We start from the raw sequence: 72,089 nt of genomic DNA, 5'->3' as shown, positions 1-72,089 counted from the left end.
ACTACCATATTATTAACAACCCTACTTCTGGGTACATATTCAAAGGAAATGAAATCATTATCTCAAAAAGAGATCTGTACTCTCATGTTCACAATAGCATTATTCACAATAGCCAAGATATGGAAGCAACCTAAGTGTCTGTCAATAGATGAATAGACCAAGAAAATGTGATGTGTATAAAAAATGGATTATACAGCCTTTAACAAGAGGGAAATCCTGTCATTTACAACAATGTGGATGACCCTGGAGGACATTATGCTAAGTGAGATAAGTCAGAGAAAGACAAATACTCCATGGTATCATATGTGGAATTAAAAAAAAAAAAAGCCAAATTCATAGAAACAGATAGGGATTAAGCGGTGGGAAAATAAGGAGACACTAGTAAAAGGGTGCATACTTTCAGTTATAAGGTAAGTTCTGAGGATCTAATGTATAACATGGTAGTAACTATAGTTAACACTGTATTGTATAATTGAGATTTGCTAAGAAAATATAAATTAAATGTTCTCACACACAAAAAGGTAAATATGTGAGGTGATCGATCTGTTATTTAACTCAATGCAGGGAAATTTTTTTCACATCCTTTTATATCCTTTCTTTTTTTAAAAAGATTTTATTTATTTATTTGACAGAGAGAGACACAACAAGAGAGGGAGCACAAGCGGGGGAGTGGGAGAGGAAGAAGCAGGCCTCCCGCGGAGCAGGGAGCCTGATGTGGGGCTCGATCCCAGGACCCTGGGATCATGACCTGAGCCCAAGGTAGACGCTTAACAACTGAGCCACCCAGGCGCCCCATATCCTTTTATATCCTTGCGTATATATATCAAATCATAACATTTTATACTTGAACTATCTTATAATTTTATTTGTTAAATGTATCTCAGTAAAGCTGGATAATAAAAAAGGTAGCCTCCAAAATCAGTAGAGAAGTTTTTTACTAGATTCATTTTACACACACACACACAAAAGGCATTTGACTATTTTTCCAAAATCAAATGGCTAAGGAGTTCTACTCAATAGCATTTGGGAAAATCGAGCAAAGAGGATGTGAGAGAAGGGAGATCAGGAGAAATGAATAGGCTATGGCCAAAGCCAAAGGCATGGTGAGTGGAAGGATCAGAACAACCCCAAGTGTTTGGGATATCATTATGACTCCGGTCAAGTTTATAACCAGGTACATGTTTTATGTGAGAACAAGCAGACTGAAACATAGTAAGTATTCTCCAAAGAAGTATCATAAATAATAGAACTATGTAAACACACATTTATTCACATAGAACATCATTTGTTTTATCACCAGTGGTCTCTATTCTAGGTCTTATTTTTTTGAACAGTTTTGCCTATGTTTTCTCTTGATCAATCTACACATTGGCTGTTTTTCAGCATTTTCCTTCAGCAGTCAGAGGAGTGAGGACCTCCCACGTCTATGATGGACAGACCTTTAGCTCATCTGTCAAAACAACCTGCTTGTTCACTGAATGTCTAGTCACTGAAGAAAAATGCCCTTCTGTTATTTCCCATCTATTTTCCTCTCAAAATTAGGAAGAGAGCTTTCCTTTTCCACCCAAAAATAAACTTATGAGCAACAAGGTGGATGGTCAAAGCTAAAGAAGAGAAAGTACAAAACAGAATGAGTTAACCTGACATGTATTTCAGAGTCACATACAGATAGTTTTAGAAAGCTGAAATGTACCTTGTCCCCTTTATTTTATTTTGCAACATTTTGTCATTTGCCAAGGGACATTATATTTCTTATCTGTCTCCATTTTTAGTATAAACACATATAATAAGACAGGGTACAGATAGGTGGTTCACACACATTTTATGATTGAGGCCACAAAAACTTAATTATACGTGCAAAACAAATTGCCTACAATGATAAGAATGCAAGTCCTGTTGTCCAATATTGTTAGCCATCAAAATACGTTTTATACGGCTTGAAGTTTAAAATAATTATTTGATCTGTTATATGGAAAACAATATTTTATTCCCCAAGTTCATTAACTCATTCATTCATTAATTTATTTGGCACAGATATTTTTAGGGCACATAGAATGTGGACAATATTTTGTAAGGTATTAATTACTTTTTAGTAGCCAAGTAACTATTACACCAAAACACTATCATAAAGGGAAAAATGTGTGTGTGTATAAATATATTTTGAAAACTGAGAGTAAATAAAATAATTCTCTATTCATTATCATGTATTTTTCTTCCTGGTCTGCCTGAGTATAAAACCTAGGTTTATCTTTATTTAGCTTCTTGAGGAAGTCACTTAACTTCCTAAGCCTTGGTTTCCACATTTGTAAATAGATAAAATTGAATTAAATACAATTGAGGTTATGCTTATTCTGTGATACAAATTGTTCCTTTTTTGAAATTTGTATTCTCATTCAGAGTTAAGATTCCTTAAAGACTGGTACTCTCTTCTTGTGGTAGGTTATTCAAACTGATTTCAAGTAGACTGCTAGGCTACAGTAGGGATTCAAGAAAGCAAGAAGAATTGAATCAAAGAGAAAATGCAAAACACCACACATCATGTGCGATGCTTTCTGTAAGAAATCTACATGCTGACTTTTCCTGTCTCCCATTAGAATGTTTTCCTAGGAAAAGCCTAATATATCTTTTATGGAGTAGGGTGGTTTTATGTTAATAGAGTCTCCCAGTTACATTTTCATTTAAGCCTTACCACTAATGTCTCAAAGTGCTGCCTTATTAAATAGCTTTAGGTGTGAGAATATGGTCAAGGGGAGGTCTAGGAGAGAAAGAATATTGGGGAAGTTTTCTTGACTTCCTGAAACCATATAAAGTCCAACATCAATTCTGTAGGCAGCCTGGAAATACAAATTCAAGAGATTTGACCAAGAAAAAGACCTTCCTACATCTACTCCAACATTTTGCAAACTTTGAGTCTAGCTCTGCAGGTGTTGATCTTACTGGAAAACAAAGAGATTCTGCTTTATTCTGTTGTGTCAGTGTTTCAGAGTTTTCAGTATGTTCTAAATCAGACCCTGTAATATTGATGTCCTAGAAGAAGTTTATTTTATGTGACTATCCCGGAATCAATTAGCTCTCAACCACGATTTTCAAGAACGTGTGTGTCACATTGTATAGTTTGTGGGCAGTTTATAGACCAGAAGACATAGTCTTCACTCAGAAAGCTGACAGTTTAATTGTTTTTAGGCCTGGTTATGACCTGGGGAAAGGTCAGATTTCCTAGGACTTTAGGTGCTTCAATGAGGAAATCTTGTTATAACCAAATTTCACACGTTATTTTAAAATGAGATGTTGTTTGTAAGGAGGACACAGCGGTAAAGAAAATCTGTAAAAAAGGTGCTTACTTTACAGAAGAAACGGCCTTAAAATGGTGTCAGGAGAAGAGCTGGCTTTATACCTTCTACAAGGAGCTAAGAGACCCATCAAGGACCCTGACAGTGTGGACCAGTTTGACGATGAGTAGCATCTTCAGAGCAAAAATTTGGACTATTATCTATTTATTTTATCTATATGTCAAATGTAGGTATTCAGAAGTACATAACATTAAACTTTCCTCATTTCTTCTAAATTCCTGGACCCAATAGATAATTGTCCTTTTTGTTGCTTGGTTCTGCTGAAAATTTCAAAGCTGTGGGGGTTTTATTTGTTTCTAACATTGAAAAGGAGAGGTCATTTCTACCTGGGCATTTCTGTGCATCTTTTTACAATTCAGTTATGAAATCGCATGACGGCCAGATGGTCAGGCTCCTTGGACTTTCAGTGGTTGAAAACTTTTTTGTTTTATTGGTCTAGATTTATTCCTTGCTCACCATGTCAACAAACTTCTCTGTTCCTCCTCTCGACTTTCACCATGTACCCGACTGGGACCCTCTGTCAAGGAATTCACTGATCATGATGGGACTCTCCATATTTTTTTTTGTAAAATAGTCTTTGGCCGGATGTTAGATCTTCTACAATTATTTCATGTTACATTGAAGTTGATCATTCTTTTTTTTTTTCTCTTAACCTATAGATGTATAAGCTTAAGATATTTCAGAAAGAGTTAAAAGCAATAAAAATAAAACACTTTTTGAAATGACTGAACTTTGCATCCAGAGTAAACTAACTTTTGGGATCTCCTCTTTCTCTATCTGTTTATCAGTATGACTGCTAGTTGCAGTGGAGAGAAAAAAATTCAGGAGAGTTCAGAGAACATGTTGTAATCCCACATCACCAGCATACTAGGCTCCATTCACAAATGGAAGTTGTGAGGGTTCACTGACCAATTGTTTTTTTCTTGTCACATTTGTTCCAGTACTTGTGAGTGTTACTGACTAATAAATGGAATGAGAAAAACCTGAATGGAATTTAAAAGTAAGATAAAGAGAAAGAAATTTACAAAAATTATTACAATTTACAAAAATCAACAAGGTGGAAGGACTGGAAGCATATTTTCTCAATTCTGTGTATGTTGAATTGTTTGAGGGGGAGCACATTTGAGAAGAAGAAAAAAAAAAAAGGTCATTATGAAGTCCCTCACATACAATTCTTCTAAGTTTTCTGTGTGAACGATGGAACCACCAGCATGTGTCCACCATCATTATATTTTAAATAGAATGACTAGAAACATAAGTGGCGTTCATTACATTTCATCTAATGCAATTTGTTCCTTAAATGTTAAAAAAGAAATTTCTTTACCACAACATGCAAATTGTCAGTTTTGAAGATACTGCTTTTTCTGAGTTTTTTTTTTTTTTCATTCTGACCATCTTCAAACTAAAAAATGGAAAATATAAGCAGGTAATAGTTTAATTTGTTATTAAGAGTAATTACTGTCTGGTCTTTGAAGGTTATTTCTATGTAAGTTTTAAATAGAAAACCATTTAACATATATTTATCTTCGTAAGCTATTTTAAATGATCAGCAAATACCTTCTCATCACATAAAAGGAGCCATTTAAAACATTCTTATTCTGATAAAAAGAAAATTATAACCTATGAGACCATAGAAACTAAAGTAGTATTTAAGCTGTGATAGACACTATAAGGAGAAAAGACATATTTAGTCAGCACATGTTTCTTTGATTGTCCTCTTTTGATTATTGATAGATACAGTTTCTATTTTTGTACACTGTTGTGTACCTGAGTCCTAGTCATCTAATAAAAGGGAAAGGTAGACTGTAAGCTTTATTAAACATCTGAACTTAAAGACTTCTTGATGTCTTTTGATTTGAATCATTTATGGGCAAAAATCTAATACTCATAATGTAGAAGACTGCCTGTTGTTTTTGTTAAGAAAATATTATAATGTTATCTATATATTTTGCTTTGATTATTCTTCTATTCTTATTAAATGAAAATATTTGCTGACTCTCTACTATATGCAGAGCACCATTCTAGCTGCAAGGATATAATGAACAAAACAGACACAGTTACTGCCATCATGAATTTGACATCTAGAATGGCTAGACAGACAATAAGTAAGAGCAACCATAAATATATGTTTTGTTTGTTGGTTGGGTTTTAATGAATGTAATAGGGAAAATAAACCAAAATAAATAGGAAGAGTGCCAAGTTCAGGGTGGGGTGGTCATTGGGAATTTTATAAAGGTTATCAATGAGAAGGTGACATTTGAGTGAAGAACTGTAGAAAGTGAAGAAGGGAACCAGCTAGATATTTACATATTTCAAGAGAAGGAACAGAAAGTAAGAGGGCTTTGAAGTGAGGAGTCTTGGAATCCCAAGGGCCAGGACATAAGAAAGAGGCCAGTGTCCCTGCAGCAAGGTGAGAGTCATCATAGCAGGTGAAGTTAGAAATATAACAGGATAGGGGTTCCTGGGTGGCACAGTCACGTAAGCAACCCACTGTTGGTTTTGGCTCAGATAATGATCTCAGGGTCATGAGATCAAGGCCCTGTGTCGGGCTCTGCACTCAGAATGGAACCTGCTTAAGACTCTCTCTCCCTCTTCTTTTGCCTCTCCCCCTCTAAAAATAAATAAATAAATCTTTAAAAAAGAGAAAAAAATAAGTATAACATATAGGGCATTAAAAGGGCTTTGGCTTTTCCTATAACTGAGAGGAAAGTTATAGAAGAGTTTTAAAACAATGAGTGACATCTGAGTCATTTATAATAGTAGTACCCTGACTGCCATGTTGAGATGAGGCTATGGTGGGTGATGTTTGCATTAGGGAGACCAATTAGAAAACTTGTGCAAATGTATTGTGCAGACAAATATATAACCATGCAGGCAAATGATACTGATGGCTTAGACCAGGGTGGTAGTAATAGACATAGGGAGAAATGGTTGGGTTTGAATATTTAAAGCTTAAGCCAATAGGATTTGCTGGTGGATGAAGGTTAGTATGACAGAAAGAAAGGACTACAGAAGAATTTTTGCATTTAGACCTACACAACTGGAAACATTGAGTTGCATTTTACTGATGGACAGTGTACATTTGGGATAGGTGAACAGGGATCAGGACTCTTTTTACATGTTAGATTTGATGTCCCATCAGCATCAAGTAGACATGCTAGGTAGTGTTGGATATATAAAACCAGAATTGAGATAAAATATAATTTGTGAAATTGTTGGCATGTAGAGGCTACTTAAAGCCATAACATTAGATAAAATCATCTGAAAAAACTGAGTAGATTAGGGAAAAAAAAGTCTTAGGCTTGAGTCTTGTATGCCTCTAATATTTATTTTTGGGTGTGGGGAGATAAGAAATAACTAAAAAAAGAGACTGAAAAGCTATAAACAGTGAGGTAGGATGACTTCAAGGGAAAGTAGTGTCTTAGAAGCCACTTGTTGAGGGTATTTTAAGGTGGAAGTAGTGATCAAACATGTGTCAACATATTCCTGACAGTTCAAATGACATGAGGACAGATAAGTGATCATTTGGTTATGTAATAAGGAAAGTCCAAGTGACCTATATAAGAGTTTGTTTACATAAAGATGATCTAAAATATAGTTATCCTTTATATACTTTATTCATAAGCATTCTAATGTATTCCAAGCCCTCAGAACAGTGACAGCATGCAGTAAATGTTCAGCAAACATTTTTTGGAAAAAAAATGAATAAATAAATGGGATTTGGGAGAGTTGTTAGGAAAAAAAAAAAAAGAGGATGGGGAACAGAGTAAAATAAACTTCACTTGTGTTCTATGGCCTACCAAAGTATTGACTTTAACTAAATGGATGTATTTTAAAGTACATTTATTCTCTCCCTTTTCATTTTAATTACAAAAAGCGATATTAAAAAAAGAATATATTCTATAAAACAGTTTAGAATCCCAGAAATTAATATTGTTACACAAAATTCTTGAGAACTTTTTTTTTTTGGCATATGACAACGTCAGTGCCCTTTCATTAAGTGACAAAAATGGATCCCTTCAATAACAATTTTAAAATTAATACTTTAAATTGTGGTTGCACAGGCAATTTTTTTATTCAAAGTCTTCATTCTGCAAGGTTAAGAGAAAGGAAGTCTAAAACAAAGAGAATGCCTTTTATCTTACTAAAATTCTGTAAAAAAAAAAAAAAAAGGTAAAAGCAAAGCCAGGAACTATCACTTCAAAAAACTATGAGCCCTTGGTAAAAAGCAGACATATACTTTAGGGAATATTAAATTAGGAAGTATATAATTAAAAAAACCCTAGATTTTGGTCATTTTGATTCCCATTTATCTAATAAGTACTGAGCACCTAGTATGTATGTTGTAAGTATAATTCAGGGCACTAAAGACGGACTTTCTGTAGCAAACCCTGCTAGAGACCTACATCATCTGCCTTTCTTCTCTGCTACCCAAATCATTACTTTCTTAAGGGAAAAAATACATCCAGTCCAAAATACACACCATCCCCAATTCTCTTGTAACAAGGGGGTAGATATGTGATGCAATTGTGGCAATGAGATGCAAGTGGAAGTCTTGTAGGTTTTTTAAGAAAATGTGTTGCCAACTCCAGGACCTTCTTCCTTTTCTTCCCTTCCTTTTTCTTACCAACTCTGTGGATGTGATATCTGGGGGTGAAGAAGCCATCTTGTGCTTACTCGGCAAATAGGATAATGAATAATAACACGTCCCCTCCCTATTGGTGTCATTGAGCTGCAGTACTCACTCTGGACTACCTATTGCTGGAATTCTGGTTTCAAGAGAAAAACAATCCCTTCACCTTCATCAGTTATCATTCTGAATGTGTGGGTTAAGCATACCCTGTTGTCAACATTGTCACCGTGCAGTAGAGGAAAAATGCAGATGAATGCATAATTATACTTCAAGGTTATAAGATCAACAAAAGAAATCAGCACAGACATGGGGCAGCCTAGAGGGAGTGTACACTTCTGCCTGGTGGGCACAAGAAAAGTTTCATTTAACTGTAATTTAAGCCAAGTCTTACAGCATCATTAAACTAAAGAAGGCAAGGAAGGACATTCTAGGTAGAGAAAACAGCAACACACAAAAGGATGAAGATGTAAACAGCATGGCCTATTACACAAATTGTTCTGGTGTGACTGGGATTGGAGTGGAAGTAGATTATTATTAAGAATTCAGGCAGAATGTCAGGCAGAGGCAAGATGAAAGGTCTCTCGGCCTATGTTATGAAGGTTGGGTTTAACTTTGGAGTCAGTGGGAAATCACTAGAGGATTTTAAACAGGGACTGACATTATCAATTTGTGTTTTCGATAGAGCTGGCAGCAATGTGGAGTATGAAACATAAGTGCCATCTCCCTTTCCTCCACATCAACCAAAAAGATATTGAATAAAATCCAAACATGCGGAAACTAAGGGATAAATACTGTCGTCAAGTATATGAAACATTTATGAGAAGGATGCTCAGCAGTTGTTCTGGGTGTCTGTGACAGACCAAACACAAAGGAATGCACTCGAATAAAAGCAGTAGAGTTGAGTTGAACCTTTAGCAAAAACATCTCAATTGAGAACTGCTCTGGAAAGGGATACCACCAGAATAGACTGCAATGGGCAACTGGAAATTTTATTTCTTTAAATAGCTGGGAGAAAAGAAAAGAGCTATCAGTTCTGGAGGATTTTTATATATTCACTTCCTTGACAACAGGGGTGTGATAAACTATACTTTGAATGCACTTCAGTTCAGGTTCATTGTGTTATGATCCCTAAAGTCTAGAGATGAATTATCCCATCTATCCTACCCCACAAAAACCACTCAGCTACATAGAATATAGACAAATAAAATACTAATCATTTGCATTCATGACTACTGACTAATATCTCCAATTAACTTGTTATTTATACTAATAGAAATCAACATTGGAATAAGTCTCAGAATAGTTCCCACAATAATTTGGGATACATGATGTCTTTTTATTTTATTTGGCAAAAGAGTTCCATGATCTAATAGATTTGGCAGATGGAGTTACCAAAGTTTAAATAAATTTGTTTCAGAATACTTCAAAGCCTATAACAGGGTAATGTTCATTGTGAATCTTTAGTAAGTTTATCCAAGAGTTTATCCAAGATTGTCTTAGTCAGCTCTAGCTGCTATAACAAAAATACCATTGGGCGCCTGGGTGGCTCAGTTGGTTAAGCAACTGCCTTCGGCTCAGGTCATGATCCTGGAGTCCCGGGATCGAGTCCCGCATCGGGCTCCCTGCTCGGCAGGGAGTCTGCTTCTCCCTCTGACCCTCCTCCCTCTCATGCTCTCTGTCTCTCATTCTCTCTCTCTCAAATAAATAAATAAAATCTTAAAAAAAAAAAAAAATACCATAGACTGTACTGTGTGGGTTAAACAACATATATTTATTTCTCACAGCTCTGGAGGCTTGGAAGTGCAAGATCAAGGTGTGGGCCGATTCCTCACTTGAAGACTGCTATCTCCTCATTGTGTGCTCATGTGACCTTTTCTCGTAGATCTCTCTCTTTCCATGCCTATAAGAGCATTAATTCCATTATGCGTATCCCACCCTCAAGACATAATCTAAACTTAATTACTTCTCAAAGGCCTCACCTCCAAATACTATCACATTCAGGGTTAGGGCTTCAACATATGAATTTGGGGGGGTGGTGGACATAAACATTCAGGCCATAACAAAACACATGATAAAGTACAATTTTATCTAAATTTATTTGAGTATGGAATTCCATTTTTATAAATACAGAATTCCATTTCTATGAATTCAGTTACAAATATAGTTATTTAGAAAAAATATGCTATGTATTAAATGATTGTATTTCTGAATTTGAAAAATATTTGATAATAAGAACTTAAAGTTTTTTTTAATGAAAAGAAGGCAGAAAACTAATGTATGTTGAGTACAATATGTTCTACACATTTTATATTTAATTTCCAAGATGTGGTATAGGATATTAACCCATGAGGAAATAAGCTTAAAAAGGTTATTTTTTCATTTTATCACTCCTTTTCTTTTTTTTTAAACTTTTTTTTTAAAGATTTTATTTATTTATTTGAGAGAGAGAGAGAGTGCACGAGCAGGGGGAGCAGCAGGCAGAGGGAGAAGCAGAGTCCCAGCTGAGCAAGGAGCCAGATGCGGGACTGCATCCCAGGACCCTGGGATCATGACCTAAGCTGAAGGCAGACGCTTAACTGACTGAGCCCCTCAGGCACGCCGATTGTCTCACTCCTAATAAGTGATGATAGAAACACCTTTGCTAGTAGAGTTTTATGATTTATTTTCTAAGCAGCGACAGACCTATGAGCCAAATGAGGTACTAAAGCTATAAAAGTACATAAGTTTTAAAGTATTAATAATAAATTGGTTCTAATATTTGGTAGATTTATAAAGAAGTTCTATTTATAACTATTAGGAAATAACATTTTCAAATACTAAACCAGATAGGACAAGGTACGAGGTATAAAACAGGACAATCATGGGCCACACAGAATGTCTAGTCACCTTAATGCAAGACCTTTGACAAATGAGCTCAATCCTCCTCTCCAGCTTTACCTTCCTTTGCTCTGGATTCTTACACATCAGTTCAGTTGGATTCCTCATGCTGCCCATTGAGACCTCTGGCCTCTTCATTTTTATTAATGTCATTCTCTCCGGCCGAATTTTTTTTTAATCCAACAAAATCTTTCCAGTTCCTTAATGAACAATGCAAATGCTACCTTCTTGACATCTTTTTTCCCGCAAAGTCCCTACAAGCAATGATCCCTTCTTCTGAAATTCTCATGCTTAGTTTAAGCAGCTAGCATGACTCATCACATTGGCTTTGTTGCAACTATTTATGCAATTATCTTAAATTCTAAGTTAAATCAAGGAATGCTGGAGAATAAGTACTTTTTATGTGCTTGTATATCAAGACATTCTTGTTATCCATATGGTATCTTGTGTCCTAAGTGCTAAATATTTGATTTTTGAGTGTATTAGTATACAAATGAATGAATGAATTCAAGCATTCAAATGAATATTATAACTGAATTATGCCTTATTACTGATTTCTACGAGTTCCAATCTTTAAGTGTTAGCATGGGGTTAAGGGAAAGAATGGAACAAATTCAGAAACAAAGCTTTTTTTTTAAATTTTTTTCAAGATTTTATTTATTTATTTGACAGACAGACAGAGAGGGAACACAAGCAGGGGGAGTGGGAGAGGGAGAAGCAGGTTTCCCGCGGAGCAGGGAGCCTGATGCGGGGCTCAATCCCAGGACCTTAGGATCATGACCTGAGCTGAAGACAGACGCTTAATGACTGAGCCACCCAGGCACCCCTAGAAACAAAGTTTTAAAAAAGGAGATAAACTGAATAATAGACATATGAGATAGATCATTGTCATTTTTGTATAATACCAAACATGCATGAATAAAAAAAATACAATCCACTCTGCATGTTGACCTAATGTGAAGCATTTACCATAAACGATTCCTTTGTTCACAGTTTTTGTTTGTTTGACTTTAAATTGTTGCTGTTAAATAGACTAAATCTAGATTTTAAAACCCAGTAAGATGTACAGTTAGGAGGTATCACCTGTTGGATTTGCACTTCCACATTCTTCCAATACTTGTTTTAAGTACTCTCATTGCGTGCATAGAGCTTTCACACTAGTGGTGGAAACAGACATTGATCAGATTATCATCGAAGGAAATGTGAAGAGCTATTGTGTTTATCATAAGAATTTGTGTGGAAAAATGAGAGCATATCATAACACATTTGACTTGGAGAGGAAGGACAAGTAAAGTGTTCCTCTGGCAGTTTTGAGTATTTAAGATATGAAAAAACAGCTAGAGTTAAGTAGCAGAGCTTAGAAGAAAGAATATCCTGTTTGGGGCACCAGCATGTGTTCTATGAAGATTAGGAGCATTTGGAGTTTGAGAAAATGACACAAGTGAAATGAGACAAATAGGTGGATGGTGGCCTAGGAAAGGTCTTCAGGACCATATTACATCTTTGGGATTCTAGAAACAGAGGAATCACACATAGGATAGTGTTTCCCAAATATCACACTATCACACCCTTTGAAGAGTGAAGATATGAGTATCTTCCCATCTAATATTTTAGCTTGCACCTAAGAAATATATATATATATGTATTCCTATATACATTACATATATGTATATATGTATATGTATATATAATATATATATTATATTATATATTATATTATATGTATATAATATATATATATGTATTCCTATATACATATACATATATATATATAGGAATGAAGAAATAAAATTATAAAGTTGCAGAACATGTACAAATGGAGAATTTATTTTTTTCTTTTCTCTCATTTGCCATTTGCAAAGTTTCTTAAATCCTGAAATGTTGTATATTAGGAAATACATAATCAGAATTCTTGGTCTTGACTTCTGTTGAACTGATCATGTTTTCCTGATAAACTCTCTAAGCTCTCAATGAACTGTTCCCATTCGCTCATTCCCATTCACTGTATTCATGCATGTTGACCTCAACAGGGTGATATCAAACATATACCCAATTTAGTTTCTTGAAAGAAGCTGTCAGATTGAGTATTGGAGGATCACTTAACCGTACAGGTGAGGTCCTGTGCTATGTGCCAGGATATAGGAAGAAAAGTAACAATTTCTCTGCTTTCATGGAGCTTCTTATAAAGATGGAGGAGACAGATATTAAACAAGTTAATAACAAAGAAGACTCTTTCTAAGAGTGAAAGACGTTAAGAAGAGATTAAAATATGGTAAAAATTGGGAATAATTGCTTTGGCGATGGCTTCCTTATTTATAATGGTCAGAGTCAAATAACAAGTGCAGTTTGGAAATACCTTCTTCAAATGCCTCTGTAGAAAGATCATAGTCATAGACATGCATTTCAACAGTTCAATGGGGGTTTTTAATTTTTTTTTATTTGGTTTGGGTTTTCATGCTATCCAAGCAGAATATGTAAGAAGTATTAAATCTTCTAACATATAACCCCAAAATATTAAAACTCCCTACTAGAAATTTAATATGTTTTCCAGATGAGGAGCACATATTTTTAAAATGTTAAATTTAAGTTCAGTTATCAAGTTGGCTCATCAGCCCCTGACAGTGCAGCTTTCAGGGTCACTTGGTCCTCATTATCTTGCAATCTTTCTGAAGAGTTATACTACTGCTGAACGAACCTCACAGTCAGAATGGATTAACCAGATCAGAGCAAGTAAGATTCATTCTGAATGCTAACTGAAACTGAAACTCCTTGCAGGAAAGGAGAGAGAAAAGAGGAGAGGAGAGGGAGAAAGGGAGAGAACGGAGAAAGAGAAAAAGTAGGAGGAGAAGCGAGCGGAAAGGAAGAAAATAAAATGAGACAAAAAGAGTGAGTGTGTGCAAATGAGAGAGAGCAGATCGTGCGGAGCCTAGAAGGTAGACAGACACCTGCTGTGCCGGCCTACTGCCCACGGTGGGCTGGCAGGTGCTTCCTCTCCACATGGTTGCCCAAAGGTTTCAGGACCGTACTCTCTACTTCGATCACCATACTCCTGCAAAGCGGAAACAAAAAAATTCTTTTGTGTTTATTTAGAACTTAGGTTGGGGACTTTTACCACCAAAGCCATACTTGAGGTCAAATTAAAGTCACAATGTTTTTCATAGAATGTGCATTCAATACACAGTTTTGAGTCACTGACTAAACTGAAGGCAGGGACTAGAATTAGTTACTATATTTACCTCTACACATCTACGTTGTTTCTAGAGACAGACTGTCAACTGAAGCACAAAGGTGGTGATGGTTGAGATTTTACCTGGAATCTCATTTTGATTTCTCTTCTCTCCCTCCCCCTCCAAAAAACTAATAATTAATTAAAAGATCTGCTTTAAAATGTATAATGTGGTTTGACAAAGAGTAAATTATCTCCCCTCTCTTTAGGAACATTATTTATTTCCTCTTTACCAAATCATTCTTCAGCTCTCTGACCTTAAGTAAATTAATTAATCCTGCTGGATCTCAATTTATTCAGTTCTGAAATAAGGGTAATAAAAGTAGCTACCTCATAGGATTGTTAAGAATATTACACAAGATTGTTTGTATGAAAAGCTTATACCCTAGAAGTATTCGATGGATATTAGTCCCTAAACAAGTCTGGATTAAGCATGCAATGGGAGTGCAGGAAGACCCCGCTGGGGTGACCTCAAACAATTTGCTGAGTTGGGTGGATGGATCTCAAGTAGAAAATTAAAATGTGCATTATTTGTATGCCAAGTTTGGGAAATACGCCATATCATATATGGGAGCCTAAGAGGGTTTCAGTGAAGTAAACGATATTTAAAGCATAAATAGAGGGAGCAACATCCTTAATGGAGACTGAGATGCAACTCAAAGAAAGTAATAGAAAAGTCAAGAGAAGAGGGCACAGCAGGCAAGGTGGATTAACAACACCCAATGTTATTGTGTAAGAATGAAAAGATGGCCCTGCGATTAATCAGCAAGTAGACCTTGGTAACACTGAGAGATACTATTGCAGTGGAGTGTGGAGGTGATAGTCTGCACCATTTAGGTTTTATAAGTGAATAGGAGAGAGTTTCCTGGGTAATTAGTTGGTTAAACATCTGCCTTTGGCTCAGATCATGATCTCAGGTCCTGGGATCCAGCCCCACATAAGGCTCCAGTCCTGCATAGGGCTCCACGCGCAGCAGGGAGTCTGCTTGTCCCTCTCCCTCTGCCCCTCCCCACCGCTCATGCACTCTCCCTCTCTCTCTCTCTCCCAGATAAATAAATAAAATCTTTTTAAAAATATTTTTTAAAGATTTTATTTATTTATTTGACAGAGAGAGGCACAGCAAGAGAGGGAACACAAGCAGGGGGAGTGGGAGAGGGAGAAGCAGGCTTCCCGCAGAGCAGGGACCCCGATGGGGAGCTTGATCCCAGGACCCTGGGATCATGACCTGAGCCAAAGGCAAACGTTCAATGACTGAGCCACCCAGGTGCCCCAAATAAAATCTTAAAAAAAAATAAGTGAATAGGAGAGAATGAATTGAAGATTGTGAATATAGAAAAGACTTCAGAAGTTTGGCTTTAAAGGAAATGAGAAAGATAGGAAATGTTTAGAGAGAAATTTGAAACAAAATGTGACAATTGCAATGGAATGTGTTCTCTAAATGTGTGGTAAACAGCATAGTAGTGCTCCACAGAGCAAGCTAGCAGACATAATTAAGATTATAAATCTTGAAATTGGAGATTACCCTAGATTTTCTAGATGGGTCCAATCTAATTACATGAGTCCTTAAAGCAGACAACTTTCCTGGCTGTGGTTCATGAGAAAAAGATCAGAGAGATACAGTTTCTCGCCTTGAAAATGGGGAAAGGGGATCACAAGCCAAGGTTTACATCACCTCTAGAAACCAGAAAAGGCTGGGTACCTGGGTGGCTCACTTGGTTAAGCATCTACCTTTGGCTCAGGTCATGATCCCAGCATCCTGGAATGGAGTCCCTGTCGGGCTCCCAGCCGCCCCTGCCCCCCTGCTCCTGCTCTCTCTCACAAATAAATAAATAAATAAATAAATAAATAAATAAATAAATTCTTTGAAGAAAAAAGAAAACCCGAAAGGGCAAGGTAATAGATTCATACCTAGAGCCTTCAGAAAGGAACACAGCCCTGATGGCATCTTGATGTCAGACTAATGAAACCCATGTTGAACTTCTGACTAACAGTGGTAAGATAATAAATTTATGCTGTTTTGAGGAACAAAGTTTGTGGCAATTCGCTGTGGCTGCCATAAAAAATCAGTACAAACCCTGTCTTGGCTCACAGCCTCCTCTGTGTTTAGGTGGTTCAGTATGACTACAGTCTAGCCAGTGGGATGTGTATGAAAATGATGTCAGTATCTCAGGCCTGTCTCCTAAATACTCTCATGAGATCCTTCACCATCATTTTCTTCCCTGCTGTCCAGTTGCACAGGATGGAGTGGGGTTCTTCTTGGCCCTACAGAGTGTAATAACACAGAATGGAAAGTCCTTATGTGGAACTTCATTGCACTGAACTCGGTCATGATAAGCAATCAAATTTTATTGTGTAAAGCGCCCATTCAGTGAGATTTTGGAGATCATTTTTATAATAAATATAAACACTTTTGGGGCGCCTGGGTGGCTCAGTCGTTAAGTGTCTGCCTTTGGCTCAGGTCATGATCCCAGGGTCCTGGGATCGAGCCCCGCATCGGGCTCCCTGCTCGGCGGGGAGCCTGCTTCTCCCTCTCCCACTCCCCCTGCCTGTGTTCCCTCTCTCGCTGTGTCTCTCTCTGTCAAATAAATAAATAAAATCTTTAAAAATATATATATAAACACTTTTTCTGAACAATAGATTTATTATGAGTTTTCTTTTTAAATGATTGTTGAGATTGAATGTATTTCAGTGCTCTTGAGAAGAAGGTCATGGTGACCTTCAAGAAAGGGATGGAGAAGTGGGGAGAGAGAGAAAGAAGGCAATAAAGCAGTAGAGCTAGGATTTAAAATACAAGTGATGAGTCAAGACTTGGTGGCAGAGGGAAGGAAGCAAAGAGATGTAAAACGTGAATGATGGTAAGTTTTACAGTTATGGTGATATAATATCTAGAAATCACCCATCCCATCTGATCGCTTCTATTTTCTCTGTAAATAAGGTGGTAAAGTCATTGGTTGGCCAGATAGGGAGTTCTTTGGTCAGAGATCTGATGAGAGTGAGGAAGAATGAAAATAGTCACTGAGGAGTATGAGACAGAGGGTTGACTAGAGTTCCAGATAGCACCGAATACCTAAATGGGATTGGAGACCATGATTAAAAAGACACCAACATGCTTACTTGTGAGTTTATCTCAGTGATAGCCAACACATGCCTAAGTACTGAGTAATTGATTAATTAGGTTGAGATAGTGTTGGAGTTTTTCTACACATGTTTACTAGATTATAAAGTGAAACATATAATATTTGGCATAAGAATTGTTAAACTGATGATCCAATGCCATTTACCCATTCTTGGGCCCTTTTCAGCCTTCTCTGCAGTCTGCCAGCCCGCAGAAGCTGACTCCAAGAACTGCCTTCTCCAGGCTCAAAGCAGCCTTGACTTAAATTTGTCAGATAGAAGCACTATCAGGAGATTAAAGGAAAGAAAGGATAAAGTATTCCCCTCCCCCCACTTCCTCCGTGCAGTGCCTTGATTTTGTCGGTGGCTGTATTCCCGTTACATCAGACAGTCCTTCATCCATGGCCCCAAGATCTCTCTGGACTCGGACAACAATGTTTTATTCCCATTTCCCCTTTAAATCTAAGAGCAATAATGGCTTCTCATTATTGTTATTTCCTGGATGCTTTACTTCCACCATTGTTTCCTTAACCCTACTCAACACCTTTGGTCCCTTTATTATACTATCTTCAGTTAAAACCTTGTCTGTATCATCAACCTCTGCAAGGACCTTGACTAAAACTGTTTTGGAGGCCATTGTAAGGCATTTGGTTTTACCCAGGGGAAAATTGAGATGGAAAGTTATTGGAATATTTTGAGCTCGGCAACTAATTAGATGTGTGACTTTGAACAAGTCACACAGCCTCTCCCCACTTCAATGTATTCATCTGTAAAATAAGATAATTGCTCTATTGAACCACTTCAAAGGTCCCTTATATTTTGAGAAGTATTTAATGTATTAGTCATCTTTACACTGGTTAATCTGATTCTTTATTAACTGGGTGAATTAAGGATGTGGGTCCAGGGGACTACCTTTGCTCATATCACAAAAAAATCATTCATCTTAAGCAGTTGTTAATACTTCATTCCCTAGAGATTATTTTCTATACCCTTTTAAATGGATTTTCATATATATATACACATATATATGTATACATATATATGAAATGATATATATATGTATCATTATAGGTAAACTCTATTTGTTTCAATGATTTTAGTTTTTGTATTTTAGAAATTCTGGATATTTGCTAGAATTTTTGAAAGAAAGAAATTTTTGAAGTTGTGAAGATGGAAATACCAAGATTATTCCCTAAATACAGATATGATTTAGGTGAGCAATAAATAACCACAAACTAACCACAGAGGGAAAAAAACAGATCATATTTACTCACCCACTTTTAATACATATTTAAAGTGATTAATGCAAGGTAAAAAGACCAAAAGATGTTCTGAGTAAACTTTTGCAAACCCAATCTGTGTGTTGAACATGTGTAGTATATTTATTATTCACCAGATAGTCATTTTCAACAGAAATAGTTGTTTAATTTTAAATGTCCTTTTTCCATAATTTTGATTGATCGGAGTTAGCTAAATGGATTCTTTCATTTGTTGCTCAGTATTTTTGCTCTTGATTTGGATTGTGAAATTATAAGTTCACAAAGTTAAGTTACTTTATTTATTTTATTTTATTTTATTTATTTTTTTTTTAAAGGATATTCATTTTTTTTTTTTTTAAAGATTTTATTTATTTATTCATGAGAGACAGAGAGAGAGAGAGAGGCAGAGGGAGAAGCAGGCTCCCAAGGAGCAGGGAGCCCGATGCGGGACTCGATCCCGGGTCTCTGGGATCATGACCTGAGCCGAAGGCAGACGCTCAACCATCTGAGCCACCCAGGCGCCCTTTATTTTATTTTTTTAAAGATTTTATTTATTTATTTGACAGAGAGAGTGAGAGAACACAAGCAGGGGGGACATTAGAGGGAGAGGGAGAAGCAGGACCCCGCCAAGCAGGGAGCCCGACGCGGGGCTTGATCGCAGGACGCTGGGATCATGACCTGAGCCGAAGGCAGACGCTCAACCATCTGAGCCACCCAGGTGCCCCGAAAGTTAAGTTACTTTAAAAGAAAATATATTATTCCTCTGAACATTCACTTAACATTCTCATAACTTACTTGATTTGTTATTTGTAACAAATTATTTTTGATTTGTTAGTCTTTAATATTTCTATGATTAACCTAGAAAGTACAGGTTTTTAAAAATCATACTGGCTCCACTGCTGTTCCCTACCTTCTAACATTTTAATGAATGTTTATTTCAATATCTATAGCAGCATTTACAGAGGAAAAAAAAATCACAACAAATCACATTCTACTTAGAAAATGTTAACAAAAGAATGGAATAGTAGCAGCTACTTTTTTTTCCCCTTAAAATGATAGGCAGGTTTTACGAACTGATTTTAGAAGTTTATAATGTGAATCATGTCATTTTTAGCATCACAATGCCTCGTATTGCCTCATTGTTGAACCCTGAACTATTTCTTTGGCCTAGAATTTAAGGGTCCACAACCATAAGGTCTATGGGAATTGACTCTATTGACACTCTACATATCATATATAAATGAAGATCTTTCCAAACTGACAGAGGCATTGTAGAACAATAACAGACTGGGCAGGCCTATGCTAAGATGTTTCTTCTATCACTACCTAAAGTAATCTAACTCATTGCTTGTTTATTTGTCTTATGTCCCACAAGATCACATTCACTTTGAAGGGAGGGATAGCTTTATATTTACTGCTGCATACTTGAAAAAAACCTGTCACCTAATGTTATTGAAATCAATAATTGAGTGTACCTCTTCCTTCAAAAGATAAAAAAACATAAGTGTTAAAAAATTCAATAACCTTTCACAGTCTTATAACTAGTAAGTAGCAGAACAGAGTGTAGAATCCAGGTCTCTTGACTTTCAGACCAATGCATCTCTTGCTTCCCTCCCACTTTCTTGGAACTTCTCTGAGAACTTCCTATATCCTACCAATTGACTTGAATCAACTTTAACTAATGGATATCTTTTTTCTTTCTTTCTTTCTTTCTTTCTTTCTTTCTTTCTTTCTTTCTTTCTTTCTTTCTTTCTTTCTTTCTTTCTTTCTTTCTTTTTCTTTCTTTCTTTCTTCTTTCTTTCTTTCTTTCTTTCTTTCTTTCTTTCTTTCTTTCTTTCTTTTTTCTTTCAACTTCAGTAGCTATCTTGGAAGTCTCAAGAATATTTTTTTGTTGTATTGTCAGGAAAATGCATTCATGTTATGCCTTTTTATGTTCTTGTTCAATCCTTGTCTGAAGGATGAAATATTGGACTTGTAATGCTGCACATATGTTATGTAAATTATAGTAGCATATTGTATTGCTTTGACCTTTACAACACTCTATAATTTGATTGGCCGACTAGTCGAGTTCATAGTGTTTACAGTCTTGCCCTTACTTGGATGGACATGATGAGATATTCCAATCCAGCCAATCAAAATATAGAATATCAAAAAGGTCAAAGTAGTATAATGTTTTCTTAAACTACAGTCTTCTCTTTACTGGTCAAATAATGCATTCTCATAAAAATAGAGAAATCCTGTGAAGTAAAATATATCTGAGAATAAGACATGTTATGAGTATTTTCATATGATTAAGTGGATGTCAACTTTCTTGTTTTCGAACTTGATCTTTTTAAGAGAACTGATAAGTTTTTTATTAAAGCTGTACTGTCACAGACTGTGTTTTACTTTTCTTTGAATCTCTAGGATCTATAGTAATATTATATTATAGTAAGGTGTTTAATATATATATTTATTGAATAGATGAATAAAATTAGCAAACTATACCAAAACTGGCTCATTTTCTCCTCTTATCTGTCTTATACTACACTTCCCTTGGTCTCCTTTGCAGCTTATCTCATTCTTTCTGGGGTCCCTCGAGACTCAGTATCAGATCTTCTTTTCACTATATTCTTTCTTCCTGGGAAATATCATTCAGAACAAGATATTTCAATTATTATCCATAAGTCAATGTCTTTCAGATGTGTATGTCTAGAACTTTCTTCTGATTTTTAGACCTTTATATTGAATTGTCTATTTGAATTTCTCATGTCAAAAGCCAAACCATGACCCTCCTCATCAAACTTGTTTTTCTCCCAGTGTCCTTATCATAGTGAATAACACCACTATCCAGTATGTTTCAGAAGAAATCTAGGAGTCCTTGTTATCACTACATCATTCCCACCCAACATGTTCCTAAGACCAGAGCTTTTACCTTCTAAATATTTCTTTAATGTGTTTATCTTTCTCTTTCATCACTGCCACTTTCCTAGTCCACAGTACCATCATCTCTTACCTAGGCCACTGGATCATTGTCGCCAAGAAGATGGAGTTGTATTTTCACAATACAAACTTGACAGTGCCATTGCCTTTCCGATTGTCTTCCTCTGGAAAAAGTCCTTTGTTCTTAGGATACAGACCAAATCTTTTAAGTCGCCTAAAAGACTTTGAGCAGTCTAAAATCTGTGTCATCTCAAACTGCCCTGTATTTCCCTCTTTATACTTCAGCCATGCCTTCTGCTTATTATAATATTTCCCATTACTCTGGGGCTTTTTGCTTCTGTATTAGTCTGACTAAAGTTTTTTAAAATCTTTTTTTTTTTTTTTTTTTTTTTTTTTTTAGTTATAAGGGATTCTTTGTCTACTATGTGAGTGGACAAGCTCCTGGAAGATATAGACTCACCAACTATTAAAAAAAAAAAAGCAAATGTAATATGTTGTCCCATTTTTCCCAGACCTACTGAGAAATATCAGGAATATTTGTAATCCAAACAGAGTAGAATCACTCCAGGGAAACATGGACACACTGAGTTTGTAGCTAAATATATGTTCTATGAAAATCACTGCCTGATGAATCTGGTCATTAAGCAAAGGAAAAAATCAGAAGACTAGTGCCATCTGTATCTGTATCCTTGACTCCAGACAAGTGCTGATGTGCTTTTTTACTCTGAGATGACTATCCTTCCTTATGATAACTCAGGTGGATTAGGGAAGAAGGAATGAATTTACCTAAATTTCTCGTCTTTTTCAATGTCTATGAAATATTCAATATTTGTAATTCCTAGAATTCTAAATGATTTAATTATTTCATTTGAACTTTTATTCATGTATTAATTTATAGTTCAATTATTCATGTGTATACTGAACAAATCCTTATTGAGAACATTGTGATAGGAAGAGCATTATACAAGATGAACAAGAAGAAAGTTTCTAGCTTTATGAAACTGAGAGTCTAGTAAGGAAGAGAGATTTAGTCAAATAAGCTGATAAATAAATGCTATGGCATGCCAAATACAATTGAGGAAATTATCACAATGCTATGAAGAAGTTTAACAGAGGATCCTAGTTGACCAAGGAAGGCTCCTGAGAAGAAGTAAGATCTGGAACTAAGATCTGACTGATGAGTAGGAATTAGTATATCTGATCATGCATGTCACTCTTCTGCCTAAAATCCTCTAGTAGCTTCCCACCTCACATACAGAAATCCAAATTTCTGACCATGGCCTTCAAGGCCCTATTTTGGGGAATCCTCCCTCTCACATTTTCATGCTTTATTTCCCTGTGCCATTCTATTATCAGCTTAAATATCACTGTCTCAAACTTAAAATGTAAATAAAAGAGCTTCTCCCAACTTATTTTAATTTTTTTTTACAAATATTCTTTTCTGAAGTTATATTTTTTGTTGTTTATCATCAGCATCTCTCAAAAGAATATAAAGTCCATGAGAGAATATAATTGTTTCTTTTGGCTTCACTGTGTCTAAACCACCCATAACAGGGCCCAGCATATAGAAAGAGCTTACTAAATATGCCTTCAAAGGATGAACAATGAATCCATATGGCATTATAGCACCTTTTAGGTTTGGTGTGGCCTTTGCTTTGTAATTATACAAAATTTAATTTTCAAAACTTCAAATTCATCTTAATTTAAATTTGAAGCTGAAACATTCCAAAATGATTAACTAAGTAAGAAGAGTGCATACATTTAATATAAACAAGACGAAATAGGCCATGTATTACGTTTCCTTATTCTTGTGTTCCTCCCAATCATAAAAGAACAGATTTTTTAAATTTTATTATTATTATTTTATTTGTCAGAGAGAGAGGGAGAGTGTGAGCACAAGCAGGGGGAGCGGCAGGCAGAGGGAGAAGCAAGTTCCCTGCTGAGCCAGGAGCCTGATGTGGGACTGCATCCCAGGACCCTGGGATCATGACCTGAGCGGAAGGCAGATGCTTAACCGATTGAGCCACCCAGGTGTCCCAAGAATAGATTCTTTTTTAATGTAAATTGAATTTCTATTCATATTTCACAATTGATTCTCAAAGTACCAAAGCTAGGGTCAAACTTGATTTTCTGAAAATATGCCTTTTTTATCCCTTGATCAAGCCAGAGTCATTTTGCCTCCTTACAAAGACCTTTCCTGGCTGTGGGTTCTAAAGTCTGTGGTGGAGGAGACCAGAAACTATTCATTCAGGGATTATCATGTTGTTTGATGAAATGATTAACAGAATGGTCAAAAGAGAAACAACTTAGGGGGTAAATGACAGGTAAATTTCATTTTTTAATTCCTTTTTTCTTCCTATAGACTCAATGCAAATCTGTGGTTTTGACTGCTTGAGGAAAACATAATAAATTAATAAGTTTATTGTTTTTGGCAGCATTAAGAATCTGTCTAAAATATAGACACTGAGTTTCAATGAAAAACCACTGGTTTTGGTGGGAAATATAAATGAGTTAAACAACTTAAATAATATTTACCAACAAAATTTTATAGATATAACTGACAACCAAGGACTATCAAAGTTTCTTTCTTTCCACAAACAATGAATCATGGAACACTATATCTAAAACTAATGATGTAATGTATGGGGATTAACATAACAATAAAAAATTTAAATAAAAAATAAATTAAAAAAAAAAGAAAAAAAAAAAAAAGTTTCTTTCTTTCTTTTTTTTTTTTCTTAAGAAGCAGTTTTAGTTCCAAAAAGTCTTAAACATTTTCTGCCTATTACCTTAATGACAAAGGAATTAGGTATTCAGAGATTTGGGGGTTAGAACCCAAAACCACCTACCATAATCAAAGTCTTCTGAAATCTCATGGTTTATCATAAAATTAAAGGAGATTCTGCTTTGTCAACCAGAAAATTCCCTTCTGGATTCTCAATAACTAATTTCAAATCTGTGAATAAGACTATGGTTCGGGAAAATATGATACTTAATTGCCAGTCTAAATCATTGGCAATTGAGTATGATTTAAATGTTGATGGAAAACTTGAACTATCATAGATTGTTAGAGGTGGAAAGAAACTTAGAGACTATAGACCCAACCCTTTTCTTTTAAGGAGGTCATCCTCCTGATGGGTCAGCACAGGGCCTAATAGTTTATTGGAACCAGAGATCACCCTTGAATTCTAACTTCCTGTTACGCCATCTGGTCAACTTTCCACTAGCCCTACACTGCTTTGCCACTACTCTTACTGCATTGTTGTTCAATAGAATCTCGTATTTTTATGCACTTCATTTAATAACATCATAATATATAATAATCAAAACATTTTATCAGGTCAAGTTCGTGATTGATTTTAAGAGATGGGAGTTCATACTAAATAATCTTCTGGATACCTTTCAGCTATCTCTAATAAGATGCTAACAACATAGAGACTACACTAAGATGGTGCATGATGAAAGTTGCAAAAGTGAGTGGACTGTGGAAAATAAATAAAAATAGCAAAGTCTCTTCACCTCTGGAAATTTTCAACACTGGATGTATATCCTTCTTGGAAAACCATAGTAACTTTCTGCATTATTATTGTCTATTCTAAATACCCAGGTAGTCAACATTGTCAAAGCTGTGCTCTTAGAAGTGCTATTATTGAAGAAGAAAAAGAAATTTCTTATTCAGTTTCAAACGCATGCTTGCCTGATGATGTATTAGACAAACTTATCATAATTGAATTTAAACAAAAGTTTGGCTATTTTAAAGTGTTCGATTTTTCTCTCAAAAACAACAACAAAAAACAAAAACAATAAAGACATATAGTCCAATATGAGGAAATCAACTATATAAAATGAGAAGAGTGGTTTCATTGGAAGATGGATTGAAACCTAGGAAATTTCTCCATCACAATTTTTTTTCCTAAATTTTACAGTAGATGAGATATTATGTATTCAATAATTTAGCAAGACAAGGTTCCTTCTCCCCCTGCCTGCCACTCACTCATATACACAAATACCAGATCTTTGCTTTACAACCCATGGAAACCTGCCCAAAGGCCCAAGGCATATAAGGTTAAAATCTGGCCTACAGCTCTGAGTAGTATGTTGGATCTGTTTAGGTATTTATTAGTCAAAACACTCCTAGTAAAATGGAAAGAGGATTTTGATAGAGGAGAAGCATTTCTATTAAGAGAAGCTAACCAATAGTTTCCTCAGATTTTGAAACCACTCCCCCAACACGTGATTATTCTCTAATTCCCTGGCTGAACAAGTAACCATTTTAATTAGACTCTGAGGCAAGCAACATTGTGTCCATGGTAACAGGTATAAAAAGAACTTTAAAAAAAAAGGAAAAAAAAAAAGAAAAAAAATGTGATAACTGAAAATGTGTTTAAATCATGATAAAAGGATTTAAACAGATGTTATTTTTTTCAAAGTGTTATTTTAAAAAAGAATTTTAAAGGGCTCTTGATATGAGAAAAAATCATTTTTGGATGTGTCTTTAGGGAAGTTTCTCACTCCTAAATGCTGTAGTTCATTATTGCCATGGGTAAGTTGGGAAACGAAAGGGATGCCGAGGGGCAGAAATCAGAAAGGAAAACCAAGGTACCTTTAGTTAGATGCTTAAATTCAAGTGAGTTAAAGTGTCTTTGGTGCAACTTAATAGATTGTGTGTTTAACAGTCCTTTTTATTAAAGTTTTTGTTCGGGCAAGAGAATGTGCAGGACTTGAGTTTTAGAGACAGATTGGAGGATGGATAAATCTGGACATATTGCTTAGCAAAGGGAATGAAAGGCAAGGGTATGGAGCAGTGCTTCCTGAAATGGGAGATGCACTTTCTACAGCTTCAGACAGAAACAACCATGCCAAATGATTTTTTTAGACTATGAATTTGACCTTCTCTATACTGTATGTATTCATACTTTAAAATGCACATGCACACACACCCACACAGACTTTATCTACCTATCATCTATCTATCTATCTGTCTATCTATCTATCTATCTATCTATCATCTATCTATCTATCATCTATCTATCATCTTTATATTAAAAGGGAAGTGGGTAAGGGATTATCCTTCCCCTAGAGATCTAGATTTTCAGAAACAGTAGGAAGTCATTATGAACAAGGACAAAGTAAGAAGAAGGCTTGTTCTTCTTCTGTTCCTTTCTTGCTTTTCTGCCAACAATTGCCTTCTCTAGGAACAGTGATTCTGCTACTTTGTTTAAAATGAGTAATAACTTGCTAAAGTTAAATGTCCCTTAGAGGGCCCAGGCAAGTTCCATGGACTAAGCGAAGGGTAAAGTTATAAGAGGAAACCCAGAGAGAGTGGGAGGAAAAGAGACTTTGGAACTGGCAGAAGGATGGCTTATTTTGGCTGGACTCCTCCTGTAGCTTAAATACCTCCTGATTGAAGGCAAATTGGACGTTAAGGAAGGCTAGAGTGCCCATATAAATGAAAACAAACACCCAGTGACCCTAAGTTGGTCTTGGAGGAAGTCAAACCTCTGGTTGTTTTGCCTCAGATGTTGAAAGAGCCTAAATATTGCTTTGTGTGCAACATAATTTTCAGTTCTTTCGGTTTTATAAATAAACTGGTTATCTGAGAAAATACCAGCCAGTGGAGGTAAACTCTGAGGAGCAGAAGAGAATGTGGGAAAATGAATTTAAAAGAATAGAATTTAAAAGACTTTATTTTAAATGTGTACTCTGATCTGATGTTTAAATTAATAGGCTCCCTAAGATTGACTAAGTCTATATTTACCGCATAGGATAAAGGTTAAAACAGCATAGCAGTAATTACAATACCTTCTATATTGAACAGGGAATTACACTTCATATATCATTTGCGACTTGATATAGTAGCTACATAAAGAAATTCCTAATTCTCCTATACTCACAGCATACGAACACACACACATATAAGCATATTCTCATGTGAACACACACACATATATATTCACTCCTACATGCAAACAGGAAAAAAAGTGGCTGCACTATAACCATACATGTGATCTGTATACTAGAGGGATCACAATGTTGGTATAAGTAATACCTACATATAATTACATTTTACACCCTGAAGTTTCATTTTACCCTATTTCAATTAACCTAAAAGCAAAATCATAGGTATTGTTGAGACATTACTAATAAAAGAAAGATGTTTTTTCTCTAAGTATATTTTTGGGGAAATTATTTCCAGAATATTAAAAGGTGCCTCATGAGGATAAGGGTCCCCTCATTATGTATGTTTAAGAAATGATGGGTTAAATAAAGTCTTTCTTCATGAAAACATTTTCTCAAGATTTTTTTTAAAGATTTTATCTATTTATTTGACACAGAGAGAGCAAGAGAGCACAAGCAGGGGGAGAAGCAGAGGGAGAGAGAAGTAGGCTCCCCGCTGAGCAGGGAGCCCGATGTGGGGCTCGATCCCAGGACCCCAGGATCATGACCTGAGCCAAAGGCAGACGCTTAACTGACTGAGCCACCTAGGCGCCCCTCAAGATTTTTAAACTGTTTATTATGAATCTTTGAATGAGAATGAGTTCTTCAGTATTTGCCAAACAAATTTATTCATAGAGCCTTATTTTTCACAGCATTTTTGAAGAATAATATAACACAAGATGGGGAACCCTGACAAAGAGGAAGGTGCTTTGGTTCAAAAGATTACTGCTCAAAGAGTACATGCTTTCAAAATGAATGCTAGTTACATTTTTGGTACACCTCCTTGGCCAACCATTCTACAACAGCTTGCTTTATTCTTGGGACAATGTCATGAGATGCATATGAATATCTACATTCAGTGGGTAAACAGAGATCTAGAGAGGTGTAATATTTTCCCCCAGTTCATGCAGCTAACAGAGGAGTTGCAGCTAACATTTGAAACAGCTTTGTTTTTCTTGTAGCCTGTGCTCTACTAGGGATGATAAGCAGCCTACTGACTTATTTTTTGAATCCAAGATTTAATAAGGGTCCAGGCATGCTACATGAAAGTAAGAACACACTTTTTAGAAAGCGGAGTCGGTACCTCCTGTCACGTCATAATTTCAGAGATGCCAGGAAGATCCCCCTCCTCAAAATACCTTCTCAAGACATTTAGATAATACAAAAATTCTGAATAGCAACACTTTGCTTAAAAGATTTATTTTTCTCCCTTAAAAATTATAAATATTCTTGCATATACTTTAAAGATGTCTCAATACTTTCAAGGCATTCCCAGATCTGACTGAGCAGAACTTAGAGAAAACTTAAAAACAAAGACAAAACCAAACAAAACCAGACACCTTACAAACCCCTAGACCTTTTAAAACAAAGCATGTAAGGCCAGAGTTCAGGAATCTTTATTATTATTATTTTTTTAAGTTCCCTAGGTAATTTTAGTAATCACTGTTTAAATCTTTATCAAACTTTCCCCTTCTCAGTGTAAACGGATTACTTAGAGAGACATGACTATGGGATAGAAAAACAATACATTTAGAGCTACAGGATTTGAGCTGAGATCTCAGCCTCATCACTTCATCTCTGTGAGAACTTGGATGAAGTAAAGCATCACTCTGACTTTGACATCTTCATTTGATGCTGGGGATACTAACATTCCTCAAAATACTGTTACCGTTATTAAAATATACAGTGGATACAGAGAACTATTTGTATGTGCTACACTTGCTTCATCTTCTTTCTCGAGAGTACAATTCCATTCATGGTGGCACATGGAAGTGTTAAGACACTAACTGGTTCCATCTTGGGGGAGAGAGGCTGATACAAAGGGGAAAGAGGCAAAGCTACGAGCAGGAGCCTCCTGGATCTTCCCCTTTGTCTTTTCCATATTTGGAATTCTCTGGTTGTTTTGCATCAGAACAGGACTAGAGAAAGGCTTCAGCTCCAGGAGTTTTCTCTTCATGACAGATTCTGGATCAGATTCATCTTGTTTGGGCATTTCCCATTGGCAGCCAGTACCATTTATTTATTTATTTTTAAAAGATTTTTATTTATTTATTTGACAGAGAGAGAGAGAGAGAGAGAGAGCACAAGCAGGGGAGTAGCAGGCAGAGGCAGAAGGAGAAGCAGGCTCTCCGCAGAGCAGGGGAAGCCCAATGTGGGACTCGATCCCAGGACCCTGGGATCATGACCTGAGCTGAAGGCAGTCGCTTTACCAACTGAGCCACCCAGGCGCCCAGCCAGTACCATTTAAAATAAGGCTGAGTCTGGAAAGCACACCAGACTAGGCTTAATGGTGCATCTACATTCTTGGTTATATCTGCTATTTGGGTATATTAACTGCAGAACATGAGTTTGATAAAGAAAGGGGCTCATATGAACTATTTCAAGTATTTAGAGAATGGTCATAAGAATGTCTTAAAGCAAATTCTTTTTAATACTAAAAATGTCTCAAAAGTGAATAATTCAGAGGTGCCTGGGTAGTTCAGTTGGTTAAGCATCCGACTCTTAATTTCGTCTCAGGTCATGATCTCAAGGTTATGGGACCAAGCCTGCTCTGTGCTCAGTGGAGAGTCTGCTTGAGATTCTCTCTCTCTCTCAAATAAATAAATAAATCTTTTTTAAAAAAGCGAATAATTCAAAATAATATTTGAGTATACAAATAGGGTTTTTTTAATTGATAATTTATTCATTGAATGGGTATAATGAAATATAAAAACTAGATTCTTTGCTTTGCTTTTGTTTTGATTGGTTGATTTTCTGGGCCCACTGACCTGACTCAATCTAGAAACCTGGAATCATTTATATCACATTAAGTGGCTAGCTTATGATGACTCACATTCATTGATGTATTTTAGAAGATATTTTTCTACTTGCATATTAAAGATTTTCCAATTTCCAAGTACAAAATCTCTATGTTTCTTTAGTAGTATAAGAATTCATCAAAGTGCAATTGTCTTCACATAAAATGAAAAACTTAAATCACCATAATATTTTAAAAACCAAAATTAATTTCTCTATTTTCTACAATGGCAGAAACAATTTTTTTTTTAAAGATTTTATTTTATTTATTTATTCATGAGAGACAGAGAGAGAGAGAGGCAGAGGGAGAAGCAGGCTCCCCGCTGAGCAGGGAGCCCGATGCGGGACTCGATCCCAGGACCCTGGGATCATGACCTGAGCCGAAGGCAGACGTTTAACCATCTGAGCCACCCAGGCGCCCGGCAGAAACAATTTTAAGTTGTATCTAAACAGACTTGTTGAGATCACAACTTTGTCATTGTAAGATAAGCCAAAGAGAATGATTTTTATAACTTTTATTTTATTTCACTTTTTATGGGTTTCTACTATGTTATACAAAATATGTGTGTTAAAGGAAATTTTGACAATTACCTTTGAACAAACCTAGATAACCATATTAGAAGGTATTATAACAACTGAAGAAAATTATCAGCCAAATTCCTTTTTGCTCATTATCCAGGGTTTCCCTCTTAACAGAAAACCATGCAACCAGAAGCATGTTGATCTATATGAAATTGCCAATACCCAATCATGTTTCATCTGTACAAAATGGCAATTTCTTATGGTTTCATTAATTATTAAGTCAGTTATATAACAGCAGATAGTCAAGTTAATATTACCAAGTCGAGCAAAAAGCACATCCTCTTCAAAAAACAAAAGAGAAGAAAAAAAGAATCCCAAAGAATGAGCAAATTTATAGATAAGTAAATATATTCTTTGTAGTTCAAATAGTTTCCTCAATTTAAAAGAACCTCAGACTGTCTTTTGTTTTATAGGATGTTAATGAGAATGAGCTTTATTCTAATAAGTTCCTTCAATTTCCAATTTCCTGCAATGGCTTCTTCTGATTGCCCCATTAAAATAGTGTGGGCACCGTTTTTGATGGTATGAAGTCTTCTGAACCCTGGTTACAATGCATAGCACTAATGCTTATGATACAAATATTACAGGACCTTGAAGCTTGCCTATTCATTGAGAAATAAATTTTTAAGAAGGACTTGAATAAATATCACACAAGCTGCTACAAAAATAAATATATTTTAATTATCAGTAACATCAGCATGATCTTTTGATCATACCCACCATTATGAAGATTTGGGATGTTGAGATGATTCCAGGAGAATATTTCCAAGATCCGAAATTTTAAAATAAAGGTTAATATTTAGATTTGCAAAGACTAGCACAGCTTCCTAGTAGAAGCGAGTTATAGTGTAAAAAATCAGAGTAAGTTCAACATACTGATAAAATGTATTACAATTATGAATATTATAATTATTCACTGAAGCAGTCCATTCTATCTATTAGTAATTCAAAAATGGGGTAGGGGAAAGAGGGAGTCAAGATTTTAGATGTTAGAGACGAGCCCAGATATTTTCATTGTTTAAAGCTTTTCCTAACTAATCAAACTGTTTCACCTCCTGAATCATCCTAAAGCAGAATATCTGTATCATATAATATTTCCATGTAAAGGTAGATTTTATTTCACAGATTAAGCCCTAGCACATGTCAAAATAAATATCTGAATAGGAATAAAAAAACTATAGGCCCTTTTCATTGCCTTGCTTCTCACTTTTTCTTTCTTCTATTCTTCTTCATCTTATAAAGTTGATGTTCCCTGGGACACCCATTATAATTTTTGTCATTTAATGGTGGCAGATAGTGGAGGTGAGGGGAGATCTTACTGAAGTAAGCCTTATATTTTTCAATTTATCAATCAATAACAAATGTTATTTTAGTATGTTTCACTGGCAGCAAGCCTAAATTTACAATAGTGATCTGGCCACATAGCCTTAAAAAATAGTGTCCTCATTCCCAAACTACAGAAAATAAAACAACAACAAAAATAACAACAATGACAGCAAAAAACAAAAACAAAAAACAAAACAAAAAACAATCCTTGTTCTCAACTGATGAGATCAAGCGTCTGTGTTTAGACCTTAGTATGTAGCTGTGCCCAGAAATTCTCCATGTCCATGGCCTACCCCGGATAGAAGGGATGCTTTGGAGGGAATCTGCTAAATATTTAAGAGATGCTGCTTCTAATTTTGCCCTGTGCTCATTTTTGTGCTTCACACTCTAACCAAGGATGCTGCATTAGAGGAAACTAAAGGTAACCCCAGGCAATAAGAATTTAAGTGATGTTTTCAATTACAAAACATGCATCCTCTCATCTTAGGAAGATTTCTGATCACCTAGTTACCTGAAAATGAATTGTGCCAGAGATACTTAAGAAGTGCTTACCAGGGGGCACCTGGGTGGCTCAGTTGGTTAAGCGACTGCCTTCGGCTCAGGTCATGATCCTGGAGTCCCGGGATCGAGTCCCACATCGGGCTCCCTGCTCAGCAGGGAGTTCTCCCTCTGACCCTCTTCCCTCTCGTGCTCTCTATCTCTCATTCTCTCTCTCAAATAAATAAATAAAATCTTTAAAAAAAAAAAAAAAAAAAGAAGTGCTTACCAGGAATAGTGCTTTGATGACCTTATAAAACCTAAATAGCATTTTTTATCACAAGATTTGGTGAGCTATATTCTTATTCTATTTTGTTTTGAGAAAGAAATTTTCCCTGTCACCTTTTATTTCTAGATATTTTGATTTTAAATAAAGTGTAATAATAGTTCAAACTTTTGCAAAATTAAAAAAAACACATTAAGGTCTTTAAAAATGCAATGCCTGCTTAGTTATAATACATTATGATTATGGTTTAAAGCTGCAAAGTTTCTATTTAATGTAACTCGGTGTTGCTTTTCTAAATGTAGGAAATTTTTACCCTTATTATTTTTTGGTTTATCTGCACACCAATCACAGAGAAGTTGGATTTCAAGTCATAGTTGTTCTTTCACAGTGATTCCAGTTAAAGTCTTGTTATATTTCTTGCTCATGTCAGAAATCTTGTATCTAAACTTAAATGGAAGTCACATATGCAGCCGTATGAGATCCCGAGTACCCTTTAAATGTTCCATGGGCCTTAGCCAAATGAATAATTGTCCATCAGCTTATGGTTCATTAGGGACCACAAATCAGTTGAGTGGGAGGTGTTTCATAGGAAACTATTCAAACCTACATTTTGCTAGATTCCTGATGAATAGAACAGCCCAGGATAAGAAACTTTCATCTAGGAGCCCCAAGGTAGTTAGGCTGGTGATAGCTGAGGCCTATAAAGCTAATTGGGCAGATAAGAAAGGGGGTAGCAATCTGGTCTGGACATAGAAAGGAGACATTCCTTGGTGTTTACTGGCAAGTACAAAACTTTGCTGGAAGGGTGATCTATAAATGAAATTCACTAAAGAATTAAACTTCAAGAAGCCTTCCCCACAGTGAAATATGTGGCAATAAGCTTTGCAATTTTGATTTTTGTTTCATTTTAATGGGAAGATTATTTTTAGTATATGTCAATTTTAAATTCTTTTATTTTTATTAGCATTAACTTACATTGTAATTGATGTTTACTTTTATATCTTTTTATAAATTCAGTTTGACTGAATTTACTTTTAAGTATTGTGTTCAATTAGGCTGTTTTAAAGGAAAGAAAACTATAGCATATCTCTAAATAGATGATTCCTCCTGTCTACTTCTCCACCATTTTTACCCTATGCACATATGCTGAGAATTATTTTGTGGCGAGTTTTCTCTTTAGTCCCATGGAAATAGAAATACGTGTTGCAGGTTTCAGAAATTCATGAAGGAAATAAGTTGCCTGTGTTAAGGTTATACGATATTAAGGAAAGCTTTGAAGGTACTGAATCTTACTCAAACCAAAGCAAACAAACAAAACAAAAATAACTTCATGCAGCATTCCAAGGAAGATTAGGGAGATGCAGAAATAGTCTGCAAAGTTTTTTTAGCTCCTAGTGATTTCGATACTTGAAAAGTAAAAAGCAACCGAAGTACTAATTCAAATGGTAAGCATTTGACTTTTAGACTTTTAGAATCTTATATACATACAATTTTGTTGATTAAAGCATACTTTGATTGAATAGATTAATCAAGTAACAGTAAAACAAACCATCTAGTCTTGCTTTCTGCATATTAGAGAATTCCATCAACCCAGAGAAATATAATGTCCTACATTTCCTTTGGAAGAACTCTAAAAGGCACATGTTACCTAGGAAGAAAAAGAGAGCTCTGGGAAATCTGTTAAAACATGGGTTACATAATGAAAGAAGCTGATCATCATTTTAGAACTTAAAAGGAAGGTGTCCCTGATGGCACGAGAAATGGGACAGAGAATTTCATGTACGGAGAAGGGGAAGAATGGGACCTTCAACATTTGTTCCCAGTGGCTAGTCTGAGCAGGCAACATCTAGGAACTGGCTGCAAAGACAATGTAATTATTTCACCACGTGTTCTTTTAGGAAAGTCATAGACAGAAGGAACATAGAAGTCATAGTATCACATCAGCTAGAAAGAAATATAGTATTCCCTATTTCCTTTTTAGCAATTAATAAATCTTACCAAGCTGCAAGAATATATATATATATATGTATATACACATATATATATGCATATACATGTATACACACACACATACACACATATATATATCTCCAATTCTAAGTGAAACAGACATTATATATGTACATAACTAGGAATTTTATTATTACATAATTTTGGAATTGTTAAATATTTGTGTTTAGTAAATTGATTCAAATTTACATGGTGTCTGAATCTAATTTTGTGTACACAGGATTGACATTAGAATTTTAGGTCCCTTATTTATAAGTCATAAAAGATTGGCTGAGTTTTAATCCACCTACACTCCATCTCTTATTTTACATATTAATTTACTCCTATGTAAAAGTATTACAGTACATTAATAGAGAATTTTTGTGCTAGATGGAAACTCAATGCATAATTGAGACTGCTCTTTCTCCTAACAAGTGCTACCATTCAGTTTTGAAAAAAAAATTATTTCATGGAATTACATAGCAGAATTTTGAGTTATTATGGAGAGGAATTGTTCACCTTGCCATCTTTGGCATCAAAATGCGTAGATCTCAGAATTTCTCCAAGAATTCACACATCTAGGAAGAAAAAAAGCAAACTACACAGAACAGTTCTTCCACTGTGAAAAATAGCAAAATTCCACACCTACAACAAATTGCAAATTTTCACATATTTGCTCCAGGCAAACATTTGCAATTTTCACAGCAAATAAGGCTTTTGGCTCCAATACACATTTTTTTGTCTTCTCCCCCCCCCTTGGAAAAAATCACCCTCTCTATTTTCAGAAAACCAGAAAAAACACACAAGGCAAAATTTCTGATAATATCATCCTTATTCTAGGTATTTAATTTTGATACCTACCCACTTAAATGAAAAATATTAGTTCAACATGACTATACTTGATTCAAGAATTCACGAGTTTGTGCAGGAACCCTGAAAATGAAACTTAACTGTTATCGTGACCTGTTAATGTTAATGGGATTCCCAATTCCATTCTGATCAGAGGGATTGTTCCTAAAATGTTATTATCTAGTATTTTCAGGAAATAAAATATTTTCCCAGTGATCAAATAGAAATAGAAGTTGGGTTTCCCCAAAAGATTTTTCTTTTTTTTTTTTTTTTCATTTTAGTACTATAAGGCAATGGTCCTCAGGCAAAGGACAATGGTGTTTTCCAATCATCTATGAAGTACGGAGAATATTTTTTTAATAATGCTTATACAAGCATTTGTTTACATTAAAAACAAACAACAACAAAACCTAGAGACCGTGAAAGGCTATCCCTCTACTAATCTCCTCTAATTTACTTGCCTTCTAATATATTTTACTGAATGGGAATGACAGTCACAGCATTATTACAATAAGTACATTGAAAACTGTGCATAACACACTCATGAGAGAATCTTTCTTGGGATATCATTCACAGCCTTTTGTCCTGTGGGTAAAACAAAACAAAAGCAAATCAAAAACAAAAAGAAAGGTTGAGCATTGCCATTATGTGATAGGGAGAAGGCAGGTCATTTAACCAATGCTGGTTTGAGTTTTCAAACTTCCAAATCCTATTTTATGTTATTCAGTTGATTTACTATGAATCACTTTATTTTATCCAGTAATGCATGTATGTGTTGTGGGGTGTGCGTGTGTATGTGCTGCATGATAGAGAACTTTCCATCGCACATCCATCTGATTTACTCCTGGTTTCTATATAGGATCTGTAAGTTATTCTGAGGGAAGTCATCTGAAAGTACGGAACAGATCAGGTCCTGCTTTTCTTTAAAACATAGCTTTTCTGGGGCGCCTGGGTGGCTCAGTCGTTAAGCGTCTGCCTTCGGCTCAGGTCATGATCCCAGGGTCCTGGGATCGAGCCCCGCATCGGGCTCCCTGCTCCGCGGGAAGCCTGCTTCTCCCTCCCCCACTACCCCTGCTTGTGTTCCCTCTCTCGCTGTGTCTTTCTCTGTCAAATAAATAAATAAAATCTTTAAAAAAAAATAAAAATAAATTCCCATCTCTTTTGCTTGTGTCTTAAAAGACCAAGCACAATTTGAGCTCTGACTATGTAACGAAGTCCCTCTTTCCTATCTTTCTTCCATCTATCTTTTGTGGTACCAGAACCTGAACATTATGACATGTTTAATCCCACTTGGGTATCTTTACTTACCCTTGTCTGGCATATTCTCTCCTCATGCAGTTTCCCTGCTGAATTCCTCATCAGTCAAGGCAGCTAATATGCCTTTTTTTTTTTTTTCCAGTAAAACTTTCACAGTCTCCCTATTTGGAACTCTTTCCTATCTCTGTATCTCTACCTCAATGATACTCCTTTCCCCATTAATTCATCACCATTCATTTGTCAAATTTTTATTGAGTCCCTATTATTGCTAACATCTGATAAATACAAAGGTTATTAGACATAGTTCTTGACTTCTAAGAGTTCACCATGAGGCACATTGCCCCAGTCCAGTTATATAGGTAACTTGAGGGGCAGATTATCTCTTTATCACTTAGTAGCGCTTTAAAATGGCAAGTTCTTACAATATTTTTTTTTCAATAAATTACAATGCTTCACTGTAGGAGGAATACACAAAGCCAATTTCTTTCAAATTTGGTTTATGGCATAAAGAACCCAGAATATAAGAATTATTCCTATCAATGTAGTTTTTAAAAGCACAATTGTCGGGGTGACTGGGTGGCTCAGTAGGTTAGGCGTCTGCCATTCGGCTCAGGTCATGATCCCGGGGTCCTGGGATCGAGCCCCGCCTCGGGCTCCCTGCTCAGCCGGGAGTCTGCTTCTCCTTCTCCCTCTGCTGCTCCCCCTGCTTGTGCTCTCTGTCTCTCTGTCTGTGTCAAATAAATGAATAAAATCTTTAAAAATAAATAAATAAAAAGTAAATAAATAAATAAGAGCACAATTATCTGCTTCACAACTGAAAGTACAGTAAATTTACAGAGGAAAATGTCCTGCTGCTGTGTTTGGGGAACTTCTCCCTCACATTGTCAGTGCTTCAGCAATAGTTCTTACAGCAGCTTCCTATCCAGAGTTACTTTGTTGCTTAGAGCTAAGATGAAAGGATTTGACCAAATATAAATTCTCTACTCCTATTAATTTGCTGCATATCTTAAATGTACTGTATAAAGTTTAAATGTTCTTTTTTAATCTCGATTTTTCTGCACCTCTTAAATCTTAGGCTAATTGCAATAAACACAGTTGGGTCAAAATTTTCAGATGCTACCATTCCAGTTAATCCAGTGGAGAAAACAAAACTCAAAGTTGATCTTTTTGGTTTTTTTTTTCCTTTTTGTCTAGCTATGGAATAATTGTGTAGCTACTTTCAATGAAAAAGAAATACTTTAATCGTATGTTTATAATTCCGTTATGTGATTACCACATATCTAATATTATATCTGTTTTGCATTACTTAACATACATTGAAATCCTACTGTTTGCCAGAACCCAAATGCCAATTTCTTTCCATCCTTACACTAATCTAGGCCTTCATCTCTCATCTGAACCTGTGGGATCATCTCCTAAGTGAACTCTTTCGGCTTAAAGACAATATCAATAATAATGGCATTTATTGAGTACTTACTATGGGATGATTTAGTGTATTAGCTTATTTACTCTTCACAGGAGCCCAATCAGAGATAGATAGTATTAACTATTATTTGTAGTTTTCAAATAATAAAACCAATGCTCCTAGGAATTAAGTAAATTGCCTCATACCTTTCCTGGCTAGAAAGAGTGGGAGTTAGGCGTTGAACCCAGGTGATCAACACAGCCACCACACTTTCAGTCATGATAATCCAATGCTTCATTTTAAGCTCTATTCATTTTTATGCATTTCTCACCAGCTACCTCTAGGATCTAGCTGCCACTGGCCCCAGTCATCTAGGCTCTTAGTTGCAGAGGACAAAAGATAAGCTCAAAGGACCTCCATGACTTAGTACCCCTCTTCTTTTGCAGACTTATTTTTGGCTAGTGTCTGTTTCTCATTTGTTTTCACACAATAAAGAATTGTTTGTAGATTCACTTACACTCTATACTTAGCCACACTTCTATGCTTGTGTTCTTGTGCACCTGCTGCCTGGAAAACCCTTCCTACTAATCTCCACCGTAACTCTAGTTATCAGTCAGCAATTCAATACAGTTGTCAATTTTTGGAAACTTCTCTAATCATAAGGTAAGTGAAATGCCATCCTGCCCCTGCTCTACACATCTAACGCACTGCAAAAAATTATTTTAGCACTTATTTTATTTAGATTAACTTCTCATGTGCCCCTCTTCTACTAGACTATATACATTAGGAGCAAAACACTGCAATTTTTTGTCTCCAGTGTCTACCACATTGCTTGGCAAACAAAATGCATTCAACAACTAAATATGTTGAACTGAGATGCAGGAGGAGACAGAGATGGACAAGAAGCCCATAGTCTCATTCAATTTTACTTGTGTACTTTGTCAGAGCAAATAGAAGATGAGCGATTATTAAAATCTAACAATTCTGAAAGTAACTGGTCAAGATACACTTTCATCAACACTGGAGTAGCTCTGCCTGGTTTGCCTCTTCTATACATGATTTCATTTGATCCTCAAAATGAAAGTGTGAGGTGGTAGACACTACCATTATCCCCAGATTAGAGAAGAGGAAATTCAGAGTTAGAGAACTTGGATGTCTTCCGTAAGATCACACTGCCAGATGGCAGCCGGAGAATTGAAACCAGGCCATCAAACTCTAAAACCCTTTGTCTAATACTAAGCATTAAGGTTATTAAAAAATAGTAAAAAAAAAAAAAATGTACTCACTGAACCCTCCTGATGCATTAGTGACACTCCACTGGCGGTAAATGAGGTATTTTGTGGGAGAGAGGTAGTTACAATATATGTTTGATAGAGGAAATATGTGTGATAAAGGAAAGCCCTAATTTTGGAATTAATATATAGTAGTCCCCCTTACCCACAGTTTTGCTCTCTGTGGTTTCAGCTACCCACACTCAACGTGGTCCAGAATCACGTGACCTTTCTTCTAACATATGGTCAGAAGGTCATATAGCCTAAGGCTACGTCACAGCACCTACATCATTCCCCTCCCTTCACCTCCTCACGTAGGCATTTTATCATCTCACATCATCACAAGAAGAAGGGTGAGTACCGTACAATAAGACATTTTGAGAGAGAGAAAGATACCACATTCACATAACTTTTATTTATTATTGTTATAATTTTCTATTTTATTATTAGTCCTTGTTAATCTCTAACTGTATCTAGTTTATAAATTAAACTCTATCATAGATACGTACATGTAGGGAAAACATAGTGCTTTTAGGGTTAAGTACTATCTGCGGTTTGAGGGATCCACTTGGGCTCCTGGAACATATCACCCACAGTTAAGGGGGGGCTACTGTATCTATGAAATTATTTTGTAACAAGAAGTATACATTCAGTAAAAGGTATTTAGTGATTATATTCACTAATTTCACTTCTATTCTTTAGTATATAGAACATATGTTGATACTTAGCATATGGAAAGTTCAATGGGCATCTTCAATATAATTATCAAATTGGGTTTTCTATATGCTTTCAGTTGTAAATTTTATAGTAAAATAAAGAATGTAAAGCTCAAAACTATACATTTTCATTTTTATATGTTCTCCTTATATCTTTGTATGAAGTGGTCTTCCAACTATAGTGTCCAAAAACCATAGTACAACATAGGCATTATATCATTCTCTAAATAAGAACTGGTTCATTCCCACAAACATTTATTGAGTGTTTCTTATGTTGGATTGAGCATAGGAGAAGAATTGTGTTCTATAATGTGATGATGTAAATAAAGATGAAGGAGTCCTATTCCTTTATATTTGCATTTTGATGGTGCTGAAATTGAATAGGGCTGAAGTCATATTTGAAGAAGCTATGAATTTTGGGAAAGAAGTTCAGAAATTATTTTGGTAGACAGAATAAAGTAAGAAAATAAAATTGGTACTTCTGTCTTATTAAAATATCTTTGATATTATTATAAGCTGGAGAAAGTCTAAATCCACAGAAGGTTATTATTAAGTAAGTGTGTGTGTGTGTGTGTGTGTGTGTGTGTGTGTGTGTGTACTCACACAAAAAGGAAAGAAAGGCTTACCAAGATCATCAGCAATGGAAATCAAAAAGAAATGACTGATGACAGAGACATGGCCTCAATGAGACTGATATAACTTGGTTACTCATTGGCTGGATGCAGTGAAGATAAACCAGGAGGTTAAACAGAAATATTTAAAATTTATCAACTGGAAATATGTTATCTCATCAATACATGCACACCTATGTCCACTCACCCATATGTGCAAAATTTCCTGTCCCTGTCCAAGGGTTTATATGTTCCTATACTTCTAATTTCATGAGAAATACTCCATTAGACTTGTATCAAAAAGCCCTGATTTCTGCTCCATGATAGTGTTTCCTATATATGGACTGCTGAAAATATGTGACTTGAATGAAATGTGCATGTCTTTGTAGTATGAAAGAGATAGAAACTCTTTAAAAAATAAAACGTTGGGGCACCTGGGTGGTTCAGTCGGTCAATCATCCAACTCGATTTTGGCTCAGGTCATGATCTCAGGGTGGGTTGTGAGATCTAGCCCCATGTCAGGCTCAGCACTCAATGGGGAATCTGCTTGAGATTCTCTCTCTCCCTCTCTCTCTGCTTCCACATGTGTGCTCGCCCCTCCCCCATGTGTGCTTTCTCTCTCTCTAAAATAAATTAATATTTAAAAAATCAAAATCAAAATCAAAATGTAATTACAATGCTAAATTTAAAAAATCAAGTGCAGAATTTAAAATAAACATCTAAAAATTCACACTCAAGTCCCCAAATTTAGATATGTCTATGAATAATAATAATCCATTATACTTGTTGACCATTTTTATTCCCCACTTTCAAATATAATGTTTTAAAGGATATGATTTTAACACATGTGAAAAGGGTGCTTAAGTTTTATTTAAGCAAAAACTCTATGTGTCATGGGGAGTTCAGATGCCAACATACAATTTTCGTGACATTCTGACTTATATCTCCCCAGATGGGTACTGAAAAATCAATGCAGCATTCTGTTTTAATTATCTTCCTCCAGACACTGATTATAGTACTACTTCATCACCTGTTGGGGAAGTGTTTACTGAGCATTTCCTATGGGCAAAGCACTCAGGTAGGTGTTGATGGCCATATAAAACAAGAATTCTGGCTCAAACATCCAAGAATCACTCTTTTCTCAAATAAGCCACTCTATACTTGCGTACTACATTCCATATTATTGCAATTTCCAGGTTTTTAATATATTTGTGTTGTTCCACTTTGCTAAGAATTATTTAAGATAATTCCAGAAACCTTGATGAAGCCACTGTATGTTAGTGTGCTGAGTAACAAATGCTTTTATGATCTGCTGCTTTGTAAATTTTACAATGATCCAATTCTCCTGAGATGGATTGAGGCCATATTAGTTACATGGTGGTCAATAGGCAAGTCTCAAAATCCTTTGAAAATGGTATTAGTGTCACCTAATGACAGTTAATCCTATGAAATAGTGCTTCATAGCCAAGTTTTTGAAGCCATTGAAATAAAGAGCTAAGAAGCCTTGAGATTTTATATAATCGGTCTTTAAGTTGTATCTCTTAATTATTATTTTCTCATCAAGGTTTTTGAAAGGACTTGGATATCAAACTATTTGGAGGTCATGCCTTTCAGAATGTCTTGATTTCAAGTTCCCTACATTGTTAAAAAGGGCAGAGATCTATGACTTAGAAGTCAAATAAGCTGGTAATTGAGTGGCCATTCTTTTGCACATATTGGGGGAGGTGATTTTTGTGTACTTGGTCCTCTACTTTTACACTTCAAAGAGATCAATGAGAATGGCTAGCAGAATATAAATAAAATGGGGGGAAATTTCATTGGTGATGAAATAGAAAGGATGATAGTCTCACCTTCAACTTCAAAGGATTTTAATTAAATAATAAACAGGGGGAAATTATGAATTGAGTAAGAATGTTGGTTCAGTCCAGACTCTTCATTCAATAGCTGCATGGTCTTAGGAGGAAGTGCTAAAAATCCTTATCCCTTGCTTTTCTCATATACAAAACGGGAAAGAGTTATGTTTATATCTACTTCATAGAGTTGTGAGATTTAAATGACAAGCAAATGGTCAGCCTGGTGCTTCGTCTATGGTAAGCTATCAACAAGTGTTACTTAGCAGGACTCACCTGCCCCATCTTCCTCACCATCATTATGCAAGAGGGAAATGGGGTCAGATTCTGACCCTCTCCCACCAACAAAGTTTCCCGAAGGAGCAATGCGGCCAGGATCTGAGTGGAGAAAATGCTGAGAGAACTCCGTTCACAGTCTCTGTGAGGGAAAAAGACAGGATGTGGTCTCAATGAACATTTCAGAAACCTAGTATGGCAGGATTTCTTCCTTCTCTAGAAGCCAGAACAAACAGAAAGTTTCTGAGTATCAGAGAAAAAAATACTACCAGTTCTATAAAAAGATGCATTATGTCAAAACAGAGGACATTCCTGAATACTTAGAGCAATTGATTCAATGAAACAGATAAACTGTAAAAACACAATAAAGCAACCTAAAAACCACACAACACAATTAAAAAAAAAAAAAACACTACATTAGGAGCTTTCTGATTTATGATCTCATTAAGATTTGAGACAATATTTTATTTATTTACATGGAGGAGGGAAATGTGAAATAAGAACAATTTGAAATCAGAAAACATTGCATGAGAAAGAAAAATATGATAGCTTAAATGAAACTATAATGGGTTTCAAAAAACACAGATATGATAGAAAACTGTTTTATAGAAATCAAATTCAGGGAATTTGTGTAAGATGCAGATGAAAACTGTAAAAAATAAAAAGAAAAAATGGGAAAAATCAAAGATAGAGGGAATAAAATATAAAACAAAAGCCTAAACAAGAACAAAAATCAGGAGCAATAATCAAATTATTTTTTAAGAAAAAAACTTTATTGAAATGATTAAAAAAAATCCAGAGTTACAGATTGATAAACCTCGATAAATATTAAGATCAAGAAAATTGAAGAAACTTTATTTTGAAGAAAATTTTTAATCCTAATAATAATAATAAAAAAAAAATCCTAGCAGCCAGGATGATAGGTAAACTACAAGACAAATAATTCACAATATTTGAAATATTGTGAAAAATAGTTTAATAATTATCACCTAGATGAAAAACAGATTTTATCAGCAAATATTGGCATTATTTGAGCCAAGAGTGAGGGGATAAAATTTATGGTGAATTTCTCTTGTTACTCAAGATGATTTCAATATTTTTTCATTCAACAATTATATATTGAATGTTGAATGTAAATGGCAGGCATTATGTACTGAAATGGACTTATTGGTAATTTGCTTCTTACAAATTTTACGATACTTCCCAAACCTTCAATTAAAAAACGTGTAAGAAGAAAATAAAAGTGAAAAAAAAAATGCCTAAGAAAGTAAAGGGCAAGAAGGAGAGATAAGACAAATGAGGCAATTTAAGAACTTAACTAATATTCTCATTCAAAAGGATAGACTGCTCCTCTTTGCATGGAGCTTGATCATACTGATTCTCAAAGGCAAGGCTTTCACATCTTCACCAGCCATCTCTCAAGGGCAGGGAGTCTAAAGCCAGGGAAAAGGGCTCACAGCAATGATGCCAGTCAAAACATTTGAAACCTCCTCGCATAGTCTCTCTCTGCTCTGTACCATTCTTTCATACCACCACAATTCTGAAGAGCACATGGGTACTCCTCAGCTCTTATTTCTTCTTAAAAAAGTCTGTATCCTTGGGCAAGCCATTTCCTTCCTCTGGGCTTCAGTTTTCTCCTGAGCAATAGCTGGAACTGGACAAGGCATGATAATATTCTTTATATTTGTAATTTGCAGGTGGTTTAGGGATTACAACCATGACCCTCAAGCTTGACTAATAGTAGAATAGTGTGGCAGATTTTTGTTTTGTTGTGTTTTGTTTTGTTCTATTGTGTTTTAACACTGATGCCTGTTTCTTATCCCCAGATTCTAATATAAATGGTATTGGAATAAGGCCTGGCCATCAAAATTTTAAAAGCTGATCAGGTAGAGAACCATGGAATGAAATTAATTTCTTGGACATCAAGCCATGTACTGTGTGTTGGTGCGAAGCTGAATTACAGTAACAAAAACCTAGTTCATTTACTATTGGGGCAGGGAGGGGGACAACATCTGCCAATAAAAAATGAATGCCTGAAACATTAAGATCTTTTACAAAAGAATCTGGTTCTTTAAATACGTGTTTTGTGCCAAAGACAGCAGCTGTCTTGAGAGTATTCCTTGTGGACATACCAGTCGAGGACCAAGCATCTTTTCCTACAGGAGATAAGAGTAGACACTTCATGTGAAGCCTGGGGCATTGACTCTGGGAGAAGGGAGCAAAAACAGGTGGGACTCCAAAACTAGCAAGCATTGGGGGAAACTGAAAAATTCTGCCTCTTCCCTTGGCCTTGAATTGCCTTCTCCAAGATGACCTGTATGTTTCTCTTACTGTTTTTGTTTTTGTTTTTTTATTATTATTATGTTATGTTAATCACCATACATTACATCATTAGTTTTTGATGTAGTGTTCCATGATTCATTGTTTGCATATAACACCCTGTGCTCCATGCAGTATGTGCCCTCTTTAATACCCATCACCAGGCTAGCCCATTCCCCCACCCCCTCCCCTCTAGAACCCTCAGTTTGTTTCTCAGAGCCCATAGTCTCTCATGGTTCATCTCCCCCTCCAATTTCCCCCCCTTCATTCTTCCTTTCCAGCAATCTTCTTTTTTTTTTTTTTTAAACATATAATGTATTATTTGTTTCAGAGGTACAGGTCTCTGATTCAACAGTCTTACACAATTCACAGCCCTCACCATAGCACATACCCTCCCCAATGTCTATCACCCAGCCACCCCATCCCTCCCACCCCCCACCACTCCAGCAACCCTCAGTTTGTTTCCTGAGATTAAGAATTCCTCATATCAGTGAGATCTTATGATACATGTCTTTCTCTGATTGACTTATTTCACTCAGCATAATACCCTCCAGTTCCACCCACGTCATTGCAAATGGCAAGATTTCATTCCTTTTGATGGCTGCATAATATTCCATTGTATATATATACCACATCTGCTTTATCCATTCATCTGTCGATGGACATCTTGGCTCTTTCCAGAGTTTGGCTATTGTGGACATTGCTGCTATAAACATCAGGGTGCACGTACCCCTTCGGATCCCTACATTTGTATCTTTGGGGTAAATACCCAGTAGTTCAAATGCTGGATCATATGGTAGCTCTATTTTCAACTTTTTGAGGGAAACCACTGTCTTACTATTTTTGATCTCTACTAAAATCTCTTTTATCAGAGACACACTCCCTGATCATTCTATCTATATACTTCACCCCTTCTGTATACTTCTCTGTACTTTGTGTTATTTTATGTGTCTTCATAGGACCACTTGACTTATTACATACTTGTTTATGTGTGTGCACTGATGTAGTTCCATTCTAGAACAGTTTCTGGTTTATAGTATACAGTCAATTAATACTCTTTGACAATATTGCAAGGCTGGAGTTCTCATAAGGAATAAATTGCAAATCTACTCCAAGAGCTGATCTATTTTTCTATTGAAAGACTACTTCTTAGTATTTATAGAAGATCTTCATAGCACTTAACCTAAACGCTATTATTCAAAAAGGTGTTAATAACTGATTAGACCATCAATAATATTCTTAAAGAACATTTCTGTTTAATGTTTCAGCATCTTCGAATAGACTTATATCTGCTAACAGGCTCCCACCCAAACCTCCAGTTGATTTTGCTACATTTGTAAGAATCTTCATGGATACTTTTATAGCTAATATATATAAAAAATATTTTTAAATGAACAAACTGGATGAAATAATTTTGTATCATTCAAATAACTGTTGAAAATTACCTGTCAGGGCGCCTGGGTGGCTCAGTTGGTTAAGCGACTGCCTTCGGCTCAGGTCATGATCCTGGAGTCCCAGGATCGAGCCCCGCATTGGGCTCCCTGCTCAGCGGGGAGTCTGCTTCTCCCTCTGGCCCTCCCCCTCTCATGTGCTCTCTCTCTCTCTCTCTCAAATAAATAAATAAAATCTTAAAAAAAAAAAGAAAATTACCTGTCAGTCATACAAAATATATTTTGAGGGACAAAGGATGCTATTGCTGTGGTTTATAATAAGCTCTGCTTCTTTTTATTGGTTACCAGTCATCAGGGCCATTATCTCAAAACTACTCAAAGTTCTTGATAATAAAATGATGTGATCAGTTATCTAGTGTACAATAAATTATCTGTTTTCCATGGTAAGTTGCAAGTGCCCATTTTATGTAAATGTCATAGAATAATATTTGATAGTAAAATGTGAGATTTGCTTGTTTTTTCTGTAAACTATTGAACTTAGAGAATGAAATCTGCCATTTGTTAAGAACAAATAACAAGTCACAGTTTATACTTTTTTTAAATCTAAAGACCAAGAAGTGATGGGAAAATTTGAGACAGTAAAAAAAAAAAAAAAACTAACAAAAAATCGTATAAGTTCTGCTTTGAACCTATACAGAGGGAATCATCTCTGAGGAAATGATTTAAGTTAACTTGGCAAAGAAGGGGGCTCACCATTAAGAAAAAGAATAAAACTTTAAATAATTTTGTCAGTGTGTCATCTTTACCCATAATTTATAATAATATGAATGAAACAATAGGCAATTTTTGATCAAAAAATATTTCCATGAGCTTGTATGTATGTGGATCTTCAGAATTTAGGAAATCCTGCCTATAAAGCTATTGTCAAAGGATCTATCCTGATCTACTTAGCCCTCTACCATACTCTCCTAAAATTATAGTAGTAGTAGTAGTAGTAATAAATTTAATATTAGAATCAAAATTTGTGGGTTTTTTGTTCGGTTTTTTTTTTTTTTTTTTGAGAGAGATTGAGGAGGGTGTGAGGATGTGAGGTGGGACAGAGGGAGAGGAAGAGAGAGAATTTCAAGAAGGCTCCATGCCCAGTGCTGAGCCCAACACAGGGCTTGATCTCAGGACCCTGAGATCATGACCTGAGTTGAAATCAAGAGTTGGACTCTTAACCGACTGAGCCATCCAGGTGTCCCAAAATTTGTGGTAGTTATAAACTATGTCCACAACTTGTTTGACTGTCCTTACATTGTGAGGGAGGTTTTATTCCTCCTTCCCTTTAATCAGGACCCACCTTAGTGACTTACTTGTGGCAAAACACAACAGATGAGATCCTGTGTGACTCCATCTTGAAATGTTTGATCTAGGGAAGGCCAGCCTCTATATAAGGAACCTGCCTACTCTAACACTCCTATGCTAAACAGGCCACATATTAAGTGCTCGAAATAATAGCTCAGCTGAGCCAACAGTCAGCACCAACTGCCAGCCATCTTGGATGTTCAACTCAGCTGAGCCTTCAGATGATTGCACTCCCAGCAATTACACAAATGACCCAAGCAAGAAATGCTTAGCGAGTACCTCCAAAATGTCTGACCCTCATCTACAAAATTATGACCCAAATTAAAATCATTCTTTTAAGCAACTATGACTTGGGATCATTCATTCCACAAGTATATTAACTAGTACAGATTAGAAAGCCATACATCTACAACCTCTCTGATCAAAAATTATACCATGAACAATTATTTTCTTAAATTGTCTATTTATACCCAACAGCAAAGCTTCTCAGAGGAATATTTTATGTTGACTTTTTTTTTAACTTTTAAGTTGCTTATAACTTCCTTAAAGTTAAATAAAAAATAGAATAATAAAGGGCTTATCTGAAAATGAGAATTTATTTAATTTTTAGATTTTATTTATATTCAAGTTAGTTAACATATAGTGTATTACCAGTTTCAGGGGTAGAATTTAGTGATTCATTGGTTGCCTGTAACAATTCATCAGTTGCAAGCAAATTTAGTGGTTCATCAGTTGCTCATTACATCAAGTACTCTCCTTAATGACCAAATACCCCATCCCCAACCTACCTCCCCTCCAACAACCCTCCGTTTGTTCCCTATAGTTAAGAGTCTCTTATGGTTTGCCTTGCTCTCTGTTTTAATCTTGTTTTATTTTTTCCTTCTCTTCCCCTATGTTCATAAGTTTTGTTTCTTAAATTCCACAAATGAGAGAAATCGTATGGTATTTGTCTTTCTCTGACTGATTTATTTCACTTAGCGTAATACACTCTAGTTCCATCCAGGTCATTGCAAATGGCAAGTTTTCATTCTTGTTTAGTGGCTGAATAATATTTCATTGTGTATATATACCACATCTTCTTAATCCATTCATCAGTTGATGGACAGACATCTGGGCTCCTTCCATATTTTGGTTATTGTGGACACTGCTGCTATAAACATTGGTGGTGCATGTGCCCCTTTGAATCACTATTTTTGTATCCTTAGGATAAATCGCTGGGTTATAGGGTAGTTCTATTTTTAACTTTTTGAGGAACCTCCATACTGTTTTCCAGAGTGGCTGCACCAGTTTGCATTCCCACTAACAGTGTAGGAGGGTTTCCCTTTCTCTGTATCCTCACCAACACCTGTTGCTTTCTGAGTTACTTTTAGCCAGTCTGACTGGTGTGAGGTGATATCTCATTGTGGTTTTGATTTGTATTTCCCTGATGTCGAGTGATGTTAAGCATTTTTTCAAGTATCTGTTAGGATATTCTACTTTTATGTCAAACAGCTGTCAGTTGTTTTGATTTCCGCCCCCCTCTTTCTGACAATCTTTGTCATTTGTAGTATCCCAGGAAAAACTTCCATCAGATTTTATTTAGCTAGTACTGATTAATTTTTATGTAACTAACAAATTTTCCCATGGATTTGTTCCTTAAATCATCATTTGTGGATGTTAAATAATGTTATTAAATTTGGCCAACTTGTTTTCTTCATGGATTTAGTCAAATATCCTTAGAGGACTAGAGAATGCCTTGCCTATAGCTCAATATGTAATTATTATTATATAGTCACAAATAGTTATCTAGGGTGCAGATAAAGTTTGGCAAAGGCATTACCAACTCTCTCCATTAGATATTCAGAACAAATTATGCCAGCTACTTGCTGTATAAACGTATGAGGAAGAAAAGGCTGTCAAATTAAGTCCAAACATTAACAAAATATGGTGTATATTTATTTTAGCAGGAAACATATAACATTAAGACATAATAAATGCATCTAATTAGGATATGAATTAAATATGTATTGTACATTCCTGTCAGAAAAGGTTTAATAGAGTCTTAAGAATTGGACTCTGGAGTCATGATGTCTGGGTTCAAATCCAACCTCGGGTCCTATTGTAGAGTCTGCAAACCACTCACCAAAAAATCTATTTTGCTGTTTTCCTGAGCATCTTTTGATATTAGAATGACCATGTACCTGAGTTCTCAACAATTTAATGTGAGTGGAAGTGATATGCAATATCTAGGTCTGTCCCATAGAGCCTTATCCTTTCATTGTCTGGATGTCATCTTTTAAGATCTTCTTGGAAAACATGTATTTAAGGTTAGCAGAACTTTGATCAGTTTGGTTTTATGAAGGACTGTGTGGAAGAGAGTTTTCCCATCCCCAACTCACCACTGACTTGGGACTGTGGCAGGGTATTTCAAAATTAAAAATACATATCTTCTATAGAAATCCTTTCAAAATGTTGTGTTTGCATATTACTGTCGCCACTGAACCCTAATATAAGCACTTACTAGCTATATGACATTGAGAAAAACTAAACTTTCAGTGCCTCAGCATTCTCATGGGTAAAATGGCCATATTTAACACCTCCGTATGGAGTTGTTGAAAGGATGAAATAAAGTAGTATATGTTGAGTACTTAGAACAAATTATGATTGATAGTAAACACTATGAGGTCTTCTTATAAGAAGCCATTATCTTCATCATCATTATTATGATGATTCAGTACATAGAATGTCTAATAAGTAAGACTAGGTTCACATCACATAAATAAACAACAAGAATTACTTCTTATGTTTGAACTATGAAAAGAAAATGCTAATACTCATTTCCTTTATTCATACATTAAAATATTAAATACCTACTCTTTATGAAGTGTCCCTAAGAACTGCAGATACACCATTGAATATGACAGGTGGCTTTCCAGCCCTGACAGATCATATTGTTTAATGGAGAAAACAAGTAATCATTCCACAGTTGCAATATGTGGGATAAGTTTCATATTCAAGGTAGAAAAAGATGACATAGAAGCAAGTAAGTAGGGCACCTAATAAAATCGGGAGAAATCGATGACTCTAAGACCTTAGTGATAAGTGGGAATTACCTGGGGCTTATCTAGTTGAAGGAATGAATTTGGGGGCTGGACAGGGAGAAGAGAGTTCCTGCAAAAGGAAAAGCATATGCCAAGGCCAGGAGGTAAGAGGAAGCATGGCAGAATCTTCTTCTTCTCTTTCTCTTTCTACTCTTCCTTCTTCCCCCATTGCTCCCCTGCCCCTTCCCTTGTTCCTCCTCTTTCTCCCTCTTCTTTTTCTCCTTCTTCTTTTTTTTCTCCTTCTTCTGCAGCTTTTTAAAAAAAAAACTTTTATTTGATAATAATTGACACACTATGTTACATTAGTTCCAGGGGTACAACATAATGATTCAACTTCTCCATACATTAAGAAGCAATGAGAGTACATGAAGGAACACAGGGATACAGGGAAAGATGAAATGAGAGAGGGGAGCAGGGGAAAGGTAACAAAGGGACTTCAATGCTGTGCTAAGACCTTTGGGTTTATCTTTATATTTTTTAAATTTTATTATGTTATGTTAATCATCATACATTACATCATTAGTTTTTGGTGTAGTGTTCCATGATTCATTGTTTGCGTATAACACCCAGTACTCCATTCAGTACATGCCCTCTTTAATACCCATCACCAGGCTAACCTATCCTCCCACCTCCCTCCCCTCTAGAACCCTCAGTTTGTTTCTCAGAGTCCATAGTCTCTCATGGTTCTTCTCCCCCTCTGATCCCCCCCCCCTTAATTTTACCCTTCCTACTATCTCTTCTTTTTTTTTAAACATATAATGTATTATTTGTTTCAGAGGTATAGGTCTCTGATTCAACAGTCTTACACAATTCACACCCCTCACCATAGCATATACCCTCCCAATGTCTATCACCCAGCCACCCCATCTCTCCCACCCCCACTACTCCAGCAAACCTCTGTTTGTTTCCTGAGATTAAGAATTCCTCATATCAATGAGATCATATGATACATGTCTTTCTCTGATTGACTTATTTCGCTCAGCATAATACCCTCCAGTTCCATCCACATCGTTGCAAATGGCAAGATTTCATTCCTTTTGATGGCTGCATAATATTCCATTGTATATATATACCACCTCTTCTTTATCCATTCATCTGTCCATGGATATCTTGGCTCTTTCCAGAGTTTGGCTATTGTGGACATTGCTGCTATAAACATCGGGGTGCACATACTCCTTCGGATCCCTACATTTGTATCTTTGGGGTAAATACCCAGTAGTTCAATTGCTGGATCATATGGTAGCTCTATTTTCAACTTTTTGAGGAACCTCCATACTGTTTTCCAGAGTGGTTGCGCCAGCTTGCATTCCCACCAATGGTGTAGGACAGTTCCCCTTTCTCTGCATCCCCGCCAACATCTGTCATTTCCTGTCTTGTTAATTTTAGCCATTCTGACTGGTGTGAGGTGGTATCTCACTGAGGTTTTGATTTGGATTTCCCTGATACCAAGTGATGTTGAGCACTTTCTCTTGTGTCTGTTGGCCATTTGGATGTCTTCTTTGGGAAAACGTCTGTTCATTTCTTCTGTCCATTTCTTGATTGGATTATTTGTTCTTTGGGTGTTGAGTTTGATAAGTTGTTTATAGATTTTTGATACTAGCCCTTTATCTGATATGTCATTTGCAAATATCTTCTCCCATTCTGTCGGCTATCTTCTGGTTTTGTTAACTGTTTCCTTTGCTGTGCAAAAGCTTTTTATCTTGGTGAAGTCCCAATAGTTCATTTTTGCCCTTGCTTCCCTTGCCTTTGGCAATGTTTCTAGGAAGAAATTGCTGTGGCTGAGGTCGAAGAGGTTGCTGCCTGTGTTCTCCTTTAGGATTTTGATGGACTCCCATCTCACATTTAGGTCTTTGAACCATTTTGAGTCTATATCTTAAAGACTATGGATTTAATGTAGGGGGATGACATGGCAAAGATTCCAGTTTTAGAAAGGTGACTCTGTCTACAATGGAGAAATGGATTGGCAGAAATAAGTCTGTTCACCCTGAGAGTGAGAGAACTATGACAAGGCTGATAGACTAGTCTAGGTGATAGATGATGGTCGCCAGAGGTAGGACAACAGTAGAAATAATGGGGAGCAGTGAATGTATGAAAAACATATTAGGTGGTAAATCTACAGGACTGGGAGATTGTCATTTATGAGGATAAAGAGGAGGAGTCACAAGAAATATTCAGGTTTATAATTAGGCTACTGAGTGGCTGGCAGCATTTGAGGGCACTCCAGAAGAGAGTTTTATTGATTTTGAGTTTGCAGCATGTAGCAGATTTCAAAATGTGGAGCATGAGTAAGCACTTGGGTACTAGTGTTCAGAAGTCAAGTCTGTATTTGTTATGAATCTGTTTGCCTGAAAGAGTGGTATAAAAAGCAAAAAGGAGCCTGTTCTTGGTCTACTCATTAGTCCTGAGCTGACCTGAGGCAAATTTAAAGTCAAGAAATGTGACTAATGTCATGTTTGTATGTTTATCTAGCTGACAGAGTGATGTGGAGTAACTGGGATTTGAATGAATATTTACTGGGATGATTTAATAAAGGAAATATTCCTGCATTCTAAAATGTATTTTAGTGATCATTCTATATTAGAAAATCTCTCTTTAGCTCTCATTTTCACTGCATAGAAACAGGAAGCTCCAAGAGGACTCCTTAATGAAACCCTGCTTTAAAAGAAAGAAAATCAATGTAACTGATCTGAAGATAGACTGAAAAGAGATCCTAGTTGCCTTGAAATGACTTTTTATCACTACTTTATTGATGGGTCCTTCAATTTTTTTATTCAGAAAATATGATAAATTAAAATTTTGTTCTGATTATGCAAGTAATTCTTTTGACAAAATTTGGAAAATAGAGAAAACTTAATGGAAAAAATCTATACTTAAATGAAGGCATTATTAATATATTTTTATATTTCCATCTAATACTTTTAATATGGATACATATTTTTTCTACAAAATTAGCAATAAAATTTTATATATTGTTATTATTTATTTATTCTAAAGTAAACCCCTAAGTCATTAAACATTCTTTGAAAATTCAAAGTATTAGAGCTGATAATAATTTAAATTTTAAAGTACTTAAATGGATATAATATGGGTTCTAATTTCTCTTCATTACATATAACTCAGATGATCTTTATATATGATACAAAAATCATGTGTTCTTAGAAGTGGAATTACCTGATTAAAAAGTATGCCTAAGGGATGTTTAAGATCACTTGGTTATTTATTAGGGTTACTGTGGGGAAATCACATTCCAGAACCTAAGCTAAATGGAACATTTCTACAACCTCCCTCTCTCGTAGTATCATTTTCTGTTTATTAAGTGTGCCTTATAACCAATGATTGTTTAAGAGAGATACAATGGAGATTTTTATGCTGATTAAATGGTACATTTTCCCTAAAGTTTGCTTTGAGTGCAGATCTAAAGCATATTTGTAATTTTCTAAAATGACACTATTTATTCCTACCCAATGTTCAGATCTACGTGGAAACCCTAAAGCCACAGTTTTCTCCACAGCTTTAATGTGCTTTATTCTGCATGACATTGAAAGGCAGTGTCAATTATGACGAATTGTGAAGCTCACAACTAATGATACATTTAAAGCCAATTCATTTGTCTCTTTGATCATGTAAATGCATTGGCGTTCACCAAGCCTGCCACGATAGGACATTATAGCTACTTTGGAGTCATTTCATTGTACACTTATATATCAGTGCAGCTGCCACTAATGTTTACAAGTCCATGTGCTACCTATCTTCATGATATTTTTGCAGAGGTTAATGCTCATGCACAGTAGATGTATTTATTACGCAGGCAGTAACAGACCCACAGGAGCCATTGCAGCTCTTAAGACATGAGTGTCTATGATCATTCCTATTTTATTCTGTCTTCTTCTTACTTTATTTAGCTGGTGAGCTTGTTTTTGTTTATTGTTTTTTGTTTTTTTTTTAATAATTCTCTCCCCATTTTGAAACTATTTTGGTAGATTGTAATGGTAAATTAGTATTATACCTGTAGACTTTAGAAAATACTTTATTGGCATACAAATCAAACCTATATCTAGAACTACAACTCTTTGACTTTGAAGTTATGTCCCTATTCTTGCTGATCCACTCTTGATAATAGTCTAGACAATAATTGACTATTGCATAGGAAATATTTCACATCTTGCAAAGGTTTTGGTTGTTCTGCAATAGTAAGTGATAGCAAGGCATAAAATGTTATTCCCTAGATCCAACACCTTGCAACATAACTTACAGAAGCTTTCTCTTCAAGAAAAATTCTCACTTTCAATTCATGTTTAGTCTGTTTTTCCTATCTTATCCCTAACAGCTGGGATGTATCTGCTTCCAGGGAAATGTGTTATGTATGTTTAATACCAATAGCTAAAAAGAACTTTGAAAACTGAAAATAGCCTTACATTTAGGTTTAAAGCAATCTGCCAAATAATTTTTAAATTGATCACCAAAGCAGTGATCATGACTTTAATTATTAACAAAGATTATTAATGACTAAGGCCCAGTCTACAGAAACACAGAAAAGATAGCTAAAGATAATCATTTTTATTTCAGTCATAACTTAATCCATAGCATTCTTTTCTTCGAATCAGCAAGCTTCTGGTCCTGGACCAATTTGCTTTAAGTAGAAATTGCACTTAATCCATGGTCTCTGAGGCCAGTGTGTGAAGACAGGAGTTCCCTTCTTCTTATGACTTTGTCAGTTCCGCTCTGCTGGAAGGCCTTCAACTTTGCCAGATCACGTGCTCTGAATTCACATGCTTAGTCAGGAAGGCTGAGGTGATATTAAACCAGTCTCATTCCCCAGGAGCCACACCATTTTTGCTCAAATCAGGACTATTGGCCAATGGGGGCATTACTCACAGAATATTTGTCAGGCCAGATGTTTTGATGTTCACCCTCTACCTATGAGGCAATGTCTCTGGATACTGAGTCACCGGGAGGGGTAAACGACTCAAGGAATTACAGACCTTCAGCTGTTAGCAAAGGAGGTCTCATTCACTCAAAATCATCACAGTGTTTTGTTTTGAGGCTGAATACCAGTAAGAATCAAGGTATGGGTGAGTTCTGAGTCGTCTAAGTGTATTGAAAGATGGTGTACATCGCTAATGCCCTACCCAGTGACCTCAAAACTGAGTGAAAGTGCTAATGTGAAAATGGTTTTGTCACCTTGCTTCAGTGTTAACTATCAATGGTGAGTGAACAAGATTTCCTAACTCCCCCAATCTAAAGAATAATACAGGTCCTGACGGATTGTTTGATTTCTCAGGCTAACAGAGAACATTCAATGATGGCACAGTCTAGCAAAACCCCAGAACTAACTTCATGCTACTTGTTTATATAAAAGATATTTAAAAGGCCATTGTATTAAATGCTCATTGGAGCTCTTTCAGTTAAGGTACCTAGACTGAATTCAATCATAAAAACACTAATAGATTTTGTAGAGAGGAAAGAATCTGAATACAATCAATATCAGTACTTTTTAAGAAATTGTCCTTATTTGTCTCATATTAATTTTGTACTAAAATATGGTGGGCCTATCCTTGCACTATATTCAAACCCCACTGTTATTTTAAAACCAACTAAAAAACAAAACATCCTATAAATTAGATTATAGTATTTACAAATGGATACACCTATAATTGTAAGACTCTGTTATCCATAATAAGAATAGTTTTTTTTCCAAAGGCCATCCCATACTTTCTCTTAGCTCAAAGGAATATTACACAGGTAGGAGTGCACTGAAAGATCTATGGCCCTTTCACATCCTGAGAATTTGGTACAAAAGCCTTCTTTCTGAGAGGGGACATTTCATAATGCGTGATAGTAATAGAAAGCACTGATTTTAGTTCAGGGTATAGAGAACCTACAAGACAATGATAAGAAAATTTTTAAATAATAGAGTGATCATAAACTCAAGTTCATTGAATGACAAAGGTACATTTTTCTCTGGGAAACCAGTGGGAAGGTCCTCTGCTATTACTAATCTAATTCCTGATGAGACAAGTAAATTAGTCATTCAAAAAATGGTGTCATTGCTATTTTTTGAGACATGGTGAAAGCCTGAATTTATAATGCTTGATGCCAGAAATGGTATTTATATTCGTATAGCATCTACAGTATAGGTGACTAAGGTATAATAACTACCAAAAGGAATCCCATTTGAAAAATCGCTTTATTTTTTTTTTCTTGGGCAATATGGAGAGGATGAGAGGCAAACAAATTATATTTGTAGTATGAGAACGAACTATTTTATCTCATTTTTAAAAATATACAACTTTCAAACAGCTTCCAAATTGGGATCCTGCATCATTAAGCATTTGACATTTGTCCAGTTAAAACTATTGACTCATGCTTTCATTGCTTCCCCCTCAAATTACTACAGTGCCACAGCTGATCTGACTATATTTTCCATTTCTTATAAATAGCCACAAGAAAAGTATTAATTATCCTTGTACGATTTAATGCACCAACTGCCTTAACCTTTCAGGTTTTCTTAAACGCCAGCATAACAAGGCATATCCATGGCAGCAAATGTGATTTATGACAGGAATCTTTAATTTCTGTTTTTAAATATGTTACCCACCGATCTGCATACATTTAAATTCGCCTGCAACACTTTTCTCTGTCTTGAGGCTGTTGTTTAATATTCAAGGATGATTTTTGTCCACATACATTTTGGTCTATGTCACCTCAGATTAAATTATTACTGTTTGCAGCCTTTTCGGAGCAGGCCTCAGGCCCTTATTTACAAGAATCAATGAAACAGTAATGAAAATCCATTTTTCATACTATCAGCTCTGGCCTGCTTTTATTTAGTTAGCTGTGTCTAAGCAAGCAATTCATTTTGTGCAAATGTCATGTAGAGAAAAAAGGATGAGCCGTGAAAGGGTTAATCATGAAATAAGACCTAAGCTTTCCCCCATATAAAAAGCATCCGTAATGTTAAAATTAAAAAAAAGCCCTTCTTAATGTATGCAAAGTAATGTATATTGACACATAAGCAAGGCTTTTCATGATGAATATTGAAATATATATGCAAAGCACAGGAAATGTGTAACATGTTATAGATCTTTCAGTGTACATTTAGAGGAAATGAACCATTTATATTCTACAATTTAGTGAATACCTACTGTTTATTGGTACAGAGCACATAGGAGTATATTTGTCTTAGTAATTTATTTAGGTAAATATATTTATTCTTCTAGGGGTTCTTGTGCTTTTCTTGGTTCTATAGTACTAGACATAAATATTTAACAATGCATTGTCTCAAATGTTATTCATGTAATTTATCAGAGAAAACAGTGGAGTTGTAATAACTTTTAAGCCTCCACCTTCTCTTAAACCTGAGATTGATTTACAATGCAGGAAACTGAGCTGGATTTTCTTCATACTGCGGAGGAGAATTATTTACCCGTTCTAACGGAGATAAGCTAAACTAGTCCAGCTACCAAAAGCACAAGGTTCATTTGCCCCTTTTTTGAATCAGCTTTTTTTAAGCAAATACTTGGGCAGTAGAAGAAAAGAGGCTAGGGAGAAGAAAGGCATTTAATTATTACGAATATATTTCCCTGTATTTGCTGACCTACCCATTTTCCTTTATACATATATGTATACACAGAAATATACATATATATTACCTCTTGTGAGTATTCCTCTTGGGAATTTCTTCTAAATTTTAATGCCTATAAGGATGTCAGTTCAAATTATAGCTAAGGTCTTGTAAAAGTGACTGTCCACTTTTTAATATTACAAAAGAAATGAATAGAGAGTGAGAGCATTTGGAGTCTTCTTCATCTTTGCTATGGCCTTTCTTGGAAATAAATTGTGAAGACTCCAGTTCTGGATTTTTCTTTCTGTACATTTTTTTCTCTTACACTTGGTTTTTAAAGCTCTGTTTCATATGTTTGGTGATAGAATTTCTAATACTGGTGTAATGTGCAGATCTGAAAGCTAGCTAATTTGATGGTTCTAATTATCTTTTAAAAGCTGAGAGTAATTTTCCATACAGCCAAAGCAGAAAGTTTTTGCATCATTGTCCTGAAGCTGCAATCGAACCATGGATTCAGTACTGCCATTGCCCATATAGGTCAAGGTGAGGACTGGTAATTGAACAGGTTACTATAACCGAATCAGACATGAAACCAAAACACTTGGTCAACCTCAGTTACCAAAGTTGTACTAACTTCCTCAGATGTTGTATGTGTTATAATGTCCACACAGAGTAGTTTTTATTCCAATATTAAAGCCCTATATGTTGAGTTTTTAAAGTATAGAAAGAGCACAGCCATCTGAATTATCAGAGTCTGAATCATTCCAGAAAATTGATCATTACAATTTTTTATTGTTTGAATGAATGTCGTTAGCTCAAGTCTGATAAGAAAGAAAATTAATTGGTTGGTAAGTGCTAGGAAATAAGTTGTTCTTTTCTCATATCTTTTCTTATGAAATCAGCCCACTGTTAGTTTGCCTTCACACACTGGCATTTATAAAAGGTGGCGAGGACTAAAAGGTTTTCTGCCAGACATATACATTAAAAAAAAAAAAAAAAACTATTTAAAAAAATAGTTAACTGTGCTTTCAAAAAAAAAAAAAACTGCTTTTAGTTTTTCAAAATGTTTAAGATAAGAGGGAAAAAAACTCACAAAGCTCTACTTTTCAAGTTTGAAAGCCATCCAAGTGAGTTTCATTTATTCTAGCCATTTACTCTGCCTGTCAGTAACCCCATCAAGTTGTGGCCTGTACAACTGAGTAAATTTTGTTTCTCTCGAGACATAAACTTTCTCATTTACACATTTTTAATACATATCATTGCATTACAGATCCAACCTTTATATGACAAGCATGTACAGATTATGTTTGCAAACTCCTGTTTACAAATGACCAGTAGATGTAGACCTGTGCTCCGCACTTTCCATTCAGAGCATATGATGAGAGATGACTCATTCATTCTACATCTTACATCACAGCAACAAAATTTGGTAAAGGCTTGGAAAAATGCCAATGTTAGGTTTAAAAAGAAAGAAATCTGTTTCTCAACTGTGTATCTATTTACTGAGTATAGGAGATGGATGTTGAAAAAAGGTATACAACATTTTTTAATATTTTATTTCTCTTGTTAGGTAGGATTGAAGATGACTTTTAAAAAATCTTTCAATGTTTTTTTTGTTTTCTAAATTTTGTAGAATGACGAGATGCTAGATCATATTTCCATAACAAAAATGATTTTTTTTTTTTTTAAAGAAATGGGGTAAGAGAGAAAACTCTAGTGAGAAGGAGGACAGCCAACAGGGGTCAGAACAAATAACACCTCACTCACCCAAAGAGGATGTTATCTTTTCCTTCACTTTTCAATAGAAATTATACCTGTGAGATAGTTATCTAAATACAGAAACAGAATCTTTTTAAATTTCTTTGAGAAAATTTGAAAGAGACTGTGATAATTAAGTATAAATATTGCTTTCCTTCCTATGTCCTAGTTTAGGTCAGTTGTGTGAACAAATGGATCGTTTAGTACTGAGGGGTAGCCGCAGGGAGAGGAGGCAAGCCCTGTGAAGGGTAGACCTGGAGGTGGTGGGGCCACACTAGGATGGGATTTAGCATGAAATGAATGTGCTTGGGACCTGACACTGTTATTTTCTCATGATGGGAGAAATAGCTGAAGACCACTCTGCTCCACATTTTCACCTGTAAAATGGTGGTAATTTTAGTACCCAGACCACAGAGTGGTGGTTACAATGAAATAATACAATATCCATAAGGCATTTTTAATTCTTCTTGGCCAATAGTAAGAGCTTTAAAAATGTTAGCTATGGAAAGTATATATAAGTGTTCAGGAATCAGTAGAGAGAATTATTTTAAATTGGAGATAGATGCAGAAAAGGAGGTGTAAAGGTGTAATTTTTTTAAATTAAATATGCCAAAAAAGTATCAAGACAGCTTTGAATCCAAGAAAAAAGGGAAGATGGGGGAGGAATTATCTTCATTATCCTCCTCATTCTCCTTTTCCCTGAAGTAGCAGGGTCTCTGCTGTCAAGAACCAAGGCTGGTAAGATCAGCATTGATTAAACAGCATGATTTATATGTGGGCTAGCCTGGGAGCCTAACAACTACATTCTATAGAAAAACATGTTACTAGTGACAAATAGCTGATCTACAGGTGAACATTTGGAAGATACTTATTAATAAATTGACTTTTGTAATTTATTACATCTTATTTTATCTAGCTTACCTTCATATTTTATATCTTATTTTATTACATCTTTTTGCCATTTAATTAACAAATGCATTTTTTTTAAAGATTTATTTATTTGACACAGAGAGACACAGCGAGAGAGGGAACACAAGCAGGGGGAGTGGGAGAGGGAGAAGCAGGCTTCCCGCAGAGCAGGGAGCCTGATACAGGACTCGATCCCAGGACTCTGGGATCATGACCTGAGCAGAAGGCAGACACTTAATGACTGAGCCACCCAGGTGCCCCAACAAATGCATTTTAAATAGCATTGATATATATTTATCTGTAGGCTGGAGAATAATAAGAAATAAGAAAACAAGAACTAGAGAATATACTATAAATAGAATTTCTCATATAAAGTTTTTTTAAATTTTTTAAAGATTTTTATTTATTTCAGAGAGAGAGAAAGAGATGGAGAGAGAGAGAGGGAGGGCGAGAACGAGCAGAGCGGAGGAGCAGAGGGAGAGGGAGAAGCAGACGTCCCACTGAGCAGGGAGCCTGATGCAATCCCAGGACCCTGAGATCATGACCTGAGCAAAGGCAGACAGTTAACCGACTGAGCCACCCAGGTGCCCCTCAGATAGATTAATTATTGGTTAATGAATGGTCTCAATGAGCAAAGGCCAGAAATGTTTGCTTTTTTTTGGGGGGGGGTCAGCCCTAGCTTAGAATTTAGAAAATTGACTTGATTTATGAACATGTGCTATTGCATTGTCCACATCTCATATAAACCTGAAACCAGGAAAATATAGTAAAATGGAATAACTTATAGCTATCTACCAGATACCTGAAAATAAATCAGTGTCTGACTTATGTACTTAAACAAAAAAATTGGACAAAATATTGCAGTGGACATATTTAGTAACTAAAAGAGAGGGTGCAAAATAAAAGAAAAACATTTACATCTTTATCTTTCACGAATACCCTGTCATAGTACAGAATGTTACAAATATGGACAACAAAAGGAGCTATGCTTCTGAGAGAACCAGAGGAGGAATCAATTTATCTCAAGTATATTCAGATTTCATCAAAGAGTTATGACCATTTATGAAGAAAAAGGAAATATCAATTTCTAAATTTATATTTAATATTTACAAATATGTAAATTAGGCTGTCTCAGAAATGTGTAGCAGATGTCCCTATCTTCTCGATGCTGATGGACTGCCTAGGTATTACTTTAAATTGATAGATTGGCAATGAGAATATTATTTGCTACTCTATTTCATCGTATTCATTTGGAAGCATTAATTCTTTTAAAGAAGATTATACATGCAATCCAATCTTGACAGCCTGGCTCTATGTAATGGGATGTTCTATTTAAATGTGAGGACATATTGATCTCACTCTGAAGTATCTATCTAGTATCTATCAAGAGGATAAAGTTTGAACATTTTCCATGGTGGGTCCTGTTCCAAAATTTTTGAAATTGAATATGGTATAAAGAAAAAAAAAATAGTTACTTTTCCCTTCTTGATTTGGAGACATTTTAAGCAAAGAAAAGAACATTGAAGGAAGTTGTGATATTTCTTTACACAGGATCTTTTAGCAGGAGGATAGAATGCTTACCTCAAGGGAAACGTAAGCCAAAGGCCTGATTCTCCTATATTTTGAAAAGTAGATCATTTTGCTCAGGAGCTCTGGGCCATAAACTGTCACAATCACCACAACATTCCCATTTATGGCAGCGTCCCTTCACATATACCATTTCTGAGCACTCACAAAATGATTTGAACTACATAAATCAATTTACTTTAAGATCTTGGATTTGTCTTGACTATTTCAAATTTGGGTAGTGGAAACGTTCTCACTAAATTGTTTTTATTTTTCATAGCCATACGTAAGAAAATGGAAAACATTTCTTTAACAATATCCATTCAAGGGAGAGTACATTTAATATGGAAAGAGAGTGGAATATTTTAACAAAATAAAAATTGACCATAACTAATGGCTACAATCAAGAACCATCATTTTGGCGTGTGTGTGTGTGTGTGTGTGTGTGTGTGTGTGTGTGTGTGTAATATATATTCCAAATCAAAAACTAAGAGAAAATTAGCGTGCCGCATAAAGCATAAATAATATTGAATAACAAATGTTGTTTATTTAAATGTTCTACATTAAAGTGATTTAGTTTAGTATAATTCTCCCGGTAAAGTTTTGATTACATTTTACATATGAATATCCAGTGTAATAGCTGGTAATCATAAAATATTATATTTGACTAGTTGAAAATATCTTTATTTTAAAACAAAACCAAAAGCTAATATATACACATTTCTCTATGTTTTTAATATAAATACATTTAAATAAAATTTTGAACTTTGATGATATATGGTAAAAAATATCAGAAAACTGTTTAAGAGTATTCATTAGCAGTTTATGGTTTAGGCTGTACGGATGGCTATATTTAAGAGTAATGTTTATTCTTAAAAGTATAGTACTATTATATTAGCATGTAGATACTGTGTTAGTGAAGATCCCATGAAATCTGAGACAAAATCCCATATTTTAGAGTGCCCAGAATATGAATCTGGGATATCTAGTTGTCAATACAGTGAATTTGAAAGTGTAAGTATAGAATGTGTGTGTGTGTGTGCATATGTGTGCCTGTTTGTATAAGATGTTTTCTTAAAGGTTCCACTCAAACTGCTAATATAAACAGTTATGATTAAAGCGCAAGAGCTAGAAATTATCCTATATACATATGATATAGAGAGATTTTGTATAGCTGATTTTGACTATTATTAGTAAAAACTTTAAATTAGAAGGCAACTACACAGACTACTGGGACTTCAATGAATTTAGTGCCAGCATGCACAAAAAAAGAAAAGGAAACACTGTCTTAGAAATAAATGTATATCCATTTAATATTCACAGGAAGTCAAAAGATCTTCCTAAAAGATGCTTCCACTCATTTTTATATTATGTCCCATTATATATGAAATAAATTACCTCTTCCTGACAAACTCATGACTTTCTGTACGTGACATATTTTTCTCAAGGGGTATTTGCTATACTTTTCTTCCAAGAAAAAAGAGTTAGTCTTTTTATTAATTACTATCTAAGTGGAACCAAAAAAGTCAAAGGGATCTAATTACTAAAAAAGTGGAAATTAGAAATGGAATAAATTTTCTCTTACCTGGCTTAAAAATGACAAACAGATAGTTCAAAGCATATGCCCACACAATAACCATTTCTACTTGTATTTGGAATGCATTATTAAAATCAATTTGTATCACATAGCTAATGGTTGAAGGAGTTGGCCCAAATCCATTCTAAACGATAGTGGGAAATCAGCCTGGGAGTCAATTTGCAGAATATTCCCTCTCATTCAAGTGAAGGTTTTTGTAGAAAGGTTGAAAGCTGCAAAATGTTCTTGGTGAATGTTTCTAAGTAATCAAAAGGTCAAAATAAATTTGGAACCTCTTCCTCCAGGACCCATATGAGGCAATCTGGAAATAAGTAAAAGGGACTATTTTTACTAGCTGGTGATTATAGACGCTTTCAAAATAATTTGTTACAATAAAATATTCATAAATTGTAACCTAAGTGTCAACTTTTCTGTATATTTTGAAAAAAAAAAAATCTGAAGAGGGTGGTCCACTTCTGAGTCCACCTATACTGCGGTATCTTCCAGTGCTGGCCATTCCTACCTACCATACCTTGATCTTAAGTCTCAGTCATCGTTGGCTTCATGGCTGGTCATCCTCTAGAATTCCAGGATTCAGAGTTTTTTGTTTTGTTTTGTTTTGTTTTGTTTTGGTTCATGGTGTTCCCTGCTATGTTTGCCTTAGCAGAAGCATCCCATGGGTAAGGCCACCCTTTTCATATGAATCCTTCTTTCATTTTGGCCAAAGTACTAGACTGGAAAAAAATACTTTACTGAACAATTAGGAGAAAGCAGAGGAAATGACAACATTGAAAACTCGCTGTGAGATTCAAAAACTCTCTGTCTCTCTGTCTGTCTCTCTCTCTCTTTCTCTCTCTCTTTCTGTCACACACACACACACACACACACACACACACGTACACACACACGCTCACACTCAAACCCAGGTGGTTGCTGTGTTGCATATGTTCTGCCCTTCCAGGTCCTTCTAGGTTTTTGGCTTTCCCTTAGACCCACCCGCTACTTTAAACATAACTGTTTTATTAAACCTGCATCAATTATAAGCCAGGAACCTGACTGAGTAGCCTCTTCATTAGCATATTCCTGTTCCTGACCTTGTTTTCCTTCTGGAGACTTACTTTCTTCCAATATCTCCTGAAAAACACCTTTTTCAACTTTCTTAAGGTAAACACAACACACTGTTCTCAAGGGTGGTGTTCCAAAAGAATCTGGCCCCCTTCCACGCCAGGGTAATATGTAGTACGTGGTATTTCTTAGCAGTATGTTTTCAGACTACTGATTTAGTTAGTCCAGAGTATGGCCCCCCTTTGTATTTGCTAACTTCTAGACTCTCAAGGGTAGTTTTCTGAACAAAACACACACATTTCCCAAGGGTAAACAATGATTCTCCCAGATAATAAGATAAAATTTTCTATAACAGATCAACAATTTCCTAAAGGCAAGATATTGACAAGGCTACTTGACTTCCATAGATATGGCTCTCCTCTTTCCCAGAATGCTGTTAATTTTCCTTTTCTGATCTTCCAGTTTTCAGAATGGGCCCAAGGGTCTTCCACACATAAAAATGGGGTTTATAACAATGCTTTCCTAAATAACATAATGCCCACCCTTGATTAAATTATTTTCTTTTGCCTTGAGCAAAAGTAGATTAGAACAACTGGACATCCATGTATAAAAAATGAATCTAGACACAGACATTACAACCTTCACGAAATTACTCAAAATAAATACAAAATGCAAAACTATGCAATTCCTAGAAGATAAAATAGGAGAAAATCTATATGAACTTGGGTATGAGGATAACTTTTTAGATATAGCACCAAAGCACTACCCATGAAAGAAATCATTGATAAGCTGTACTTCACTGAAATTAAAAACATCCAGGGGCGCCTGGGTGGCTCAGTCGTTAACCGTCTGCCTTCGGCTCAGGTCGTGATCCCAGGCTCCTGGGATTGAGCCCCGCATCGGGCTCCCAGCTCGGCGGGAAGCCTGCTTCTCCCTCTCCCACTCCCCCTGCTTGTGTTCCCTCTCTTGCTGTGTCTCTCTCTGTCAAATAAATAAATAAAATCTTAAAATAAATAAATAAATAAAATTAAAAACGTCTATTCTGCAACAGACATTGGCAAGAAAATGAGAAGCCACAGACTGACAGAAAATATTTGCAAAAAACATATCTGATAAAGGACTATTGTCCAAAATATACAAAGAATTCTGAAAATTCAACAATAAGAATACAAACCCATTTGGGCACACACCCCACCAAAGAAGACAAACACATGGCAATTAAGCATATAAAAAAATGTTAGGGGTGCCTCGGTGGCTCAGTCACTTGAGTGTTTGACTCTTGATTTCTGCTCAAGTCATGATCTCAGGGTCCTGAGGTTAAGCCCCACATTGGGCTCTGTGCCCCATGGGGAGTCTGTTTGAGATTCTCCCTCTCCCTCTGCCTCTGTCCCTTCCCCCCGCTCAAGTGCACATTCTGTGAATGAATAAATAAATATCTTAAAAGAATGTTCAATATCATATGTCATTAGGGAGTTGCAAATTAAAACAACAATGAACTATACCACAAACCTATTAGATTGCCCCAAATCCAAAACACTGATAACACCAAATGCTGAGAAGAATGTGGAACAACAGAAACACATTATTTGCTGGTGGGAATGCGAAATGATACAGTCACTTCAGAAGACAGTTTGACAGTCTCTTACAAAGCAACATACTCTTACTACGCAATCCAGCAATTGTGTTCTTTGGCATTTACCCACATGAGTTGAAAACTTTTACTGACATAAAAACCTTCATAGAGATGTTTATAGCAGCTTTATTTATAATTGTGAAAACTAGGAAGCAACCAAGACGTCTTTCAGTAGGTGAATGGATAAACTGTGGTACATCCAAACAATGGAATATTATTCAGTGCTAAAAAGAAATGAGATATCAAGCCATGGAAAGATATGGAAAAGCCTTAAATGCGTATTTAAATGAAAGAAGCCGATCTGAAAAGGTTACATACTATATGATTCCAACTATATGACGTACTGGAAAAGGCAAAACTAAGAAGACGGTAGAAGTAGAAAGATCAGTGGTTGCCAGGGTTTAGGGGAGGGGGAGGGATGAATAGGTGGAGTACAGAATCTTTTTAGGGCAGTGAAACTATTTTTACGACACTATAACTTTGGATACAGATCATTATACAGTTGTCAAAACCAACAGAATAAACAACACAGAGAGTGAACCCTAATGTAAACTATGGATTTGGGGTAATAATGATGCCTCAGTGCGGAGTCACTGTAACAGATTTACCACTCTGGTTTAGGATATTGATAGTAGGGGAGGCAATGCACGTGTGGGGGCTAGACGTGTATATGAACGGGAATCTCTGTATCTTTTGCTATGAACCTAAAAGTGCCCTGAAAAACCAAGTGAACAATAACAAACAAACAAACAAACAAGCAAAGGTAAATTTGTAGTCAGCATTTTCAGTTCTATTTGCACCCTTATCCACACCAAAACATAATAAATACATGGAGGTACCACAGAGAAGCTATCTTCTGTTTTGCACGGTGAATCCCCACCCCCACCACATCACTCCCTTATTCAAGAGTTGAGCATCATAGATTTGTTATTTCTATTAACTAAACTCATAAACATGTAGAGTAACATAACATAATTCACACTTCATCCAGTAATTCATCGAGCCATAGTCTATAGGAAGTTGAAAAATAATTTTACCACTGTTTTACTGTTGTTGAAGCTATGGCAACAAGGATTTTTTTTAAAGTCTGTAAAAACTAAAATGGAAAATTAGAGCTGGAAAAAGAATGAGTCCTCAGAATTCTATATCTCTCAAAATATGTGGAAAAAATGTTTCACAGAACCAAGTCATCCTTCTTTTAATTTTATTAAATGACATGGATGCTATGTACATTCCAGGGATATCATCTTTCAAGCTATTAGCTTGAATAATGGTATCAATGTTTGTCTCTTCAGATATTTCCACTATGACTTTCTACACTGCAAGTTTTTTACAATTTATAAAATATTTGTATGTATGTAATTTTATTGTCTTCAACTTGGTAGAGTAGAAATAACCATTGATGTTTTCTTATCACCTAGACTTAGTCAGCATGGTCTGTTGATTGTACTTGAGAAGTGGCTCTCAAATATTTTCCTTCCTGTACCCCTTTCTTAACCATTTTTCCTGTCCCAGTCACTTCCTCCACCCTGTTACCAAAATTATCTCTGGAATTATAAGTGCATGTGTGTGTGTGTGTGTCTGTCTATGTGTATCTGTGTGAGGGTATGTGATTTCCATGTTGAAAACAGACAAAGAAAAAAACCCGTTTTACACACACACAAAAAAAATCTAATTCATCAGCATGATTTTCCAGAACCTTCAAAATTTAGTTTTCACCTATCTTTCCAGTCACATTGGCCACTATTACCCCACTCCTTAATCCACAAACTTTATTTTCCAGACCACAGCTTTCAAACACCACGGGTTTCATGCTTCCATGTCTTAAATATGCTCTCCCTTCCTGCTAAAACATCATTCTCCCTCCTCCTGGACAAAGTACATTCATGATCTAAAACCTGGCTACTATCATTTGATCTGGGAAATCTTATCAACTTTGACATCCCTGGAGAGAACTAGTAGCTCCAGCCTTCCTAGGTCTTTATACATACCTATCAAATTTAAATCAGTCTATTTCACCAGCCTGAAATTTTCTGGAGGGTTGATTCATTTATGCAAAGCATACAGCAGACACATGATAAATACTTTCTGGAAAAATGAAGGGACGAATGAATGGTTCTACATCTTTCACTGAGGCTTAGAGGAGATAAGCAACTAAATAACATAGTAGAAAATGAATCAGGAAGATGGCAGGGGGTTGCAGGATTTCACTAATTTTTCTACAGAGGTCACCTGGGAAACTTTTCCAAATTATAGATGCCAGGTCTCAGTTCAGACCCAATGGGTCAGAGTGTCTGAGTCCTGCACCAGGATGTACATGCTTCTAAGACTGCACGGGTGAATAGCATCAGCAGGGAGAACTGAGAACACATAACTTAACGGTGCCACATCATGCCCACCTCCCATCACACCCAACCCCACGTGCAAAGGCAGGGCTGCTGGCACCACAGACACCAGAGGACTTGTGCCAATATTCCTAGAATTCCAGGCTCTCATTCAGGAAGAGAAGGGTGAGGGGAATGGGGCTGAGGCGCAGAGAAGAGGAGGAATGAGTGCTGTGGAAAAGAGGGGCGACTCTGAACCCATGCTTGCCAGGGCAGTCAGTATGTGGCCACCCACGCTTGGCGGGGAAGTCAGGGAGATTGTGAGATGGGCAATCGCAGAGTTGCTGATGTAAGATATAGACTCATCAAGACAGATAAAAATTTGCCCAGAAATTACAGAAAAGAATGACTGTCATTTATTCAAGCTGAGGTGACTTCTGATACTCCCCCAATCCATCACCTTTTTGAAAGGGCACACAACGTGAATGGACCAGAGATATAAAATCATCTAAAACTCATCTTCATTTTTTAACTTTTGCTACACATCCCTTGGAAATGACATTCTGTGCTTTCAGAATAGTGGGGGAATCATATTTTTAAAAAAAGTCAGGGAGGAATTGATTTGTAGGTAGAGATTATATCTCCAAATATACACTTGATTTTCATTGTGTGCATTGGTGGGTTGTTGGTGTTTTTTTTTTTTTTAACTTGGTTTTGTGTGTATGTGTGTGCACGTGTGTGGTTTTGTTCATTTGTTTGGGGTTGTTTTTGTTTTTGTTTTTTAAGATTTTGTTTATTTATTTATTTGAGAGAGAGAGGGAGAGAGAGAGCCTGCGTGCTTGTGCAAGCATGGGGAGGGAGAGGGACAAGCAGACTTCAAGGTGGGGCAGAGTGCAGGTCAAATCCCACAACCTCGAAATCATGACCTGGGTCAAAGTCAAGAGTCTGACACTTAACCCCTAACAGACTAAGCCATCCAGGCATCCCTGTTCGTTTGTGTGTTTTGCCATCAAAGACTTAATAATGAGATGTTCCATAATTTATTCGTGAATCAACCCATATCCCAAATCACTGTTTACTGATCCTTCTTCTGCCATTATTGATTATATACGAATTACCTAGTCTCCTAGTATCCTAAGCCATATACGATTTTATTTTCTTTCTTTTATTTTCTACCTTCCTAGTGTTCCGTTTGCCCTGACGTACAAAGTGCCACTTTCTGTGTGGTGCTACCTGCATGTCATTTATGTGGAGGGGTGGTCACTTTGTCTCCTACGGGCCTGCAGAAACAATCACCTCTGTGATTCTCTTATTTTGTTCTGGTCCCCACTTTTCTTCACCCGAGAGGCAATTGCTGGTGGTGAGCTAAGACCCCAAAATAGATTCAATAGCAGTGCTGCATGATCTTTTCATTATCTCAGGGTTGTCTTTTCAGATGCTCTATTTCATTTCTATGTTGTTGAGAAGTTTGAAAGCTCCTAAGTCTAATGAGCATTAAAATCCTCAGGAGTATCTCTTCTCTTCCTATCAGCTATTTCTGTTTTTTTTTTTTTTTTTTTTTTGCAGAGTTCACTTCCCCTTTAATCTTGGGGCCTCATTAGTTACTTTTATACTGGGATAAAGAGTTGAATTTTATAGAATGTAAGCTCACACTCTGAAAACATGGACATTTCCTCTGTCATCATGACTGCATATGGTAGTTGCTGTTACTGACATTTGTCCAAAGATTTAGTATCAAAGATGAACTTATTTTTCTTAGGTGCGCCAAGCTGATCTTTTTTTTCCCCCATAAATATTCACGTGAAATATTCAAGAGTCAAGACGAGTCTTGGATAATCATATTAGTTCTTGCGGGAATAATTAGTGGGAGACAATAAATATGTGTTTGCATGGATGTTATATGTATATAGTGAAAGAAAGAGATAGAGACAGAGAGGGAGAAAGAATGAAGGTCTAGGTTAGGGCAACTCTCAAAGTCTATTTCATTTATCTACTTAAGAAACAGTGCATTAGAATTTCAGCAATATATACAGAGCCTAATGTGAGACCTTTGGGAAGGATGCTTTAGAGGCACTAAAAGATTATCTCTGACATTGAAAATGCTTGGTCTCTTGTCCTTGCCTTTTAGACCCTCTGTCTTCAAAGGCGTCGCCTCTAGAAGGACTGACTGCAGTGATATGCTTATAGCTCCATTTGCAGACTTTCTTATAGGTTCATAAATGGAGACTAGAAGGAGGAGGGAAAGGAATAAAATTTAATAACTGAATAAAAATGTAAATAAAGATTTGCCTAAAATTACTTGTCCAAGAAATAATTCTCCCTCCCCCTTAAGCTAATACTTTGATAAGCTCAGTACAGTGATCCTGATTTGGAGCGTGACCTTTGAAAATGCTCTCCAGCTTGATTAAAGATGTATTAAATTTGTTTAAATAAACCTCGTTGTAATGGCACATCATTTGTAAGAAGCTATTAGGGGGCTGGAAACTGTGCTGCTGTATTTGCATGAAAATGTGCCCTGCTCGAATTGAGGATCTCTCCTGAATTAACT

The sequence above is a fragment of the Phoca vitulina genome, unplaced genomic scaffold (assembly GCF_004348235.1).
Source record: "Phoca vitulina isolate PV1807 unplaced genomic scaffold, GSC_HSeal_1.0 scaffold1, whole genome shotgun sequence".
Classification (NCBI taxonomy): domain Eukaryota; kingdom Metazoa; phylum Chordata; class Mammalia; order Carnivora; family Phocidae; genus Phoca; species Phoca vitulina.
Note: the sequence above shows the minus strand (reverse complement) of the source record.